This window comes from Vigna radiata, chromosome 11 (assembly GCF_000741045.1).
Source record: "Vigna radiata var. radiata cultivar VC1973A chromosome 11, Vradiata_ver6, whole genome shotgun sequence".
In the NCBI taxonomy this organism is placed as follows: domain Eukaryota; kingdom Viridiplantae; phylum Streptophyta; class Magnoliopsida; order Fabales; family Fabaceae; genus Vigna; species Vigna radiata.
Genome location: NC_028361.1, coordinates 10680931 through 10753019, shown reverse-complemented (window position 1 = coordinate 10753019; position 72089 = coordinate 10680931). Strand labels below are relative to the sequence as shown.

Below are 72089 nucleotides of genomic sequence, written 5' to 3'. Positions count from 1 at the left end.
TTAGTATGGTCATTAAACATATTAATTGGCTATTAATGATATTTACCTTTCCTAATTAGTGTTTGTCTGACAATCGATCGCTTGCTTGTTTTGGGCCCCCGATCGATCATCGGGGTATATTACATTAAGTCTCCTAAGCACCGAGCAGCTGTTTTGCAGGTGCGAAGGGGTTTAAGGAGAATCCGGGGTATAGTACACTATCTCTTACATATATTGTAATAATGAATTAAATAAGTTGAAAATATCTTTTATATATATATATATATATATATATATATATATATATATATATATATTACAAAAGGAGTAGAAGTGTCATACATTCACATCCAACTTTTTCCTTACACTCATAACAACTTTGAATGCGGTTAAGGTTTAATACCTATTTTGGTCCCTTGATTTCTAGGATTTGTTCAAAGTTGTCCTACCTTTTTTCAATCGTTCAAAGTTATCTCATATTTTGTAAAAAACAGTTCAAATTGATCCTTTTTGCTTACGGCGTTAAAAAACTAACGGAACTTGGCCAACCTGTCCAATTTTTATTAAGTGGCAACTGTGTGGCCTGATTGACATGGCACCTAATATTTCAAAATATCTAGGGTTTACTTTTTCCCCCAAAAACTAATGAATGTCAACATCCGCCACCGCACCGTCTCGGTGCAACCAAAGAGTCATCGGCACTGTGTTTGGCGTCACCGTCGGTGACACTCCCATTCTTCCTACATGACATAATCCCCCAATGGAAGTTGCTATTAGCTGCAGAAATTTCCCAACCTGTTCAAAGGCACAAATGTTCAGCAGATTCAAAGTAGCTTGAACGCAAAGTGGCTTTATGCTCCTAATTTGCATTCAAGCCAGCAAAATTAATTATCTTTTGCAAGTTACAACATATGATAGGTACCTTCTCACCCATGGCATCTTGAATAAGAACTGTGCTACCTCACAAATAAGCCACCATCCTGATTTTGTTCCCTCGGGTCCCACAGAAGGGTTCTTTGGAAAACCAGAGTGTTTAGCAACAATTGATGTTACGAAATGGGTATGTGAGTTCTAATTCCTTAACTTTTGAGTTAGTGTGTGTGGGTTGATTGGATTGGGGTCTTTCGATTTTGATTCCTGAACTAACTCAACAGTCACTATGGGCCCTTTCATTAAATGCTATGCTCTCTACCCATGACAATATTTACTCCTTTTCATTTACATCGCAATGCAAACCCCCTTTCCATTTTCCTTTTCCTGGCAACATTTATTCTTACAACATGCATGGTAAATCATTTCATTCCATGTTTCAAATTAAATTGTTGCATATTTTTATTTTGGCTTTGATTTGTCTCTAAGGTCGACAGAAGGTACAAGCACTACTGAATCAAATGAAGAGCGTGGTGTCGTCGTTTGAAGCGGTGGCGGGTAATGGTGCTGCCACAGTGTCCTCGGTGTTGGCTCTGAAAGCCATGTCGAGACATTTCAAATGTTTGAAGGATGGGATTTTGGGGGCAGATTCAAGCAACAAGAAAGAGGAGGACCTTGAAGATGAGACTCTTCTTGATTTTGCCAGCAGGATGGTTCACGTCGTACTCCTCCTTGGTTTGAAGTAGAATCTTCCAGTAACTTGGTAACGTTGTCACGTAAAAAAAAAAAAAAAACTGGACACATCACAGTTGCCACGTAATAAAAATTGAACAGGTTGGCCAAGTTCCATTAGCTTTCTAATGCCGTAAAAGGATCAATTTAAACCGTTTTTTACAAAATATGGGATAACTTTGAACAACTGAAAAAAAGTAGAACAACTTTGAACAAACTATATCAATCAAAGAACCAAAATAGGTATTAAACTTACAGTTAATTAATTACCTTTTATATCATTTAATTACAGATATCTCCCTATTTTTTAATATATATTTTTCTATATTTAAATTTTGTAAATGAAAGAAGATTATCAGAATAAAAAATTCTTTGAAAAAACAACGAGTTAGGTTAAATTTTACATCAGTATGAAAATTTTATTTCATTCACCAATTTTTTTTAATCCAAGCACGTCCTAAATTTTTATATTACAATATCTTTTTAAAAAAATATTTGATTAAATTATACCACCTCTATATAAAAAAAATGGTTTTATGTTTATTAGAAAAGGTACTTAGCACAATTTAATTTTTCAAATGTAATTTTTTCCCCACAAATCATCCTTCATTATAGCTTGGTATCATGGATTAAGAAAACATTGAAATATAATCCTAATTAAATGAATAAGTGTTTTAGAAATGATATGATTAAATAGGATAAAATTGGTATATTTTTTTTAATTTAAATCAATTATACATAACAATTGTTTTGTTTGTAAATGTTAAATATGTTAAAAATAACACATTTAATATATATATATATATATATATATATAGAGAGAGAGATAGAGAGGTTTGTTAACACGCTTACGCCTGTTTTTCAGTTGGTACGTTTTAACAATGTGTACCAGATTATAATAGACAAAAATACCCTCGTTTATCATGAATTCTTAGTTTTAAGGTGAAGGATATTTAAATAATTTTCATTCTCAAAACTAAAAAAAACCCAAACCCTTATTCACCTCCTTCATTCCTCTCATCCCTTTCTCTTTCATCTCTCTCCCTCCAACATTTTCTCTGTCATCCCTATTGCCCCAATTGAAAAAAAAAATAAATCAGAAACCCTTACCTAACCCTTGTCATTTTTCCTTTACACAAAGTGTTTCTTTTTCCTTTCTCTATTGGTATGGGATACATGATGTAAGATTACAACCTAGAANTGAAAGAATTGTACTCCTAGGGAGCTCTTCTATACCTATTTCTTTAATTTCCTTATGTCCCTTTTTTATCACTGAAATCAACTTCTACAAGCGTTTAAAATAAACTTTAACCACTGTGCAAGATAAAAAACAGTAAAATTTTTTACCTTTGAGATTTGGAAAGAGTAACATAAAATGACAAAGTTTATATTCATTTTACACACATTAATAAATATAAAATGATTTTTAAAAATATCTTTGATTCAAATTACCACCACCATCTTCAATTGGGGTTGAGATGAGAGAAAAAATGTTTGGAGTGATGACAGAGAAAATGTTGAGATGAGAGAGAAAATATCTCTAATGACAAAGTGTTTCTGATTTTTTTTTTCAATCGGGACAAGATGACAGAGAAAATGTTGAAGTGAGAGAGATGAAAGAGAAATGATTGAGAAGAATGAGGGAGGTGAGTAAGGGTTTGAGTTTTTTTTTTTAGTTTTGAGAATGAAAATTATTTAAATATCCTTGACCTTGAAACTTAGAATCCATGATAAATGAGGGTATTTTTGTCTACTATAATCCGGTACACATTGTTAAAACGTACCAACTGAAAAACAGGCGTACGCATGTTAACAAACCCATATATATATATATATATATATATATATATATTGTATAAACTAAATTTGATCAGTTTAATGGTTTTGTAAAAATGTTTATGAAATAGACCAAGTTTACATATTACAAATTTAAAATAAACTAATAATTTATTTACTAGTTATTTTTTATAAATATGATAATTAAAACAAAATTAACATTTTATTATTGAATTTCATATTTAATTTTTTAAAATATTTGGTCTGTTATCCATAAATTTAACAGTATTTATGATGAATTGATAAAAATCAAGGAAAATCACCAATTTTATTTTTGAAGTATTGTTTTCTCTCTTAATTGGTATTCAAAAGAAAAAGAAGAAACTTAAATAGTAGAAATCTAAAATCATATTAAGTTTAAGTTCCTAGACGTTTATAATTTTATAAATCATTTTAAATAATTTTATTATTTTACAGACTATTTAAGATTTAAGAGGAATTGTTTTAGACAATATTTATTATTTATTCTAAAATTAAAAATGTGTTTAAAAGTTATGAAATATATCATTTAAACTGCTATCCCGTAAATAGTTTTCGTATCCATCCATAAGTACATGGTAAATTCGTACATTTTCTTCTAAGTTAGAAAGAAAAGAAGAAATACCATAATTAAACTTCAACGGTCGCTTAATTCAAAACTTTCCAACGGTCACCAAAAGTCAAATTTGAAGACACGTTCCCACCATTTTCACTACGGTTGGAAGCACTCTAAAACTTTCTTTTTGCCAAGAGCCAGCTCTTCTCTCTCTAGAAAATCCTTCTTGATTGCCAAGACTCCATCTTTCACATGGATCCGATTCAATCAAACGATATTCAGGAATACCCACAAACCCTAATCTCAGAGCCCAGCGATTCTCTAATGCAAGATGCCAATGTGTCTGTGTTCGATTCGATGGTTTGCGACTCCACTTCAAGGCTCATCGCAACTGGATTTACCAAAAAAACAGGTTAGAATATCTCAAATTCAAAAGTTGGGTTTTGTGGTTTTCAGGACTGAGGCAAGAAATGAAAAAGATATACTAGAAAAGGTTCCGCTTTCTTTATAAGTTGAAATTTAGTGCTTCTAACTTTTCCTCTTCGTGATTACGCTTAAGCAATCCTTTCAGCCGCATTTCACACTCGTTCGGCTAATTTTCTTCAGTTATATAACTGTTGGATGGCAATTATGTTTTGAAGTGTTAATTGAGGCTTTAGAATTTTTGATGACGGTTTGGTGAATTGTAATTGTGATTAGCTCGGAAGTGTAGTTCGAATATGATTGCTCGGGTAATTTTGATAAACCTTTTGAATTTTCTGTGAAGTTTACGAACAATGCACAGGACTGTGTTTTGAGTATCGAGAGAAGAGTCCTATGTTTTTTTAATTGGGGCTTTAGAATTCTGGATGAGGTTTAGGTGAATTGTAATTTTGGTTTGCTCGGAAGTGTAGTTCTAATATGATTACACGGGTAATTTTGACAAAACCTTTTGAATTTTCAGTGAAGTTTATGGAACAATGCAAAGGACTGTGTTTTAAGTATCGAGAGAAGAGTCAAGGTTTATGTTTTTTTTTTTTATAATTGGGGCTTTAGAATTTTGGATGTGGGTTAGGTGAATTGAAATTGTGGGTAGCTCGGAAGCGTGGTTCTAATATGATTATAGGGGTAATTTTGACAAAACTTTTTGAATTTTCTGTGAAGTTTATGGATCAATGCAAAGGACTGTGTTCTAAGTATCGATAGAAGAGTTAAGGTTTATGGTTTTGCAGATCGAATGTGTAATTTTAATATTATGTCGTTTTGAAGCAGAAGAGGAATGTTTCATGTTTGTAAATGCTGGAGGGGATGCTTTTAGTGAAGCAGCTGGTGGAATGACGTTCCTGGGCGACACCTATTTTGATGGTGGCAACGTTATGCGGACCAACGAGCGAATAGTGGAGGGTGGAGACTACCCGTTTATCTATCAATCAGCTCGGTTGGGAAGCTTTTGTTATAGGTTTGAAAATATTCCTCCTGGGGAATATGTTGTTGATCTTCATTTTGTGGAGATCATTAACATAAATGGGCCAAAAGGAATGAGGGTGTTCAATGTATACATCCAAGATGAAAAGGCAAGCTTTTCTGGACAAGCTAGAATGCTTCATTTAGATTTGACAAATTTGTACAAGTAAAGGCTTCAACTTTTTTTTTTTATTTATTTAATAAAATGGCAGGTTCTGTCTGAATTGGACATCTATGCAATTGTTGGAGCCAATAAGCCTCTACAGTTGGTTGATTCAAGTGTATCTGTTAAGGATGATGGGGTGATTCTAATAAGATTTGAAGGTATATCTGGAAGCCCAGTCGTAAGTGGAATTTGCATTAGGAGAGCAACGAAGGCCTCAGGTACTGCATTTATGTTTAGGGTATTTCTGTTTACTATGTTTGAATTTACCACTGTTGTATATGTTACTCAGCAATTTCTGTCTTTTCTAATTTTTTCAATCAGTTCCGCAAGTGACAAGTGATCACATTGAATGTAGCCACTGTGCTGCCCATATTGAAATTCCTTCATCACAGGTTAGAGGTGCAACCTAGCTGATAAAAGTGGCAGTTTGAAGTGCAAAGTATCACTGACTTACAACATATTGCTTTTCCTGCTTTTCATCGGAATGTTTCAGATGAAACTTATGCAGGCAAAGTCTATCGCAAAGTATGAGAGTAAGATAAAGGAGCTCACAATGCAATGTGATCTTAAGGCAAAAGAATGCTATGAGGCATGGATGTCGTTAACTGTGACAAATGAGCAATTGGAGACAGTCCAGATGGAACTTGACAAAGTGACAATTAAGTCACATACTACTGGTAATTTTGCAGGGTTTTCCGTTCTATGGCATGGAAATTAGAGTCTTCAAAAAATCTTAACTGTTTATGAAATTTTACGTGGTCATGGTTTGTAAAAGGTTTATAATTTTATTGCCAATTTCGTCGACAGATCAAACTGTGGAGAAACAAGCTGAAAGCCTGAGGAATATTTCTAATATGTATGAGCTTGATAAGAAGAAATGGGCAGATGCAATTTGCAGTTTAAAAGAAAAGATAAAGGTAAATAATGGAAATTCAGGAAGAATTTATGTTCAAAGTTATTATCAATATTAATTTTGTATGATTCTCATAATTGTATGTTATGCTAAATTTGTTTTGCAGTTGATGAAAAGTGATTATTTAAAACTTTCCTTTGAAGCGCATGAATGTGTTGATTCGATTCCTGAATTAAATAAGATGGTTTTTGCAGTTCAGGAATTGGGTATGTTTTAGTTTATATTATGTGGTTTCCATTTTTCTTAAGGGAGCGTTGCACTTTTGACATAGTTTGTATCAGTTCTAGGACTAAACTTTTCTTTCTGCAGTCAAACAGTGTGAAGATCTAAAAGTGAAGTACAACGAAGAGATGACAAAGAGAAAGAAACTCTTCAACGAAGTTCAAGAGGCTAAAGGTATGTTCTCATGCTATGTTTGGATTCTGTTCTGATCTAAAGAGAAGTAAGTCAAAGGCTCTAATCCAATTCTGTTATGGTTCATAGGGAACATACGGGTTTTCTGCCGATGCCGTCCATTGAATAAGGCTGAAATCTCAGCTGGATACAATACGGTTGTGGATTTTGATGCAGCAAAGGATGGATGCCTTGGAATTTTAACAAGTGGCTCCGCCAAAAAATCATTCAGATTTGACAGAGTTTATACACCAAAAGATGATCAAGGTATCCGAAAAGTGTAGTGTAACACAGTTACTGATTTGAATTTCATTCCTCTAAATTCTTATTGTCTAACATGATTGGAATTTTTCTAAACGACAGTGTTCTCTTTGTTTTAACAGTTGATGTTTTTGCTGATGCATCATCAATGGTAATCTCTGTACTAGATGGCTACAATGTTTGCATCTTTGCTTATGGGCAAACCGGAACAGGGAAAACCTTCACCATGGAAGGAACACAGCAGAACAGAGGAGTAAATTACAGGACTCTTGAGCACTTGTTTAAAGTTAGTAAGGAAAGGAGTGAAACTTTTTCATATGACATTTCTGTTAGTGTTCTTGAGGTTTACAACGAACAAATCAGAGACTTATTGGCTACTGGACAAACATCAAAAAGGTAATTTTGGTAAGCTTGTCATTTGTACCATCTGTGAGGTAGTTTGAATATATGAGTTTTCAAGAAGGCTAAAATATGCAATATCTAGTCTAAGCAGGAAACTGAAGTAGCTAGAATGACTTATCTTGAAATGGTTATCAGATTGGAGATAAAACAAGCTTCTGAAGGATTTCATCATGTTCCTGGTGTAGTAGAAGCCAAAATTGATAGCATAAATGAAGTGTGGAGTGTATTGCAGACCGGAAATAATGCTAGAGCGGTTGGAAGTAACAACGTTAATGAGCATAGCAGTCGATCTCATTGGTACCGAGATCTTGTAGTTCTTTTATTACGCTATTGGTTTTTTTTCCCCTATAACCTCGCATCAATATGACTTCTTTTTTTGTGTATTCCAGCATGCTATGTATAACAGTAAAGGCTAAAAACTTGTTGAATGGAGACTGTACCAAGAGCAAGCTTTGGCTCGTGGATTTGGCAGGTAGTGAGAGACTTGCAAAGACTGATGCTCAAGGGGAACGACTAAAGGAAGCACAAAATATTAATCGATCTCTTTCTGCTCTTGGAGATGTAATATCTGCTTTGGCAGCTAAAAGTAGTCACATTCCATATAGGTATATGCTCATCCCTTTACTTCTAGCCCATCTTAATATGTAAATATAAGTTTTGGTGATGCTATTTCCTTCTGGTGGTTTTAGGAACTCTAAACTAACACACTTACTTCAAGACTCACTAGGTACGTCAGTCACTTTAACTTCATATTTCTTGTGAGCGTTTTTTAGGGCAAGAAAGATGCTGTTTCTGAGAAATTGGTAGTAACATTCCTTGCTTGTTTGCTGTAAAACATTGCAGGAGGTGACTCCAAAACTCTGATGTTTGTACAAATAAGTCCATCAGACCAGGACCTAGGTGAGACCCTGAGCTCGCTTAATTTTGCAACTAGAGTGAGGGGTGTTGAGTTAGGCCCTGTTAAGAGGCAAATTGATACAAGTGAACTTCAAAAGTTGAAAGCAATGGTAGGCTCGCTCATCCTCACTGGAACACACTAAAATTTATTTCTCTTTCACCAAGTCCTATAATTTGTTAATGTTTCCTTTTACACTTTGTCATATTAGCTCGAAAAGGCACGGAGTGATTGCAGAATTAAAGATGAATCTATGCGAAAACTTGAAGAAAATTTGCAAAGCTTGGAGAGTAAGGCCAAAGGCAAGGACCAGATTTACAAAAATTTACAAGAAAAGATTAAAGAACTTGAAGGACAGATTGAGTTGAAGAAAGCCATGCAAAGTGAATCAGACAAACAAGTCTCTCAATTATCTGACAAATTGAGAGGGAAAGAAGAAACCTGCAGTTCTCTCCAACAAAAGGTTCCTTGATGTTGTTAGACATTGCAATTTGACTTTCTTGTTGCTCATCTACACATTGTTTTAACAAAGGATCTCCTACTTTCGAATGAAGTTGACACCAACATTTATATCGATGAGCAGTGACTCAGCTTCATAAACATATCACACAAACAGTGTGCTTTGTTCGAATGTGTCATTAAATAAAATTAAATGTTTGGTTTTTCTGTCGCTTCATTTCTGACAAGGCATTTGTCTCTACTGAAGGTGAGAGAGCTAGAGAAAAGGATGAAAGAACAACTGCAGTCAGAGTCAGCAAGTTTTCAACAGAAGGTTCGTTCGTGTTTTTTCTTGGCATTAACATGCGTTATATTGATAAAAAGGTTAACATTCTTTTTCATCTCAATCGCTGAATCGGTTTTATTTGTAAGTGCAGGCTTGGGATCTAGAGAAAAGGCTGAAAGATCAGATGCAAGAGTCTGACTCTGAATCTGCCATTTTGAAAGATAAGGTTGTCAATAACTAGAATTGTTTGTACAATGAGATTTTCTGCGTACTATGATAATGAATATTTCATGTACCCTCCTTTGATGTTGCTTCATTCATATTATTCAGATAAAGGAGCTTGAGAGGAAACTGAAAGAGCAGGAGAAGAGCTCAATGGCCATGCTTCATCAACAGGTACTAATCTCAAAATGTTGTTTAATCAGACTCATTTAAGACAATTTATATACTAATTAATACTTGTTTTACAGATAGCTTTATAAATATGTTCTTTTCATCATTTCTCTCTGTTGAGAGTGGATTGTTTCATCAATTTTCTTGTTCATTTTCATCATTCCCTTGACCACCGTACTTGACAGATGAAGGAACTAGAGGACAGATACAGAGAGCGAGAGCAACAGTGGCAACAAACACAAAGTTATGTGGAAGCAGTAAGGGCCACACCAGATATAGGTAAAAGCTTCATGAATGAAGAATGTTCAAGCGAGATTGAGGCTGGCATTTTAAGGTGTTCAGACTCAGTAAACCGCCAGGCAAGCCAAGGTTCTTCTTTGTTCAAAGGGAGTGATTCTACTAATAATAAGATAAGAAGCAGAACAAGAGAGTTCAGAAGCAATGATGAAAACAACTTTGTCGTGTCTTCATCATCATTGCACGATAGAAGAGTCATAAGGAAATCTGATCCACCCAAAATAATGAGGAGTGTGAGGCCAACACCAAGACCAGCCACTGCTAATCAAGCTCCAGTTTCTCACAAGAGAACTAGCACAAGCAGAGATCAGATTCAAGGAATAAGAGAGAGAGAAAGTAAGAAGAAAATTTGGACAAGATAGTAGTAGATCAAATCAAACTTTCAAAAGGGGCTACTCGCTCCTGATCATATTCAAATACTGTGTGTATTTTTAATTTTATCATATAGAATTCATATGTTTGTGCTGCAAATCCAGTTTTCTGTTTAGGATACAATGTAGGAAATCATTGTTATAATATTTTAACCCAAATGAATTTGTTCGTGGAAAATTACACTCATTCTTTTCTTTAAATTACAATTACTTTTGAGCGTTGATAGACACTTTTATCACTTGTACGTTTTTTTTAATCACACATATTTCTTCTATACGTGTGAATGTTGAAATTCTTTTCCAATTGGTTGTTGCCAATTATCTAATGAAAATTTTCATTATTCTTTAGGTATCAAAATGGATTTAAAGTCGTCACATAGTTGAGTACAAATTCAAGTTTGGTAAAGTTTGAAAAAAAATTAAGTTTATTAAATATAGGTTAAACTGAATCTAATTTAATTAATCTGTGGGTTAAATTATTAACTAGCCAGCATGTTAGACCTGTAACTATATATGATATGCTTTTAATAGTTTTGGTGCAGTGAAGATATAACCCTCTCAATCTATTTTATTTTTAGAATAATTCTCTGCTTTAGAAATTAAGATAAACATTAATTTTATCATTTCTATATTATTTTTTGGGTTAGTTTTAGCTTAGCCAGAGTCTAACCCTTTATTCTTTAAAATTATATATTATTCTTTAAAATGATATTCTACGTTAGCAAAATTTTTGTAGTTTTTTGAAATTAAATTTAAGCATATACTTACTATAAGATATATGAATTAAAAAATAAATAAAAATTTCATCCATTAGCGAGATTATAACCCCTTTTATCGGTGCATATATGCATTCATTTTAGTTTTAATATTTCATTTTTAATTAAAATTTTGTACTTAAAATATTGATTTAAATAAAATTTATAATAATTAAACTTATTGAGTTTTGTGAAATAAAAATATCTTAATATTTTTAGTTGTATAAATTATTTTTAAATATTTTAATGTTTGATTATACAGCTAAATTAGATTAAAATGGTTCATGGACTGAAAATAAATTAATAAAAATTATAAAACATTTTTAGAATAAGGTTAAAATTAACAAATTTTAGAAAAATCTATCTTACACCCCTTATATAGTCTCCTTTACACCCTTTACATTGGTGAGATATTGACCACTCAAATCCTTACGAATTTGTTTTTGGTATCACTCTAAAAGGTCTCTTACCAATGTAGATATATTATGTGTATATAAACTTATATTCATTTCTTATTTTATCCAATGTGGGACTTTTGTTTGTATCCTAACACCATGAACCTGCAATGAGAAATGAAACTGATGCGAAACGACCTCTATTGCAACAAAACCCCACCTCAAGAACCCTAAGTCGCAAGTCCAGAACGCACAACTACCATCCCACCACCATAGAGATGACTATCGTTGACCACCACGAGCAGTCCATGCAGCCATGCTGAAAACAAATCATAACCACCCATCAACAAATCGAAACCCTAATGGAGGAAGATAAAAATCTACGTTGTAGCCTTTAATTGGATAGTCAAAGGGTCGAACCGTCAATTGAAAATACTAAAAACTAATCAAATACAAGGAGCTAAAGTATAAATATTGATTTTTTTTTTTCAACTGCGGATTGTGTGAATGCAAGACCTCAATTGGAAATTAGGCAAAATTCAATTGTTAATTTATTAGATATTTTATAAAATAATTAATTTAATTATATATGAAGTTATCAACAAAATATACTTTTCATGTGATTTTAAAAATTGATCAAACCTATTAATTATTTGGAAGATATATTACACTACCAAATAAGAGATTTCATAAAAAAAAGAAGTTAAAATTCAAACTCAATTAAGTTTTGTATAAAGACTTAAGGGAAGCAAAAAGAAAGCATTAACAACTCTGATTTTGTGAAGTTGTCATCCTTCATATCTCTTACTTTTTTTCCACCTTTCTTGCTTTTTCTTTTATTCACTATGTATTCTGTCTCATTCATAGAAACCTAAGCTTTTAGGTGATTCCATTGTAATTTCATTATGTATAATGATAATAGATTAAAATAATGTCTTTGTTCTTTTAATTGTTGTTTTGATTTTCATTTATCTATTTTCTTTTATCTGTGAATCACATAAAAAGTAATGGTTTTTACATCATAACTAATTAATGAGATGTTTTAATCTTTTGCATGTCGATCATGTGAGTCTATTGGTTTTAATTTTAATTAAAATATATTTTGATTAAAGTTATGAGATTTTATGTGATTGAATGAGTTTTGCTGTCAATAAATAATGTACTTTGATTAGTGATAGAAGAATAAGTATGATTAAGTATAATAGAATACATATGATTTAAAATTAATTAATAATATACTCTGATTAACATTTTACTTGTTAAAGAGTTAAAAAAATTCACATGATTAAGTATAATAGAATTTTATTAAGAATGTATTTTGTTTGAGTTTATTATGAATAATCTAAAAAGTTCTTGGTTTTAATTGAGAATCTACTTTTATTAATAGTGAAAATACTAAGGAATCAATTAAAACTTTACTTTAACAAATTTAAAATAAAAAATAATAATTAATTGAGCAATCATCAATTAGGGATGACAACAGGTCGGGTCAGACACGGATATTGTCTACCCCAATCCGACCCGTCGGATAAAACTATACTCACTACTCGCACAGATATCAGTTTAGAAAATACCTACAAGTATCCGCAGATACCCACAAAAAAAAATATTTTATACAGTTTTTAAATAAAATTACAAATATATATATATATATATATATATATAATACAAATTAAATTAAATATAAATTAAAATTTAATTTTAATTAAATCTAACCTAATAATATATAATTTATTTTATTTTTAATTAAATTTAATTAAAAAACATATAATTTTCTTTTTTCGGATAACGGGTACCTGCGGATTAGATAGTATACTATCCGTATCCGACCTGTTTAGAAGCGGATATTAAAATATTTGTTACTCGTTACCCGCAGGTAGTAAATATCCATGGATAGATACTACCCACCACTGATTTTCCTTGCAGATACCTGTGTTAACGGTCTTTTTTGTCATCCTTATCAATTGATGAATAATCTATTTTGGGAAAACCTATTTTACTAAAATTGTTTTAAACTATTTTATTAATTTGTTATTACATTTACTATTTTCCAAATCACATTTGTATATTTTTTTTTCAATCAATTTTAAATATCAATTCTATTATTAGATTTTTATTTTTATCTTTTATTATTATTTGTTTTATGTTTTATTAAAGATTTTATAAAAAATATATTATTGACAATTTGGGATACAATTTAAGATTAACTTAATTATATCTAGAAAATCACTTAATTTAGACAACTTGAAATTAACCCTAACTAAAATCCTAACAATTTTTTATTCTGTAATTTTATTGTGCTTAACATTCCTCTGGTTCCTTTTAATTACTCGCATCCGTATATGTTGTTGTAATTCTAAGAATTATAATATGTACATACACAACCAATAATTACTATTTTTGGTCAAAGAGAAAAATTATTAATAAATTCTGTTTTTTCTTTAAAGTTGAATCACTTAGACTACTTGATTGATTAACTCCACCATTAATGTAATTCAAAGTATTTTTTAAACACCAAAAAATTCAAACAAAAACAAGCACAAGCTTGAAACTACCTATTATTGCTATAAACAATTAGGAATAAAGCCTACTATTAGCTAGTTGACACCAACTATTTAACTTGGGTCACGAGACATTCCGCAAACTTGTCTATATATTATATACATGATACCCATGAAAATCATTCACACTAAAGAAATTGTATAATTGTACTTTTTCTTTTGTCAAACAACAAAGAAAAAATAAGGAATGAGATACTTTATAATTTATTTTTTATTAGACAAACAAATTTTATTTGATATAAGATTAAAGGATATTTAATCCTTTTATACGAGTAGTCCAATACATCCATTAGTCATACATGATTTTGGAAGACTGAAACATATTTTAAAAACAAAATCGTGACAAAAGTTTTAAAATAACATAATTAACTTTATCTCAACAAAAGTCTTCATAAAAGTGTTTTCTTTACATAATTCTACATTCCCATTTAAAAATTACCCAATAGTAGTATTCCTTGGGATGTAAATTATTGTAAAAAAACTGTATGAATGTCTTACATAAAATCATTTAAGTTAAGGATCGATATGCAAATGAGAATACATAGTTGCAAACTTTTTAGTCTTTTTGTAAATGTGGTATATCTCTATGTTTGTTGTTTTGCATATAATAGCATGATGAATTAGTCTTAAGGGGGAAGCTATAGTGTGTGACGAATGATGCTGTGGTAGGGTCAAACGTTTCGATGTAGATAAGGATGAGAATGATGAGAAACATGTAATAGTTAATTTTTTTTTTATCAATAATAATTCGTTGACATAATTTTGGTTTTTAACATTAGTTTGACACAATGTTTTTCTGAATTTTCAGATCATCATAATGCACAATTTTAAAATTTAATAATAAAAATATTCTTTGGTACATCTAAATGTTTTACATTTATTTTATATTATCTTTTTTTGTTTTCTATTTTTTTCTTTTTTGAAAAATACAAAATTTTACATTTTTATAACTATTTTACCTTTGCAATATGTTAAATGAATGTAAAAACTTGTTATGTACCATTACATTTTAATGACACTTCATGTATCAAACAAGTGTATTTATCATGTTTACATGTCAAATATTACTAATTTATATATAAACGATATATATATATATATATATATATATATGTGTGTGTGGGTTTGTTAACGTCCGTACGTTTGTTTTTTAGTTGGTACATTTTAACAATGTGTACTGGATTATAGTAGACAAAAATATCCTCATATATTATGAATTCTAAGTTTTGAAGTCAAGGACATTTAAATAATTTCTCAAAACTAAAAACAAAAAAGATACCCGCAAACCCTTACCCACCTCTCTCATTCCTCTCAATCATTTCTCTTTCATCTCTCTCACTCCAACCTTTTCTCTATTATCCTATGGTAGATCCAACTGAAAAAAACTCGTCGACCTTCCGACACTGGGCAGGCGTCAGCCCCCATACATGGTCTTACGACTTTGCAGAGACTTGTGTTTTTGGTAAATAGTCGCTCGGGCCTGAATTCTAGCTCTTCTAGAGTAGTATCTCAATGATGGCTCTGGCTCCCCCAGAAGAAGGCCTTCTTTGCACTCCACCTAAGCTGCACAGGAAAAGCCCAAAGCCAATCCCAGGAAATAGTGAAGCTTCATAGGGTCTTTCTGTCCAGGTGTAGGTAGCCCCGCATCTTCATAGACATGTCTATTTCACCGAGTCTCTCTGCGAGACAATGCCCAGATCGTTACGCCTTTCGTGCATGTCGAAACTTACCCCACAAGGAATTTCGCTACCTTAGGACCGTTATCGTTACGGTCGCCATTCACCGGGGCTTCGGTCGTCGGCTTACCTTTGTAAAGAGTTGAGTCATTGACATATTCGCCTTCAGGCAAAGGTTCATTCAAGATCTCTTAAATTTCATCATCTTCACTAACCTCTCTAATTTCATCATATGTAGATGTTGAATCGTCATCTCTTAAAAAACTTTCAAGCCAATTACCAATTCCTTCTAATGTCATTTTGTTTGTGAAAATTAGATAAAATTAGATAAGACAAAAATTATAAAATGAAAACTCATTATAAAATCATTTTTTGTAAGAAATTGTTTAGTAACGAGTGTTTCTGATTTTTTCCAGGCGGATTACCAATTCCTTCATATGTCATTATGTTTGTGAAAATTAGATAAAATTAGATAAGACAAAAATTATAAAATGAAAACTCATTATAAAATCATTTTTTTTTGTAAGAAATTTCTTAACAACTAGTGTTTCTGATTTTTTTTTAATTGGGGCTACAGTAGAGATGATAGAGAAAAGGTTGAAATGAAAGAGATGAGATAAAAAGATTGAGAGAAATGAGGGAGGTGAGTAAGGGTTTGGGGTTTCTTTCTTTTTTTAGTTTGGAAAATGAGAGTATTTTTGTCTATTATAATCTGATACACATAGTTAAAATATACTAACTGAAAAAGAAGTGTACGCGTGTTAACAAACTCATATATATATATATATATATATATATATATATATATTTGTCATGAGTTTCTTGCACTTATAAGTTTGTAAAATGACAGTTTGCCTCACATCCAAAAAAAAGTGTTTTCAACTTTATCACGTTAATCACGCATCTTCGTGTTCTTCATTTTCGAAGTCATCAGTATTCTCTATACTTCTCTTGCCGTGACTCATCAGCTATACTATTTACAAAAATGACACATACTTCCCTGATTCATGCACGTAATGGATTCATTTGAAATTAAGGAGAATGTATCTAATGTGAGATTCGTTTGTACAAAAGTCACCCTAATCCAAATTTTCAAATGAAAAAGAATCTTCGTTGAAAATCATTAATAAAGTTAATATTTGCGTAGAAATCTGTCTCAAAATTAATTAATACAGTTTTGTTGGAGCAAAGGGCTAATTTTACTAAAAGCAAAAGGAATGTTGCAATAAAATTAGAAGAATTGAAGATACATTATTTCTTGTATAAAATGAGACATTGCAGTTTGCACATTTGAGTAAGTTTATGATATATATAAGCAGCAGGGAAGATAGTGCAGTTTGCATGCACAAGTATTTGATATATTTGTTTAGTTCCGATGAGTGGGATAAAGGTAGGGAATAGCATATAATGGTAATCTTTTCTGCAATTGTGGGGTCTGAGATTTTTCGCGCAAACAGTGAAAGTGAGGAATAAAGATGAGAAAGAAGCAAGAAAAGCAATGCTCATGACACTGCTTTGTTTTCTTTCTCTCTCTCACTCTCTGTACATGATACAGTATAACAATGAGAGTTGATGCTCAGTGGCAAATAGCACGGATGAAAGGGCTCACTCTCCAACACTCTTAAAAGCTAAACAACATAACTTTTATATTTGCTCCAAAAAAAAAATCGAAGCTAAGCTTTAGATACCATATTTTTATGTCTCTTATTATTCAAACGTTGACAGTGTTTCATTCAATTCACTTTCAAATCACCACTTTTTCAGACACCACCAAATCACACCACACTGCCACAATAATTACGAATAGTCTTAGCAGCATGTATGATATTTTGGAAGAGAGAGAGAAGAGAAGAAGGCTACAAGGGCTGATAGTACAGTGCAGGCTAAGATGAAGCCAAGCAGCGAAAGCTACGGCCAGCCACTGCGTGTTTTGTGTAGCGTTGATCAGTGGCTCAAGAGCCTGAGACTCAATTCTCTGATACACACACAGAGGGACACGCTGATGCTGTATAAGTTTTGTTTTGGATATCAACCACTGAACATAAAACAAATCAAAGATATCACATTCATTTTTAAACCACAACAGGCCAAAATAATTCCATCCCAGATCCCAATGACTCCTTCAGGGAAACGGTAACATTAACAAGCTTTTCCATCCTGCATATGCTTAATTTAGAACGTCATATTTATGGACCAAAAACAAAACTAAATACTTTAAGTCTATTATCCAATTACATTTCATATAATTAAACATGCTTTTCCAGAGGATCAAATAAACAAAATTGCTTTATCTACAAGTTTAAATTGGTTTACAAAAAAGCTAACATATTAAAGCTCCCCTTATATATCTTCTTTTATTTTTTTATTATTTTTAAACAAATTACTTTAATTAATTTCTGACAGGTCAATTTTTTTCTTCATAATTTCTATTCTACAAATTTTTAAGGAAAAAGTTGTTCATATGTATGTATAAATGTTTTGTTTCGATAATTTATTCCATAGATGCTCATGAAAAGGAAAGAAAACAAAATGAATTAGACTTATTTCACAATATTTTTGTGAAATTAATTTTTTGAAAAAAAAAAATTGAAGGTAGAAGATTTTAACTGATTAGAGCAACTCATTCTCTAATATCTATTAAAATTTTGAATCGAAAGGGAATCAAAGTTCTACAAGGGAAACATCAACCAATGTGTCATTTTGTGTTCTTTAACTGCATATTACATGTTTCATTTCTTGTGCTTCCATCGCAAAAATATCTAATAACTAAATGAGAATTGATTTTGAATTAAAAAAGAGAGGAAAGTAAGATCCAATCTGCAATATGAGTGAACGAAAACAATGGTAGGTTCCATAGTGATTAAGAAAGTAAGAATTTAGAGAATTGATGAAGATCTAGCTGAGATTGGAGAGTGTATGAACACATTATGGTCTTAATTTTCCCATCTGTTACATATATGTTCCTTTGAAGCGAGCGTAACTGACACAATGAACTACCATATACCTAAAGGAGTTTAAGAGAATTAATTATCAGAGTTGGCCTATTAAATTCTTGCAAAAGTTATAAAGAAAAGATCTACCTCTTACTCCTCTTTATCCTCCCTCGTGCTTTCACATCTAGGTAGCTAGGGCAAAGCAGTATATTGCTGCGGCACATCACCCCAAGCATTCACACCGCTACTCCAATTGCTTGCATTATCATTCCCTGGGCCACCACTACTGGTAGTAGTAGCTGTAGGAGGAGTCACCGAGGCATAAGAATTCCCAAAGAACCACTCAGTGGAGGGTGTGTGTGTGTCCCCACATGGACCATTTTCTTTTCTAGAGTTCTCAACGGGGAAAATCCCCGCCTTTGAAACCTCAAGATTTTGAAACAAAATGGGTTGTGGTTTCTGTGTCTGGTTCTCGAGGTGGTTAATCGTCGGTGACATCCCTCCACTACCACTATGATCTTTCTGGCTGTTATCTCCACCAAACAGCATTGCCAATCGCTGCTGCTGCAACTTCCAGTGCAAGTCCTGGTTTATAGAACTCAAAGACTCAATGGAAGAGGCGTGACCACTGTGAACATTCATAGCGCTCATGCCTTGGATTGCACCATTGTAAGAAAAAGGGTAATTAAGTGCAGCGAAAGAACTTGAGGTGGTGCCAGGAGAAGGGTCAAGGTTGAAACAGGAAGAAGCACTAGAAGTGTCCCCAAAAGAGGAAAATTGGTTATAAGTTGCTGGAGGGTGATGGTGAAGCCTAGGGAAGGGTAACCCTCCAAGGTGAAAGTCCATGGAAGGAGGAAGAGTATGAAGGAACTTGAGGCCACCAAGGTCTGAAGAGGAGGAACCAGAGTCCTTGGAGTCACATGAAAGCCTCGATGACCTCACCTTCTTGTTCTTCCTGCATCCACCGCCAATAGGGACGTTACGCAAAGCCCCACCTTTTGTCCAGTATCTTCTACATGTCTTGCAGAAATGCCTTGGCTGTGTGAGGCTGTAGTTGTTGTAGTAGCAGAATTTGGTGTTGGGTGAGTCGCATCGTGGACACTTGAGGCCTTGCTCTTGGGGCCTAGTGGAGGAGCCTTTTCTGCCACCGGAACTTTGGGTCTCTTGGTCCGTTGTTGTTGTTGCTGTGGCGGGCTTTGAAGGTGGTGTGTCATCGGATGACATGGTAAAAGTGGGGAGAGAAAATAAAGGAGGTTTGGTTTTTGGCCTTGTGGGGGTGGGAAAGCTAGTTAGTTTCAGTTTTCAGTTTCCTTTTGCAGAGGCAAACATCCTCAGCAATTGAATGATTTCATGCATAAGGAAGAGAAGTGGAAGGAAGGGAGGTTCTTGTGTGTTTGATGGGCACCTGTGATCCTCATCAAAGAGAGTGATTGGGAATTAGTAAAATGATGTATGAGGTTGGGTAACTCGTCTTTTTCAGATCTAATGGAATAAAGCAAGCTGTGTCTCTATACACATAATTGTATGGAAGAGAGAGAAGAGCACAGATGTCACCAGAATAAACAGTCGGTAATAAGGTAATATATATATCGAAATACATATATATACTAGAGATATATATATAGAGAGAGAGAAAGAAAGAAAGAAAGATGATGCAAAACAGTTGTGTCAGTATAAGTGATCCACTATATACTACGACAAAACTATTAGACTGAGAAAATGTCCTTTAATATGGTGTAATTAAATAATGATGGAAGATGTGTATTGGGGTTTGAGGAATGACAATAAGGGTAATCAAGTTTAATCATGTGATACTGCTAATTAATTAATGTCCAAATATTAGCGCCAGTGTAATTACATTGTATTGCGTAATAAGAAAACTTAACTTTCCCTTCTCAGCTGGGACATGTTTAACAAACTTTTTCGTCATACTTGCAGGTCTTTTCTTTCTCTTTTAAGTTATATATACGTGGATTTTGACACTTGTGCTTGTCTACTATTGTAAAATTCCTAGCCACAAACATTTCAAGTGGACCAAAATTATGTTGACTTTTACTCTTGAAAATTAAATGTTCTTGCAACTGATTTCGTAAGCAGCACGTATAAGTGTACCAAAAAGGCAGGTACATGAATACATTTCCATAGGAATCAGTAAGTTTGAGGCACACACAAATATTTCTCATAACAGTTAAGTGTAAGTAACCAATATTTCTTAAGCTGTTATTAAACCCTCTGTTTATTGTGTTTCAGCCAGCCGTAGAGCCTGCAACCAAGTGTTACTTGCTTCTTTCATTACAGCAGTTAACTGATAAAAATAATGGAGGCAAACAATACATATAAAATGAGGCTCCCATGAATGAAGAATGAAAAGTAAGGGATATAATAATTAATAAAATGGTACATGACCTATAGAATTATATAAGAATATACATATATACATATATATAAAAGCTACAACGGAAGCAGCTAGAGCAACAAATGATAGGGGCAATAGGAGTAGAGAGGATGGTACGTAGGAAGGGGAAGAGAGAGCTGAGTCAGTAAAGGAAACATAACAACAGCAGTACTCCAGCACTGGTTGCTCTGTACACTGCCAACAGCTTGTCCATTTCTTTCTTTGAAACGTCCCTTTTGAACCAAAGATTAACTGCACCTCTGTTACTTTTTCATGAAGAATCCCCAATAAAAGTTCACACGTGTAATCTATATATATATATATATATATATATATATATATGCATACACACATATATATATATATATATATATATATAATATATAATATATTCCTATAGCTATACCTCTAATAACTCTAACCTAGCTTATCTAAGTAACATCATTAGCTTTAGTTAATTGCAGTGAAGTTGTGGTCTATTGTGTTGTGGGCAGCATAGCACTGCTCCATTATGAATTATATATGAGGATCTGGCCCGCCTCTAGCACAACCCTTTTATGCCACTTAATTGAACAACAGATTGAGTAAAAGTGGTACAAGGCCTTGAAAAGTCTTGTTCAGTTAGAAGTGGAAAGTTGATTAATTTATTGAAGTGATAGATTATGTTATTTTTGCTTTAAAATTTAAAAGTAGAAAATCATAGAATGATCCAAGTACCAACAGAATAGACCACACGCTAACACAGACACCTTAGTTTCTTTTGCTCCACAAGTATTGAAAAAGAAAGTAAGGAAAAAAAGCAAGAGATAGATGAAGAGCTGATTTCAATTCAATCCAGTCTGCTTGACGTCTGTTTCTATATTTGAGCCTGACATGTGGAAGGAAGTACGTATGTGAAAACCCTTATAACTGCAAAGATACCAATCTATAACAGGACTTTAACGGTCGTGATCAACCATTTCCCTGCTTGTCTTGTTGTAGCTTAGTTCTTTCTGGGAACCAGGAGATCTAAAGCATAACGTGCAATAGAAAAAGAAGATTTACTTCCAGCACAACCCACGACACGTCTCTCATTGACGGCTATTCCCAGAACCCGATCGATTACCCTTTTGCATATATATTAATTTATTAACATTACCTTCGCCTTCTTTCTAATAATTTTGAGTTTGTGTTGTAACAAGCTATGCTATAGCTTGGTAGCAACCAAACCACCGACCAATTCATGTGTGCAGCGCCGTAGGATTACTAGTTTGGTTCTACGCACGCAAAAAACACAACCGTGAGGGAGAGAAAGGAACACGTGAGAGGAGTGGCTGGATTCCCGTGAGTACCACCAAACCATATCATAAGAATAGCATACAAACAAGGTTTCTACCAAAACCTTATTAAGTCTCACCACCTATTCCTTTTATAATCTACCTTATACTAACTCATTCTAATATTCTCTGCTCCTTCAACATTAATTCATAATTTTCCTTCCTTTCAATATGTAAGGACAATAATATACACCTTATTTTTTAAAATTCTATTTCTCTCAGAAAATAAATTAAATTTATATATTATATACTATTATTTATTTCAAGGATTTTACTTTCATTTTTGTTTAAGTGGATTTCGACTCCTCTAAATTAGGGAGGGTGCACATCAGAAGAAAAATAAAATCACTATTAATTATAAAATTATTCATTCAGATTGTGATTAATTTTAATTTTTATTCTTAATCTTTAATTAACGATTACGTGTGCATTATTATCTAAATTACGTTTTTCTTTAAAAGAATAAGTTTATTTTCTTTTTTTATATATATTTGCCTGCTTGTGAGATTTTTCACCCTGGAAGAAAAAGGGGAATAAACTAATTTATTTTAAATTAATATTAAGTTTAAATAAACTATATAATAAATAAAATTCAATAAACAGTAGATATTTTCATTATTGATCATGAGTATTTTATTATATTAAATAAATTAAATTAAATATATTAATTTTTTTTATCGAAAAATATTAATTATTAATATTTTATAAGTAAAAAAGTCAATCCACACCCTCTCAATCCTCTAAACTAATACTATAACTCTTAAATGTTAGTGAAAAAAATTAAATCTTGTTTCTCACATTTTTTTTTTGTTTTTACCACTAAGTTAGCCTTATTGTTCCTAAAGATATAAATTGGTAAATCTGGAAATTAATTTATAGAAATCTATTTTGAAAATTAAGACATCTCATATTTATGTATGTATTAAACTAAAAAGAAAGTTTGAGTTGAGATTAATTGTGACTACAATAATATAAAAATTCAATTTATCTTAAAATAAAAATATATATTTCTATAATCTATTACCCTCTACAAAGATTTAAAATCTAAATTAAAATTAAGAAAAAAAATTAAAATTAATTTAGATTTAGGTCCTTTAAATTAATGAATTTGTACTCACTATCAAAATTATAGACGAAAAAGTAAATCGTTCGTCTTATTATAAAAATAGATTCTTATAGTTTGCTTCAAGAATATACGAACATATATATATATATATATATATATATATATATATATATATTATATCCACAAAGTTTAAAGAAGTTTTAAATATATTTTAAAATATTAAATAGGTATGTTTTGAAAGTGGAGAAACAACTTCAAAATTTAAACAGAAAATTCAAATTCATAATTTCTCACTAATATAGGTACTGTAACGAAAGATTTGAGAGATTATTTTTAACGGCATGATTAATTAGTGAGATTAATATATACTTCTAAAAGTATTTCGTAATCACGAAAAAACCTTCCTGTGTTAGCTGTCACTGTTACAGGTGGATAAGCTGAGCTGTACAGTGAAATAGATCAGGTTCAAAATTAATAAATTATTAATAGAAATTTAAGAGTGCATTTATGTGTATAGATTAGAAAGTTGAGAAGTTTAAAGTCAAACAACATATAAGAAATGATACTCATAAATCTACAAAACATACTGTTTGACCACAAGCTCTAATTCTACAACCTCACTAAATTATAATATTGCCTGTCTTATACTGTTTTCCATACAGTAAAATCATGAATAGTAGTTTTTACTAATTTTGTGGTAAGAATAGGAAGGATAACAAATCGGATTATGTATGGGTAATGTTTATTTGTTATTTGATTTATAATAAAAAAAATTAATTATTATTTAAAAAGTATTTGTAGGTATTTTTAAAATTTTTATGTAATAAGAGATAACAAAAGTTGTTTTACAAAACAAAACTTTCTCAAGTAAAACAAAAACTTAAGGATCAAATAGTATAAAAGAAGATAATCAAGTAAATAAACGAGTTACGCAATTGAATATTTTAGAGTCAATTTTTTTTTTTTTAAAAATACAAATATTAATAAATAGTAAAATTAATTAAATGTGAAATCTAAAATTTATTTTTTAAATAAAAAATTGATAATATACCACTTAAACATAATCACCAAAAAAGAAAACAAATATAATCAAGGTTATATAAAAGAATACCTTAAATATATGTGTGGATTTTGTAAACATAGAATAAACCAAACAACTATTAAGATGGATATGAAAATATATGTGTAGATATTCATCTTGTTCTTGTATCTAATTGAAAAAACTTGATATTACTTATATTTATATCTATATCTAATCAATATATTTTTATTTTCAAAATAAAAACGAATTCGGATAATATTCACAAAAGATAGATTCATCTGTGAAATATAAATTATATGTGACAATTGTCCTATATGCTCTAAAAAAGAAGGCTGTCTTGAATCAAAAACCTCTATTCTGAACTTGATATACAAAGTGATGATGATACATGAACTATAACAGTATTGAAACTAGTTTACATTGAATGTTATTTATTTTAAACCAGACAATTTTTTTCATGAAATATTGCACTATGCAATAGTCAGTGTGTGACATCAGGAAAACGTAGTTGACAGTCATGAATTTACTTAAGGCCAAAACATTTTTATATTTGTTTTCACTCAGAAAAGAAAAATAAAATAAAATGGATGTGTTGCATAAAGAGGGAAAAATTCTCTGGTTTATATTTATGAGTGAGAAGTGATGTGTAATAAGAATTTTCTATTTAAATGTAGAATCCAAATAAATGCAGAAAGGAAAAGAAGAAGAAGCAGTGATAGTAGTAGTAGTAAATAATAAAGAGGACCATTGATTCGTTTGGTACTTTTTCATTTATCATATCGATGGAAGTTAATGTTAACGACAAAATTCAGAGGCATAGTTTCCCTACGCCAAGTATTAAGGTTCGTCAAATGAACAATCGCTATCACTTCTGATACGAAACACGGGGTTGACTGAATCTCAATGTCATAAAAGAAAACATTATTATTGTTATATAATAATATATATATAAAAAGGTTAAATACCCTCTTCAATGTATGTTTGTTGTAGACAGCTACGTATACATAATACAGCTCCTGGTAATGCAGTATGATCCTATCTATCTGCACTGCAAACTGACGATTCTGCATGATGCTGCTTCTGCTGCTGCTTGCTGCTTGCTGCTGCTGCAAGTGGCTGAATACGAAGCCGTCTTTGATTCTTAGATCTTAACAATAATAAATGAAAATAATTAATTAATTTCTGTGAAAACCGATGATCCAGCAGCATGGTAGCTCTCAGTGCTACAATGTCCCTATTACTTCACCTTTCATATGCTCATGCATGCTCCCTGCTACATCTCTTCATTATTTATGATGCATTCATACATACATTTGGAGTCGTGAACTTCTGCATTCTTCTTCTATCTATTAAATCTTACTCTTCACTTCATACATTCTTCTCTAATTTCTTTTTTATCATTGGAGCTTGCTTACTCATATCAGAGCTGTTTCATTTTAGTTTAGATGTCTTTTACGTGAATCTATTTCCTTTTCATAACAACATGTTCAAGATTTTAAATTTAAATTATTTATTAACAGAATTTTAATATGTAATATAGTTATACATTTTAATTTTAAATTAGAACCTACTGATTAAAATCTCATTATTATTATTATTGTTTACTTGCTATTTTATATGCTTTAAATTTTTATAATTTACATGTTTTAAATTTTTTTATTTATTTTCGATTGTTTCTTTTGTTCTTTTAGCTGTGAATAGTAAAGGACTATTTAGTATCACCACTAATGTTACCAGTAAACATAAATATATTTAACAAAATAAAGTACAATAATAATAAAATAATCACATATATAATATTTTTAATTCAGTGTTTCAAATTACGACAGAAAAGAAAAAATAAGATATAAATAACTTTAAACTTATATAATAAATCATTTTCAATCCACAAATATACATTTCAAAAGTTTTATTATAAAAAGACAAATTGTTTTAATATCCTAATCACGATTTCCATTATATTTCCTTATTTTATATTTGTTTTCCTTAATTTTTCACACCACTATTTTTAAAAGAAATAAAAAAAACAAATACAATTTATAAAATTAGCTCATCCATCATCTTTATGTATAAAATAAAAGAAAAACACGAAAACATGTCTAGAAGGATAAATAAAATTTGAGAGAGTCCCCAGATAAAATCAAACAACTTATATTCAAAATGAGTAATGGAACACATTATAAAGATAAAATAATTATAGAAAAATAAATTTTTATATTTTATTTAAAAAAATAAAAAGAATAAGAAAAGATAATTTCAAATAAATATAAAAATATATTTATGTAAAAGTATCACTTTTCATTCCAAATTTATATAATTGAGAAATTATATTTTAACAAATACATATTCTTTTTTTACATTCATTTATCATTATTGTTCTTTATTTTATTTTATTTTTCTTAAAAATATATAAGATTATTTTTTTATAACTATTTTACTCTTATAATATATATCACATGAATATAAACGTGTATTATTTTATGATTACTTTTATATCATTCTCAATACTATATTTTTTCAAATTAATAATAATACATATCATCTATTAAATCACCTTTCACTTATTCTATAGATTTAGGTTACCACCATCCTTAACTTTATAACATAGTATTATTTCAATATAACTCGACATATTTTGTCTGAAATACTTTTAATGAATATTAGCCACTAACATCTAATTCATTCCAAAATCTTTTAACAATCTATAATCTTATTCTTAATTTGATGGTCTAAAATACATTTTTTATTTATGCAATTTAGAATCATATTTTAGACTATATAGTATGTAATTCACTTTAAACTGTATAATCCATAATACTGGAAATACAATACATATTATACAATTTGTAATACATTTTAAAATTGTTATACTACATTTTTAAGTTTTAAATTGCATAACGTGGGAACAGATTTCAAACTTAAAGAGAATTTAGACTTTTCCCACATTCATTGAACTGCACGGAGAAAAGATGGAGGTTCTAAAAGAAATGCCTCATTAGGTCCAAGAGCACCTTTTAAACGCGTGTTGCTCCCTGCACCTTCCGAAGTGGGTCTTGCACCTCTCTATTATTTTAATTTATTTCAAAAATATTCTACAGCTCTCCATTATTTTTGTTATTCCAAAAATACCCTACACTTCCTCACTATCCTTCAGAATCTCTCTCTACATTAATGAAGCATTTACATGGCTCATTAATGGAGCATTTACATGACCCAAATTTGAATTTGTGATATATTTTTTTAAATAAGTTTGATTCAATCTTATTGTGGTTGTTGAATATATTTTTTTTCTTTTCAAATTACTTAATAAATGGTAAAATTTTGTTCTAAATTTCTAGAAAAATGTTTATATATATATATATATATATATATATATATATATATATATATATATATATATATATATGTGTGTGTGTGTGTGTGTGTGTGTGTGTTTTACATATAATATCTATAATTTTTAACATTATATTATGTTTTAACTCACTAACATTTTTGACTCAAATAATTTGAATAAAATATTTAATTTATTAGATAAATAATATAAAAATATTATTAAATACTTAAAAAATAAAAAAAGTTATTTGTTAAAGATTTAGAATTTATTTAGTTCTTTCGTCATTATAAAGTTAATATATAATAATTAATAATAATATATCATTATTTTCTATTAATATTATTATGTTTATTATTTTGTATTTGCATCTAACTTTTAATTTTATAAGATGGGAACAGTGTAAGTACTAATATTGAAGTTTCCTCTTTATTTTATATTTTGTAATATATCACAATTTCAAATCTTAACCATATAAATGCTCCATTAATGTAGAGAGAGAAAGAGAAAGATTATTAAGGATAATGGAGAAGTGTAGTATTTTTGGAATAAAAGAAAATAATAGAGAGATATTGAATATTTTTGAAATAAATTAAAATAGTGGGAAGATACAGTACCCACTTAGAGACATAGAGAGAACAACACCCCTTTTAAATGGACAAGAACGTTACGGATAACCCATTTATCACGAAGCTGCTTCTTGCATTTTAGAGCTCATAAAGTGTAGAAAAAATTAAAATTAAAAAGCAAGATATCATTCTTAGCCATAGAAATAAATAAATGCAAGTGGGAATGAGTTTGGTTACTGTGAAATTTTAATTATAAAAAGTAACTGATTTTTTTTGGCAATAAATGTGACTTAAAAAGTAATTTAAACGATGAAAATTTATTATATTCTAATTATGTTTAGGAAACAATGTAGTTATATTTTAGTTATAAATATTCAATTACTTTTAATAAACTATCTAAATTGAGAAATATATTAATCTAGACATAAATAATAAGAAACCACGTCTAACAGGTTAGGCCAACTGTCCTTCGTAGTTCAAATTGGGTTTTTATTTAAAGAGAAAAAAATTGTTTGGTCCTTTATATTCATTAAAAATAAGAAACAAATATATTTAACTTCATGTGACTTTTTGTGATAATTGATGTACTACTTAATATACAATGCTTATTAAAGTACTAAAATAAAGTAGGTTTTTTAAAACAAACATATATCTCTATAATACTTTTCAAGTAAGGAGGAGAGTTTTTATGCAAAGAGCAACCCTATGTAGTAGTATGCTCTGATACTAATAGAACTTGCAACTCTCAATGACAATTGCATTGAAAGTTAGTTCAAACAATAAAATGTAAAAAATTAGAAGTTATAGAATTAAAATTAAGGATAAATTTAATATATATATATATATATATATATATATATATATATATATATATATATATATATATATATGGAGCAAGGTAAACTTGTTTCTTTCATTGCATTATAGAATTAATAATGTACTATTTTGTCTTTGGTTTCCATTTACTCATTGGGAGTCATGAAATAAGGGTCTATAAACCCATATGTGTCATCTTCTCCCACTTTCAAACACAAAGAAAGCAAGTATCTAAATTTGATACAATTAATGACACAAATTTAATAAGGTAAGTGATGGAAGCATGGCCACGACAATCAAAATGAGAGCTCAACCAAGAGAAGAGCATGAAGAGGGTGGCATTCAAATCAATCAATTGACCCTTCGACGAGAGACGACCTTGCTTTGTCTTTGAGTTTCCATGCTACCAAGCTCCATGTTGCCAAGCTTCTTAGCTTCCATGCTATCTAGCTTCGCCCATGTTGCCAAGCTTTTATGGTGTTAAATTCCCTGCTCACTAAGCTTCATGCTAGCGAGCCATATTCTATCGAGATTTCGTGCTGCCAAGCTTCCGTGCTATCAAGTGACCATGCTACCGAGCTTCTATGTTGTCAAGGTGTCGAGCTACTAATCTTCCAGTTAACCTGAAGTTGTTAAAGAAGGTCAAAGGTCATCCTTGAGTTACAACCCCACACATTATTTTGTATTTTCTTTGATTACGAGTTGTATTTAGGAGTTAATTCATTTTTAGTTTGACCTAATTTTAGGAAACTTACGTCAAGCTATAAATAGGGGTTGTCTTATTTTATAAAGACAGAATTAATGAAAAATTGAGGTTTTCTCTCAAGTCTTTGGTTGTTCTTCGGAAATTCAATCCTTATCTTTGAATTTCACTATTCAAAGTGGCGGGTCTTCCTTACTTATCTTGAAATCTCCTCCAAATGGTGCGACTTCTTTTGTTTTTCCATTTCCATCGATTTGAAGTCCTCCATTTCATTCCACTCATTCAATTTAGCTATTGAGGTTTACCCCTTTTCTATCTGAACAAACACCATCCTAAATCTGAAACGAGATATTCATCAATATCGAATAAAAATGATTTTAAAATTTTACTTACATCATCCATAACTGCAAAACAAATATATTTAACGCTTCATTGCCTACTAAGATTTCAATTAAATCTACTAAGATTTCAATTAAATCATATTTATACATGTATAATGGAAGCTTGTTATCTCTCTAAAACAAAGTAGCATACCAAGGAATCTTCGATGACTCTATCCCTATGGTTGCAACAACCTTTGTTAGAGCAGTTCTCCCTGCATCTCACCTCCTTCTTCCTGCATCTCCAATTTTACCATTTTACCCTTCATTTAATAAAATTAAAACCTAATTAATGATTATTTAATAATATCTGACCACTAACAAATTTTTCTAACTACCAACAAGTCAAATATTTTTGTCTGAGTATAAACCTAACATGCACTAACATGCACCCCCTCACCCCATTCTTGTTCAGTGAGTCATTCTTCCTACATATTGTTTCATTGGTTTGAGTTGAGAAATTATACATTGGTGTATTGATGTTGTTGATCCCTAGTATTGATCTGTGGTGCTGGTGATCTTTAGTGGTGGTATTCTACATTGAAGAAGTGAAGAAGATAGAACATGCCAGATTAGTTCCAAAACACACTTAACCACATTTGGAACACACCTAACCGCAACTGGAAGTGCGGTTCATATGGGACTGCAGTTGGAAATGCGGTTCCAATGTTGCCGCATTTGGAATAGCGAAAGTGCATTGTTTTTTATTTGCTTTACTACATTTGATTATTTTTTTTTAATTTGATTTATTTTTAAAATTTTTTCATTAATTTATTTAAATATTAAATATCTTGCGGTTAATATTTTGTAATTTATATTTTATTTTTATATGATATTTATTTAAATTTTATTTTTAATATAATTAATTTTTCTTAATTTTAAATTTAAATTTGTTTGTTACGTTTTTGAATCTAATTTTGCAATATGAATTATTTTTAATTATTTGTTGTATATTTTTTTAGTTTTTGATTTGTTTATTAATTTAAATTTAATTTGTTGTGTTTTTTTGGTTTTTAAATTTTTTTTTATTGATTTGTTAACATTTTTTAATTTTTAATTTTTATTATATTTGATATTTATTTAATTATTATTTATAATGTAATTAATTTGAAATTTATATTTGTTTGTTAATCTTTAATGTTTTCTTAATATTTTATTTGTTTTTAATATTTTTAATAAAAATATTAAATTCACAAAAAAAATAAATAAATAAAATAAAATTATATACATAATAAATAAAACATGAAAATTTAAAAATTAAAAAAGAACATTTTCAAAAATATTTAACAAACAAATAAACCAATTCTAAATATACTCGAAAAATATATTAAACCTAATAAAACAAATTTTAATTAACATTTTAACCTAATAAAACAAATTTTACAAACATAATTGAATATAATAACTAAAAATATCATTTGAAATAAGGAAAGTAGGTGAGAAATCAACCACATTTCGAATTGTGTTTCCCTTTAGTCACAATTCGAATTGCGTTTTCCCTTAGCCGCAATTCGAATTGCGTTTTCCCTTAGCCGCAATGCGAATTGCGTTTTCCCTTAGCCGCAATGCGAATTGCGTTTTCCCTTAGCCGCAATGCGAATTGCGTTTTCCCTTAACCGCAATTCAAAATGCAGACAATCCAGGATCATAACCACAGATCCAACTGCGGTGCCGACCATGCACCCCCAGCCGACAGATCCGCAATTCGTAATGCAGCAATGTTAACACCGCAATTTCATTTGCGGTTTACCCTCACAAAACCAGATTCTTCGTTCATACAGAAAACCAGATTCATATAGAGTTCACACATACGAGCAAAGATCAAGCATGATATACTAATTTGGACGCCAGAAAAATTTGATATAGCTATGAGAAGAAGATATGCACAAACGATCCAAGCAACATAGGGAACGAACTCCACTTTGAATGGTAAAAACTACGGAGGAGGGGAAGAGGGAAGACAACCAAAAGCAGAAACAACAAATATTAAGGGATGTAGGGTTTGATATCCTATGAAATACGACAAGGAACTTTTTATAAAACCAATTTATAAGTCTTTAGGAATAGGGGTAGAGTTGGTATTAAAGAAAGTTTGGAAGGTGTAGGAAGAATGCCCACCTTTGTTAATGTGACTAGTGGATCCACAGCAGATAATAATTTTTTTTTAAGTCACATGCAACTTTGTTTCATGTTGTTACATACACAACAAACTTGAGATTAGTTAGGATAATATATACTATGTAACAATATTAGTGATGATACAAATAGATTCACTATGCAATGTTATCCTAATGAGATGTTTAGGCAAAACGATAAAATACATTTTTATTTATGCAAAATCATATTTTAGATTGCGTAGTATCATTTTAAATTGTATAATTCATAATACTGGAAAATGCAGTACATATTATACAATTTTTAATATATTTTAAAATTGTTATAATATATATATATATATATATATATATATATATATATATTTAAGTTTTAAATTGCATATCGGGAAATAGATTTCAAACTTAGAGAAAATTTAGACTTTTCACACATTTATTGAGGTGCCCAGAGAAAATATGGTGGTGCTATAAGAAATACCCGATTAGGTCCAAGAGTACCTTTTAATTGGACAAGAACGTTACGGATAACCCATTTAGACATGAAACTGCTTTTTGCATCTATAGCTCATAAAGTGTAGAAAAATTTGTAATTAAAATTAAAAAGCAAGATATCATTCTTAACCAAAGAAATAGATAAATGCAATAAGTGGGAATGAGTTTGGCTACTGTGAAATTTTAATCATAAAAAGTAACTGGGTAATTTTTTTTGGCAATAAATGTGACTTAAAAAGTAATTTAAACGATGAAAAATTAATATTTCATAATTATGTTTAGGAAACATTGTAGTTATATTTTAGTTATAAATATTCCATTACTTTTAATCAACTGTCTAAATTGAGAGATATATTCATCTAGACATAAATAATAAGAAACTACATCTAGACATAAATAATTCTTATTTTTTATATTCATTAAAAATAAGAAACAATATTTTTTATATAAATATACAATTATTTTATTATATGAAAGTATGTTATAGTAAATTGTAAATTGTAATAAAATTCAAACTGGTGTTTGGTGCAGAATGTGTGGTAAGGTCAATGGTTACTTGATTGTATAGATGAATTTCTTAAAAATATAGCTACGAGAACTTAAATTTGATGATTGAATTCTAACTGTGATACCTTAGATGAGAAAAGTCGTATACTTTAACACATGAGAAATTTGGGTTTTTTCACTTTAACTTTTCAATGACTTTTTTATCTCTTAATTTTATTTTAAATTATTTGATTTTAAAATTAACTTCTGGTTAAAAATATGTGATAATTATATTTTTAAATTATAATATAATTAATAATAAATTTTTATTTAGGTGATGTTTTAAGATTTTAAATGGTTTTTATATATTTTTTAATTTGTATAGTAAGTATATTAGTATTTTCGTTAAAAATTAAATTTGAAAGATACAAGTACAGTTCAACATAAAAATAATTATATTAATTTATTTAGTTGTTAAATTTATTGACTTAAATACTTACTTATTAAATTTATTGTGTTAATTATATATCAATTTATTGATTTAAAATAAGAATAATGATATTTAGACAACATTTTTTTGACAACATTTAAACATTGATTACGTGTCAATCTGTGATTGGTAAAAAATTATTCCACAACAATGTTTATGATTATTATTATTATTGAGTGTGGAATAATTTTTGACTAATCACTAATCAATATTTAAATGTTGTAAAAAAATGTTGTCTAAATATCATTATTTTAAAATAATTTAAAGATGAGAAACATAAATTAATTATACTGCAGTGATTAGGTAATGTATTGTTTATCTTGTCAAAAAGAAATATAATAGAACAATATTTTTTTAGAGAAAAGATGGTTTGACACGGTTCACCATTTACAAGGAGATAACATTATTGAATAACGATAATATATTAAATTAAGTTATTTAATTAAAATATAAATTCAGTCATTGAATGAGAAATTAATAGAATGAGTTATAACCATGTGGTTTTATGGGGTGTTATTTTGAGGTGAAAAACTACTTATAAATATTAAGAAAGAAGAATTAAAGAATGAAATTATATTCGTATTAGTGAGAGAACGTGAGGTTTTGTAAGATGGAGTGATTTTTGAATCTTTAGTTAGCTATACTGATTTTACCCTAATTTGAGGGTATTATTTATTAAAATATATTTTTATTCTTAGTTTTATTTGTTTACATATGTATGAATGATTAATTTTTGCCTGTAAAATATATTTTTATTCTTAATCTTTATTTTCTATTTATTAAAATATTTTTTAATTTATCATATTAACCAAATCTTTCATTATCTTTATTTCTAAATCTAATTTTTATTACTTCCAAATCCTTTAAAAAAAAAAATATACAAATCCATTGAATTTCATTCTCTATCTCTTTGAAATTGGTTTTCAGAAGTGATAAACTATCGGTAAGCAGCCATAGTAAACGAGGATCCATTTCTTTATGCCTTTTAACTTTGAACACAATGACCACAACGCCGCCTTCACTTGAAGCTTATAGATCAAGAAACAACGTCACCAGATACGATAGACATACGTAATCAAATACGTCAATGTCACAACCTTCATCATGAATGAATGCACTTATAAATACCTCTTTCCTTCTACTGCTCCATTCATTGCATATATTTTCTTATCCAAATACTGTAACAGATTGAAATGGCTGCACAACCTGAACTTGAGCATCCCAGAAAAGCATTCGGATGGGCAGTTAGGGACCCTTCTGGTGTTTTCTCACCTTTCAATTTCTCCAGAAGGTTCTCTAATAAACACAAAATGTTAAGAACAAAGTTAATTGCCACCCACTTAACTAACAGATTCAATTTATTTTTCAGGGAAACTGGTGAAAAAGACGTTGCATTCAAAGTGTTATATTGTGGGATATGTCACTCTGATCTCCACAAGGCAAAGAACGAATGGGGCACTTCCACCTATCCACTAGTCCCAGGGTATATATACTTTAAGACAAATGCTCAACGACTCTATAATTTATTTAGTCAGACTCTTGATTTCAGTATTTGATATGTTTTAAGGCTTTTGTTATATCAGTTTTGTTCTAATAATGTAAAATGGTGCAGGCATGAGGTGACTGGTGTAGTGACAGAAGTGGGAAGCAAAGTAGAAAAGTTCAAAGTTGGGGACAAGGTGGGTGTGGGATGCTTGGTTGATTCCTGCCGCAGCTGCCAGAACTGTTCTCACAATCTTGAGAATTATTGTCCACAATATACTCTCACATATGATGACAAATATAAAGATGGTAGCATCACATATGGAGGTTACTCTGATTCAATGGTTGCAGATGAACACTTTGTGGTTCGAATTCCTGATGGCTTACCACTTGATGCTGCTGCACCTCTCCTTTGTGCTGGCATCACAGTTTATAGCCCTCTCAGATATTTTGCACTAGACAAACCTGGTCTGCATGTGGGTGTGGTTGGTCTCGGTGGACTAGGCCATATGGCTGTAAAATTCGCCAAAGCTTTTGGGGCCAACGTCACAGTGATAAGTACTTCACCTTACAAAAAGGAGGAAGCAATACAACATCTTGGAGCTGACTCTTTTCTGATAAGCCGTGACCAAGATCAGATGCAGGTATGTCTATATATATGCATATGTATTACACCATCCATTTGGATTATGAAAATACACATTCTGTGAATTAAGTAATTCTGATTATTTTGTAGGCTGCAAAGGGTACTTTGGATGGTATTATCGACACAGTTTCGGGCGTTCATCTTTTGTTACCTCTGATTGGTTTGCTGAAGTCTCATGGAAAGCTTGTAATGCTGGGTGCACCGGAGAAGCCTCTGGAGCTGCCAATCTTTCCTTTACTTTGTGGTAAGCAAGTGATTTAGTACAAAACACAGATGCATATGCATATGCGTATTCACATATATATCAAAGTTTAAATCAGCATTTTGATGGTTTGGTAGGGAGAAAGATAGTAGCGGGAAGTTTGATTGGAGGAATAAAGGAGACCCAAGAGATGATCGACTTTGCTGCTAAGCACAACGTAAAACCTGACATTGAGGTCATTCCTATTGATTATGTCAACACTGCAATGGAGCGTCTCCAAAAAGCAGATGTAAAATACAGATTTGTGATTGACATAGGAAACACTCTAAAACCAAGCCCTTGAAGTTTTCGCCATTCTAGTATACGCGAAACATTGTAAGAGAAAAAAGTGATAATAAGCTATGATTGCACTTGGGACAAAACCTACTTGTTTTCATACGAACTCCACAACCAATGAATAAATATCGCCATTTTTGTGCTTTTGCTATGAATTCTTCTCATGCTTTCTGATCCACCATTTACGCTAGTAAAGTATTAAAATGGAATTTGATGGAAGATAGGTCAATGAATCATATCTCCCTTGACACATAATATTTGTAAGTTATGAGCACTAATGATAGTCACCGTAGTAGATGAGTAAAAGCAATACTAGACTTCTCTAGATTTGGAGTACAACACAAACTTTGATTTTCCATAGAACACATGTTAAATTATATTTCATTTCAGTATTCTCCTGATAAAAATAAGATTGGGAGATTAAAAAACAATAAACCAATTCCATTAATCAATCAAACCAGATTATAAAAAAAAAAATCTCAGATAAAATTTTATCAATAATATAGTATTTTCTTGTACCTTAAATAGACTTTTAACTTAAGTCCTAAGTTTGCAAACTGTGACAAAATTATTGGTCTATTATGAACTCTGATCATATTTAGAAGTCAAATTACAAAAGTCAAATTCATATTACTTTTATATAAATTTCAACATGCCTCAATTACTAAACATTAAAAAAGAATATTAGAGGAGTACAAAATTATTTTGAAGCATTGAAAATGTAGAATCTATATAATAGAAGTGGAATAAAAAATGTCTATTAAAAACTTATGATCAAAATAGTAATAAAGATCAAATGTGCTAAAAATGTAAAATTAAAATTGCAATATTTATTGCTAATGAATCAAATTGATTACTAATAAAAAAAATGATCAGTTAAAACCTAAAAATAAAACAAACAAAAAAAAAAAATACAACAAGTCCGTAATAACATTATGTGCTACTAAAAACAGAGGAGGACACTTAAATATAGACAACTCAGCACAGAACATGGAACTTATTCTACTGAAAGATAGAGAGATATTTCATTCCTAGGCAATAACTTACTAGTATTGATTTAATAGTTTAGTTTACGTTATCATATAATTAGATTTTTAAATCGTTAAAAAAAGTTTGACTAAAGGGACTAACTTTTGTACTTTAAAAACTTTTGACTCGGCCCATCAACTGATATAACCTATGACGTTATAATATTTTCTTCGAAAATGTTTCTTTAACATCCTTTTTTACACAAATTTGACATCGGTCAGGTGTCAAATTTTTATTGGATATTGTCAATTAAATGAAAAAACATTGCTGAGGAGGGTACTTTTGGAATTTTGATGATATGAACTTTCATTTTGGCGGTTTCGTTTTCTTCTCTTGTTCACTTTGGTTTTGAACTTTCTCTTTCATTTGTCTCTCCCATTCGGCTTCATCTCTCCAATCCCTTGCATTCTCCATTCGGCTTTCGTCTCATCCGAAGGCCTCATTTCAACCAAAAAAAGAGCTCTTTCGCAATCACTCTGTTGAGGTAAGCTCTCTTTCGCGTTTCGCGTTTTGGGTCTGGCGTTGTGGCTCTGTTTTGGCTTTTCGCTCTCTTTCGCATTGTCTGGCTTCTCTTTCGTTCTCTTTGGCGTTTTGGGTCTCTTTGACGTTATTTATTCTTTTTGTGTTTTGTGAACCCTAATCCACCATTGATTTTTTGTGCAGTTGCAATGGCTTCCGGAAACCCAAAGGTAAGTTAAAGTTTTGGTATTTTATTTAGTTGCATTTTTTTGGTAAGTAATAACAACGGTTTCGTAATGTTTTGTAGTGGCGGGTTCGAATATCTCTGGATTCATCAACCATTGTTCAAATGAATGGCTTACCGAGAGATGTCTATGTAGATGGAATTGGGATGACACCATTTCGTTGAATGTTTCGCGTATTATATTTGACAAAATGTTAAGTAGTAAAATAATGGTGTATTTAATGGACAGTTAAACACTTGATAATCACATATAAACAACCAATTACATTTTAAGGAACTTAATAACAGTAAAAATACATTGTTATTCAGCTGTGGTCCCTTACGTTTTCACTGGTGGCTCCTTAAGTTCAACAGGATGTCCAAAAACCATTTTAGACACGCGTAATCGTTTACATCCCCCTTGTAAACGATTACAAGGCACATTTTTACACCAGAGCTAGCAGAACTTCACTTGACTCAATAATCTCACCATAGGTGGTCCCCACCTCCACATGGAGGACCCAAAACATTAAGTTCAAGGAATTCCTCACTCAAGAACATCAAATTACAATTAAAACCACTGGACTTGGGTCAAAACACACTACTATTCAGCTGTGGTTCCCTACGTTTCCACTGGTGGCTCCTTCAGTTCAACAGGATGTCCAAAAACCATTTTAGACACGCGTAATCGTTTACAGCCCCCTTGTAAACAATTACAAGGCACTTTGGCCAAATCCTACAATTTGTGCAGCAAAAAAAGCCTTGTAATCGATTACAAGGTGCTCGTAATCGATTACGCGTGTCTCTTTTGTGTTTTGGACATGTTGTTACACTGAAGGAACCACCTATGGTAACCTGGAGGACCACAGGTGAATTTCTGAGTTTTTTAAGACAAGTTCACTGCTTTTTCAGTGTTTATGTTGTTTAAGTGTGAGTGTATGCTTGGAGGTGATGTTTGGAAAACCCCATCATGGAGAAGGGGACCACCAAGTCATATGAGAGGCACTTTGGCCAAATCTTGCAATTTATGCAACAAAAAACAGCCTTGTATCCTCACTCAAGAACATCAAATTACAATTAAAACCACTGGACTTGGGTTAAAACACACTACTATTCAGCTGTGGTCCCCTACGTTTCCACTGGTGGCTCCTCCAGTTCAACAGGATGTCCAAAAACCATTTTAGACACGCATAATCGTTTACAGCCCCCTTGTAAACGATTACAAGGCACTTTGGCCAAATCCTGCAATTTGTGCAGCAAAAAAAGCCTTGTAATTGATTACAAGGTGCTCGTAATCGATTACGCGTGTATCTTTTGTGTTTTGGACATGCTGTTACACTGAAGGAACCATCTGTGGTAACCTGGAGGACCATAGGTGAATTTCTTAGTTTTTTAAGACAAGTTCACTGCTTTTTCAGTGTTTATGTTGTTTAGTGTGAGTGTATGCTTGAAGGTGATGTTTGGGAAACCCCATCATGGAGAAGGGAACCACCAAGTCATATGAGAGGCACTTGGGCCAAATCTTGCAATTTATGCAGTAAAAAATAGCCTTGTAATTGATTACAAGGTGCTCGTAATCTATTACGCATGTCTTTTTTGTGTTTTGGACAAGTTGTTACACTGAAAGAACCACCTGTGGTAACCTGGAGGACCACATGTGAATTTCTGAGTTTTTTAAGACAATTTTGCTTTGTATTGATTGACAAAATAACTATGCTGATTTCATTAATCTGAATACAATGATTACACTTAGAACATTACATCACATATAAAAAAGTTAAAAAAGTGCACAATAACAACATTGAAAAAGTCTAGTTTAATAAAATTACACTCATCCCATAAACAATTATGGAGCTCATAAAATAATATTACAGTTATCCATTAAAGTCATATTTTCACTAGCATTAGAAAAGATAAATGAAACCATATGTAATATTAACTATTAATGGTCTGCTTGTTTGGATGATGATGATGGTTGGTCAATTGGCAAAACAAATTTGTGGAGAATGGCTTCCACATTGACATTGTTTTCTGCCCACTCAAGTCTAAAAACCAAGAAAATGGAGTCTTCGAAATGAGTGACCATTGGTCCTGTGTCAAGCGTTTGTTCAAAGTGCAGAGATACATCATTGAAAAAGAATGACGAACGCTCAACTGCATATAGAAAACAACACAATGGTAAACACCAAAGGAAATAACCAAAAAACCCAAAGTGGTCGAAGAACCCACAAGAAACCCAACACACAAACGAAAAACCCTATACCCAAACCACAACATCAACGGAAACCGACACCAAACGCAAAACCCAATACCCAAACCGACAANAAAATGGTCNAAGAACGCATNTACCTTGCTCCAACCACNTTNTTGTCCGNAACTTCTCATTCGAACAAGGANAANNAGAACAAANTNCNAGAACGGACAACCAAAAACGAAAGGGGAGAATGAATGTCAGAGAAAACGCAATGGACAGGACGAAAACGCCGGGAGAACCAATGTCAGAGAGAACGCAAGGGAGAGGACGAAGGGAGAGGACAAAATGTGAGAGAGAAAGAAATCTGAGACAGAAAAGGTAATGAAACTGTGCAAGGGTAGAATTGGAAGGAAAATTTTTTGAAACCCTTTTCATTCTGCCAACCATTTTTTTTTTAAAAAAAGAAAACCATCCAATTGGACCTTGACACCTGTCAGTGTCAAATGTGTGTCAAAAATTGGGTGTCAAAATAACGGAACCCTATTTTCTTTAGTATGGTTATGAAAAGTTCAAGATCTAGAAAATAGGTAAATAGATACTTGTTTCTCTTCACAACTAAATTTTAAATTACAACTTAACATCAAAGGTAAAAAATAATACTTTCACACACATAATTTTGTATATTCATTTCATACTATCTTTTTTTATTTTTTATTCTCTTCTTTCTTAAAAAAAAATACAAAAACTTACTCAATTATTTTACTCTTATACCATCTCTCGAATAAATGTAAAAGTATGTCACTATATCATTAGTCAACAATTTCATTTGTTTCTAGTAAACTAATTAGCAATTGGATAAAGTGAGTAATAACTGAAATTGTGTCAATAATTGCATCCATTGTGCTTATGGCTTTCTTATAAAAAAACTGAATTAAACTGTCTGGTCAACTTTGAATCGAATGGTCCATGCAGTCAAGAAATACCATAACAATGATCATGATGACAATTCCCCGGGATTGAACAGTCATAACTATATACCTAATGGCCATCCTAAAGAGCTATTATACCTGATGATGACTAACTTACGACAAAATATGATTAGTGCTAATTAGGCCATGATTAGGCCGTCAGTAATCCGTAGTCCATTCCAAAATCTTAAGTCCAGGTTTGAGGTAAAGAGTTAGGTGATTGCATTTATTATGCATTAACTATTAAGATTATCAAGTCTTTACTGACTTTGGCATTAGAGTACCTTTTGCAAATAACCTTCTAATTGGATCGAGCATGATATAAGGATAGACAATGACAAAGACCAAGGTTTTGAGACATTTAAGACTTGTCTAACTATGTAGATCACTAAAATCTGGTTGGAACTTGTATGAGTTAAGTTATGAGTATTTGAGTTATTGATTGATTTGATGAATCTCATTCCTGACAAATAAGCAAAATTAATACTCAATTTCAGTTATAAACATGATTTTGAATTAACTCTGATGTTAATGATATCAATTTGGTTAATTACATAGGTTTGAGATGAAATAAAAGTAAAAAATCAAAGTTGTAGTAATGAAAATTAATTAACTAATAGGAATAATTGATAATCTATTATTTCAGTAAGAAATTTACTGTTACCTAAAGACTTTATGGGATAATCGATTATCAGGTGAGATAAGTGATTATCAAGTGAGATAATTGATTATCTCAAGTATAAGATTATGGAATAATCGATTATCAGGTGAAATAATCGATTATCTCAAGTTTGGATCCTTTTTCTCCTTCAATTTGTTGGGCGTGTAACTTTGCTCGTTGAGCTAGCCGTGGTAACTTTTTGATATTTTTATTAGAACTAAATATTCGGTAGATTACTGCCTAAGCACAATAATCATGCTTATTTTGTTCGTTAGAGTTTTCCTTTTTGGTTACTATTTCTCCCTTTCCCTTTATAACTCTATAAATAGAGTTACCCCCCTTTCATAGCAGTTGTAATACACAGAAATATACACAATATACTAGACACACATTTTTTCACAAGTAAAAGAGGAACGTTTTACTCTAACCTTTATTTCATGCTTCTCCATCTTTCTCCCCTTTGATCTTCTTTCTGTTCTCCATCTAGTGAAGGCTGTTGTGTGTTTTGATGCAGAGTCTCCATGGAGATCGCTAGCTTCTCCCTTTTCTCTCTCATGTCTCGCGGTGTACTCACTCACCTACCATCTGACTGAAGAAGCTTCTGGCGAAAGAGATATTTCGTGTTATTGGGTCGAAGGCCATTGGGCCTTAACTGTTTCATTTGGGCCGATTTTATTATGGTATCAAGAGCAGGATTAATACCCGCTCTGCTTCCACTGCTCAGGTTTCGTTCTTGATGTTTCTTGCTTAGTTTCTTGGACTGTTTCTTGCTTTAGACTATGATGGATCACTTACATCAGCCCACCAACCCTACCAGCCCTTTCTACTTACACCCTGGGGAGAATCCAGGCCTAACCCTCATCTCTTAAGTCCTAAGTGAGACCAATTACTCTTCTTGGAACAGAAGCATCAGAACAACTTTCCTCTCCAAGAACAAGATCAAGTTTATTGATGAGTCAATCAAGAAACCGCAAAGAAGTGATGTAATAACTCCCAAATTTTCCCTCTTTTCTTGTGTTTAGAAGTCAATTTTAATTTCTTTTAGTTCTTAATTGTTTAGAATTAGGCTAGTTTTAGTTTTTTTCTTAAATCCTCAGGTTTTGTACAATTTTAGTTAAAAATAGGTTTTTAGTAGTATTTTTTTTTTAGTTTTTGTTAATAATTAGAAAATTTATATTTTTTTAGAAAATATTTAATAAAAATCTTTGTTTTTTAATTGTTAAAATTCTTTCTCTTTTCTTTGGTATTGATTTTTTCCTTGCAAATATGAAATAGAATGGGCAATGCTGCGATGGGCTGGTTGTTTTAATTGGACTGACACTGTTGCTGCCAAGCTTGGCCAGATGGGCCGGCATTGATTATACCATTTAGCCATTGCTGGCGCTAGCATGAAGCTATGCGTTTTGAGCTTTTGGGCTGAATTACAACTTAATGAAACGCAATGTTTTAGTGGCTGCCTTTGGGGTTAAGACTCAAGCACTTTCATTTGAGCAGAAAAGTTCAAATCATTTGAGATATTTTCTCCCAATTCTCTCGACCCTTAGAGCTAGGGTTCATCAAGTGCAGAGAGAAGAGTGTTGTAACGAAGCAGAGTTAGTTGAAGGATACTCCAGAATCTTCGAAGCTTCTAAAATTGTTATTCGGTTCTTACCCTTTCTCCTTCTTCCTTTTCTTTTCTATTTTGATTCTTCCCTATAAAAGGGGGTTTTGTAACATTGTAAAGGTACGTGCACTGGGTGACAGGCAGTGTACTTAGATTAGGTTTCCGATTCTCTGCTTTTAGTTTCAAATTTTACAGTTTTTCGTAGAGTAGACACTGTGCTTTCCGCTGGAGTTGTTGGAGCCTTCCATTGGGTGACAGGCAGTGGGATTCTGAGAAACTTTGGTATTTTGTAATTTTCAAATTCAGTTTTCAATACTCTGTTACGATTTACATTGTTGATTGCCTCTTTTCAATTCAATTTACACTTCTTGCGGTTGAATTTACTTTTTCCAGCATTGTTCTTGATTTTATTACTCTCTTGTATTGATTCATTTTGGCATTCATTTCCGAGTTTAGTAATCTGTTAGACTTAGGTTTATGTTTTGATTTTTGGTAATTTGTTTCAAAGGATTATAGAGTAAGGGAAAGAACAGTTAGGCATTTGGAATTAATTTGGAAAATTAAAGGAAATTGTGCACATTACAGGTATTTGAATCAGAAACCTTAGGACCCCAAAGAGGGCCTAATTTTCCCAGATGTCTTCTTGAGACATAGTAAGCTTTAAGGGTTCAAATTAATTCTGTTGCCAATACTGTGCTTGATCTTATTTTATGTTCCAATCTGTCCCAATTATAGAGGATTAGTTTTCAATTATGATTTAGCTTTTACCCATTGTTTCATGGTTATTTTTCTTTGTCAATTCTGTTTTGACTTTTAGCATAACAATTATCAATTAGATTTTTATTTTCTTTACATATTGCTCTTTGCATTTTCAATTCATAGTCGTACGTTACTGGTTTAGATTTATCATATTCAGGTTTTAGCTTATTAGGTTTTATATATCTTTTCTTCATTGCATATCTTTCTAGGACTAGACATTTGTTTTCATACATCATTCATTTAGATAGGTTAAATCATGCATTTGCATTTAGTTTCTTTCTTTAGATTTGATTTTTTTTATTTTCCGCACCTAGTGTTTAGTAAATACATAATTAGGCTTAATTCTACATTTCTAAACTTAATAAGTACCAAGTCCACGGATTAGACCCTAGGTTGCCCCTATACTACTTTAGTGGGGAATTTAGGTTTGTTGAGATTTTAGGCGACAAAAATCCTTTCAACATGATGTTTTGTTTGATGCATGGGAAATATGTAATATGATGGTGCTCTCATGGATTATAAAGACACTTTCTCCACAAATTGCAGAAAGTGTGATATATGTTGAAGAAGCCAAAGAATTGTGGGATGAGTTAAGGGATGGATTTTCTAAAGGTGACTATTTTAAAATTTCTGACCTTCTTCAAGATATTCATTCAATCAAACAAGGGGAAAGAAGTGTTAATCAGTTCTTTACTGATTTGAAAATTCTTTGGGAAGAATTGGAATCCCTTAGACCCATACCTAATTGTACTTGTAAGATCCCTTGCAATTGTGAGTTCTCAAAGATTTCTCTGAAATACAGAGAAATAGAACACGTTATATGCTTCTTGAAAGGGCTGAATGACACTTATAACATTGTTCGAACTTAGATTCTCTTAATGGAACCTCTACCCAACATTAATCGTGTTTTCTCTCTCATTATGCAACAAGAGAGACAAGAAAGATATGATACTGGAACTATAACCTAGAATCAGTCTGTTGAAACAACAAGAGTTTTGGCCAATGTTGCTGACAGAAACAGCAATTGGAAAACTGACTAGACTTGGAAAAATCAAGGTCGTGGTGTTGGGTCACGTGGCCAGGGAAGAGGCCGAGGAAGGAATCCTAACTATGGAAAACAATGCTCCTACTACAACAAGATGAATCACACTATGGATGAGTGTTATTCCAAGCACGGTTATCTACCTTGGTACAAAAAACTGACAACAATCAAGAAAAAAGGAGTGATTGGAATTCAGCCAATGCCTGCCAAAGGAATTCTGGACCAAAGCTTGTTCACCAAGGCGTCACCAATACTGCCTTCAACTCATTCACACCAGAACAGATGGAAAAGCTTCTCAGAATGATAGAGAAAGCTAATGAACCTACACAAAAGATTAATCAGATGCAGAGGAATAATCAAGTACTCTTTCTTGGATTATTCAGACCGGGGCCACTAATCATGTGACCCATTAGAAAAGGAATTTTGTCACTTTCTATAAAATTAAGCCCATTACTGTTAGGCTACCTAATAACTCCATTATTACTTATGAACATGCAGGAACTGTTTAATTCTCTAAAGATTTGTAATTTTCAATGTCCTATATATTCCTGATTTTTCTTTGAATTTAATCTTTGTTTAAAGTCTTATAAAAGACTTGAATTGTAGTCTAACTTTTTCTTCTGAGGTTTGCCAGATAAGGGAGAATTCTACATTGAAGATGATTGGGTGTTCTAGCCCTTACAAATGCCTCTATTACCTACAAGCTTTTCCATATCCTAACCAGGACTTTGTTTCAAAATTTGTTTTCTCTTTTCAACATACTGATATAAATTTGTGACATTAGAGATTAGGCCATCTTGGACACAAGATTGTGAAACAGATATGCGAACGCTTTCCTTATGTATAAATGAATGCTAATATTGTTTGTGACGTTTGCCACTACGCTAAACAACACAAGTTGCCTTTCCCTAAAAGCATTTCTTTATCTGCTAAGTGCTTTGAACTAATTCACTGCATATATGGGGCCTTCTTTCTATTTCTTCTATTAATGGTCATAAATATTTTCTTACAATCATTGATGACTATAGCAGACATACCTGGGTATTTTTAATGAACAATAAGGGTCAAACTAGAGGTTTACAACAAAATTTTATTGTCAAAATTAAAAATAAGTTTTGTAAAGTGATTAAGACTGTTAGGTCAGATAATGGACCTAAGTTCAATTGTGTCAACTTGTATGATTTGTACGGCATTAACCACCAAACTATAGTTGTGTTGAAACTCCTGAACAGAACTCTGTTGTGGAGCGTAAGCATCAACACATCCTTAATGTGACCCGTAGCCTTATGTTTCAATCAAATGTGCCCAATGCCTATTGGTTCTATGCTGTCAGTCATGTTCTCTACCTCATAAACATGTTACCTTCTCCCATTCTCAACAACAAAACCCCCCATGATCTCATCTATAATGTACCTCCCACTTATTTGAATTTGAAAACTTTTGGATGCCTTTGTTTTGCTTCCACCCTTGAAAGTGGCAGGAACAAGCTTGACCCAAAAGCTAGGAAAGGAATTTTCCTTGGTTACAAGAGTGGTGTCAAGGGCTATATTGTCCTTGACATCAACACTAGAGAGTTGTTCATAAGTAGGAATGTTGTCTTTTATGAAGACATTTTTCCTTGGAAAAGTTCACAAAACAACACAGGAATGGATAACCAAGAAGCCAACAAAACTACTTTCCTCAATGACCCCCTAGGCAGTTGTGGTCCTAGTGATGATGGGAGGTTTTTTGAAGTGGAGACTAATGGGCAAGAGGTGACACAATAAGACACCACTGACGAAAATAGCATTGACAGTGAAGCTGATAACAATGAAGCTGATAACAGTGAAGAAGACCACGGGTACAGGAGATTTGACAGGGTCAAAAAGCCTCCAGGATACCTAAATGACTACGTTCATCAGGTTAATCAATCCTTATCTATGAAAAACAACCTCAAAACCCCTTATCCCATTTCTGATCTACTATCTTGTGATTCTCTGACAGAAAAAATTTGAGGTACATTATGGCTATCACTATCAACATTGAACCTCACTCCTATGATGAAGCAAAGATGTGTGCGAATGGGCAGAGGCCATGCAAAAAGAAATCAAAGCCTTGCATGACAATAATACATGGTTTCTAACACAACTTCCTCCAGGAAAAACTGCAATCGGCTGCAGATGGGCATATAATATTAAATACAAGGCTGATGGCACTATAAAGAGGTATAAGGCTCGCCTAGTAGCTAAAGGTTATACCTAGCAAGAAGGGATAGACTATTTGAACACATTTTCTCGTGTTTCCAAGTTGACTACGGTTAGGTTACTCATTGCACTAGCAGCCTCTAAAAAATGGTTTCTACATTAAATTGATGTGGATAATGCCTTCTTACATGGACCTAAATGAGGAAGTTTACATGGAACCACCACCTGGTCTTAATGTTCACAAAAAGGGTCAAGTTTGCAGACTTATTAAGTCCCTATATGGCCTAAAACAAGCTAGTAGGAAATGGTTTGAAAAATTGTCTACCTTTCTCACTTTTGTTAACTATATCCAATCAAAGTCTGACCATTCTCTATTTATCAAAGGAACGCCTACAAGATTCTCAACCTTACTTGTTTATGTAGATGACATCATATTGGCAGGGAATTCCATGGCAGAGATCAACCACATAAAGGGTCTTTTGCACAACAGATTCCAAATAAAGAATCTAGGAGAACTCAAATATTTCCTAGACCTGGAGGTAGCGAGATCTAAGAAAGGAATTCATTTGTCTCAAAGGAAATATGCCCTAGACATTCTTAAGGAGACAAGAATGATGGGTTGCAAACCCTGCTCGACCCCCTTTCTAAGTGATACAAGTTCACTATATAAGATGGACAACTACTTGGATGATCAAAGCTCCTATCGAAGACTGATAGGGAAGTTGCTCTATCTCACCAAAACTAGACCTGATTTATGTTTTTCTATTAATTTATTAAGTCAATTCATGCAATCTCCAACTGACTACCATTATCGGATTATTCAACATGTTATTAGGTACATAAAGTCTAAGCCCTCGGAGGGATTATTCTTTTCGGCTGACTCTCCTACACAACTAAAGGCCTTCAGTGATTCAGATGGGGCAACCTATCCCAATACTATAAGATCTACTATAGGATTTTGCGTCTTCCTTGGATCATCCCTCATCTCATGGAAATCCAAGAAACAAAGTATTGTTTCTAGATCTTCCACTGAGGCGGAATGTCGTGCGCTAGCAGCAACTACCTGCGAGATACAGTGGATCCACTATCTCTTAGACGATCTACAGGTTCAGGAAGCTGGAACTCCATCTCTCTACTGTGACAACAAATCGGCCAGACACATAGCTCATAATCAGAGTTTTCACGAAAGAACCAAGCATATAGAGCTCGATTGCCACGTTGTTTGCGAGAAATACAAGTTAATCTTTTGTGTCTTCTCCCCGTTTGCTCGGATGAACAACTAGCTGACATATTTACCAAGTTCCCTCATCGTGTTCGGTTCAAATTCATCGTTCCCAAGCTTGGATTGGTAACCATACACCATCCAACTTGAGGGGAGGCTATTAGAACTAAATATTGGGTAGATTACTGTCTAAGCACAATAATCATGCTTATTTTGTTCGTTAAGGTTTTCCTTTTTGGCTACTGTTTCTCCCTTTCCCCTTAGAACTCTATAAATAGAGTTACCCCCCTTTCATAGTAGTTGTAATACACAAAAATATACACAACATATTAGCACACATTTTTTTTCACAAGTAAAAGAAGAACGTTTTACTCTAACCTTTGTTTTGTGCTTCTTCATCTTTCTCCCCTTCGATCTTCTTTCTGCTTCTCCATCCAGTGAAGGTTGTTGTGTGTTCTGATGCAGAGTCTCCATGGAGATCGCCAGCTTCTCCCTTTTCTCTCTCGTGTCTCACTGTGTACTCACTCACCTACCACTGACTGAAGAAGCTTCTAGCGAATGAGATATTTCGCATTACTTAGCTGTTTCGTTTGGGCCGATTTTATTAATTCTTCTACCCTCTTTGATATGTATGGGGTTGAGATGTGTTGTGTGGACTTTATCTTGTTTATGTTGAAAATATGATGAACGTTAAATGAATTTGTGTGTGTGTCTATATATATATATATATATATGCGCTTGATATTAAGTGGATACGAAATTATATATGATGTTACGAGGATTGCAATGAGATATTGTTAATATGGTTGTGTATAATGTATGTATTGATATAGTGATCAGGGGTTATTCTAACACTCTCATTAACTTTCAAATCTCAAGATGAGAAGGATGATTATGTGCTGAAAAGTAATAAAAGGTCTTTAGTCTAATGGTCAATTGTTTTGGTCATAAATGTTTGTCCTCGGATTGTGATATTTGATGAGGATGAATTGTTGTTTTGCACCACCTCTAGGATAAAGCCCTATAGTTCGATATCAATACATGTATCTGAATGGTCAGTTTAGAGTTAAATAGTTTAATGTGTGTAAAAATTATAGTTATTGATGATTTAATTGTAAGTTGAAGTTTGTGAATGATTTTATGTGTATATTTTTTAACATTAGCTTACCATTTTCTCGTTTATTTGTTTCTTCTTTTGCAATAATAATCTATATGATGTGAGCAGACGAGAAATCTCTGCATAAACTTTTAAGTGATGACGATGAGGTGAGGATTAGATTAAGACTTCTTCTTTCATTGTTATATATATATATATATATATATATATATATATATATATATATATATATATATATATATATATATATATTAAATACACTTTAGTTATTAAATATAAAAGAATTTGTTGAAATTTCCTTTCTCATATATATTTTACTATTATATTTATTATAGTTATATTTGAATATAGACATTGTATACAAATTTTCGATTACATGAATACTCATATAATTATAATAATTCTTAGTTCTTAGTTTGTGTTTAAGAATAAAATTAACAATTAATTATCATGAAGGAAACAAGTAGGATTGACTTTGTTGCCATTGATTATGTCAATATTGCAAATGGATATCTCCACTGTAAAATATAGATTTGAGAGATAATGGGAAACATAGTAATAATAATAATAATATCAAGCTTTTGAATTCTCCCACCTTTGACATTATCGTCAAGATAAAGGGAATGATGTTTTATTAGCTTTCAGCCTACCATTTTTCCACAAGTCTCCCATGTGCATTGACAATGTCTCTCAATATTACAACAAAAATTTTATTATCATTAATTAGAAGGAGTTTTCAATGGTGTCGGTTTACTTCGTTTTCTTCTACTGCTAAGAAAACATTTCAAAGTGCAACTTTTCACCCTAAACTTTTGGATCATTTGAAATTGGGGACCACATCAAATTTTAAAACGTTTAAAATAATTTTCAACAATTTTCCACAATACAAATACAAATCTTATTCATCCAACAACCCTCCACATTTATTTCTCATATCTTTATAGAGCTTCTGTCTTTATTAGGTTGATGGACGACAAAATTCTTTAATATATCTATAGAAGAAAGTGCAAGCAATCTCAGTCACCAGATGTTATCAATTAATAATAAATATTTCATCATATGATACAAAAATTATACCTTAATTACCACTTGACAATTAATATAAAAGAGATAAAATTTTAATGATAAAAATGTACGAGAATGAGGTGTGAGCAGGTACATTATTTTATTTTTCAATTAAAAGACTATAATCATAATAAAGTAATTTTATATTTGAATATATCAAATCGTATCATCTAACTACATCATTAAATAAGTTTGATTAAAAAGATCAAACTTGAACAGTGTTTAGAAAATATCATTCAATATAATTCCCTACAATTTTAACCAGGCATGTAAACTCATCCTAATAACCAGAGATTAGAAAATACATCATTTAATAACGCCAGGATTAAGTATATTGCTATGGCTTGATTCTTCTGTGGTTATTTGAACATGCACAGCTTATATCGTGTTTGCCACATCAATGACAAAGCGATATTTAACATCATTCTTTTCTAGTCTATCCAAAGCAGTGTTCACGTACTCCATTGAAATGACTTCCACATCTGCTGTAATATTGTGTTTTGCTGCAAAATTAATCATCTCTTGAATCTCTTCTCTCCCACCTCCTGCACTTCCAGCAATCATCTTTCTCCCTATATATATATAATTCAACACATTTTTATACTGTTACTCATTTTCCTCTACATGATACATATAAAACAATTGTGGAAGACTCACCCAAAAGCAAAGGCATAGCTAAAACCTCAATAGGTTTCGCTGGTCCACCCAACAAAATCAACTTTCCTCTTGTTTTCAATAAACCAATCAGTGGTTGGATGGAGTGATTAGCTGAAACAGTGTCGATAATGGCGTCCATGGTTCCCATGGCATCCTAAAATCACCCCACCACAGAAATTCAGTACCAGATTTTGATCATGTCACGCATGCATGCATATGCATTATATCAGTAGATTGAAGCAAGCAAATTGGTGTGTGTGAGTTACCTGCAACTGATGTTGGTCTCGACTAACCAAGAATGCATCTGCACCAAACCTCTCCAATGCTTCCTTTTTCTTGCTGGGAGATGTACTTATCACAGTGACACGCATGCCAAAAGCTTTAGCAAACTTCACAGCCACGTGACCTAGGCCTCCCAGGCCCACCACACCCAAGTGCAACCCGGGCTCAGTAAGCCCGTGATGCTTCAACGGGCTGTAAACTGTGATTCCAGCACACAACAAGGGGGCTGTACTAGCCAGTGGCATGGACTTTGGGATTAGCACCGCAAAGTTCTGATCAACCACCAGATTATCAGAGTATCCACCTTGGGTTACTGTTCCATCATGGAAGCGTGCACTGTAGGTTAAAATCATCTTTGGACAATACACATAGAAGCCCTCGCTGCACTCCGAACATGAGCCACACGAACCCACCGAGCCACCCACACCAGCTATGTCTCCAACACTATATTTTGTGACTTTGCTTCCCACCTTTGTCACTTTACCCACAATCTCATGCCTAAAACAACGTATTCTCGTTTCAGTATACACTTTATTCCACATGGTAAGACAAATATTTTATGAGGAACTAAGCAAAAAGTCGCAATTTTTAACGATTAAAAGGATATCTTCTGGAGAAAATAATATACCCAGGAACCATTGGATAGATCGACATCCCAAAGTCATTCCTCGCGAAGTGGAGGTCCGTGTGGCAAATCCCACAGTAGAGTATTTCAAGTGTGATATCATTATCACCGTTTGCCCTGTCAAGAAAACAAAAAATCAGTGCTTGCAAATGGGTTTTTTCTTTGAAGAGCATGCAATTTCAATTAAGACATATTATACCTTCTGGTAAAGTGGAATGGGGAGAGAATTCCTGAATCGTCTCTGGCTGCCCACCCATATGCAGAAACTTCTCCGTTTTCACTGCCTGCTAACATGTTCAAATTTTGTAAAAGAAAAGGAACTGATAGAATTAATGAAACTGGAAAAGAATGGCAACTTTTTGTGAAGAACTAACTGAGGAGCTGAGGATATATATAGTAAGGTTTTTAATGCATAAATTTATCAGGCCGAAACGTGTAACTATAACTGACCGACGCAGTGAAGTCAGCGAGTAGACTATAGCGGAGGACGGACGTGAAATTTATTTATTTTTTCAATTCCCTGAGCAACAAGTTTTGAAAATGAACACAAGAATTAATATCTTAGAAAATGATAATTCAAAGGTGGAAAGTGACAGAAATGTTTTATTGATGAATGAGATAGTGAAGTTGGACGAAATGGTCTCCTTGAAGGGTAGACGAGGCTGCCGTCGCTCATTGAGAAAATTCAACTTTCTTCCTCAGTCAGTTACTCATCAACCGGCTGCTGCTGCTGCTACAGTAATGGAAAAAATAGGACAATTCTTCTTTGATCATAATTTGTTTTGCTGCATTTTCAACTTTCTCTTTGATCATAATACCTATAATATCATGGTGGGACATAACGGGGATAGTAATTTTCCAACTCTAATGGTGTAATCATTTAGACATGGTCCTTCTTATTATGCTCTTATAAAAAATAGATCTTCTAGAATCAGTTTTTAAATTAAAATTAAAGGGTAACTTGGATTTTTTTAATTTTTGGTAAGAGAAGTTTTAAAAAATTATTTCACATTAAATATACCAATAATTTCACATTAACATCAACAAAAAAAAATTAAATACAATAAATAATAATAACTTTTTTAACAAATATTTATTTTACATAGTTTTATTCTACAAATATATTCTATATTCTACAAATATTTTGTCTCCAATTTTTTTTTTTTATAAAAGTACACCATTAAAACTTTTTTTTTCATTTCTTACTCTATTTTTTATATTCAAACGATTTAGTAATTTTACTCAAATATTACATAAATGATATCATATCATAACAGTAAATATTTACGTTTCTTGGGAAAATTCACTACACCTTTTATTCAGTTTATGCATTTAACGTACCATTAGTAATTTTAATTGTTATATATATACTAATTTCATATGCATTTAATATTTTTCTAAAGAGTATACAATTAATAATATTCATTTTATCGATTTTAAAAGTTCTTTTTAAGTATCACATATAAATATTATATCATAACGTATCATTTAAAATGATTCTTAACTTATTATTCAATATAGTTATTACTATTATATAATAATAATAAATTAATTAATTTTGAGTTTATTATAAATTTAAATATTTTTAATTAAATTTTTAATAAATATTTTAATTATTTTTAAAATTTTATATTTTTCAATTAAATTCTTACGGTTTAAGTTTTTTCATTAATTAAATAATGTAATTGTTATCTCACTTCATCTTTTATAATGGTAAGAGACGACAATATATACTCTTTTGATTAAGATTGATAACAGTCTTTTGATCACGGTTGGTAAAGACGTAGAATAATCAAAAAATGATAATTTGGTCTAACATAATTTTAATTAAAATAATAAAAATAACTTATCATATTTTACATTAAGTGTATTATGTTTTATATTAATTATAACATCATCATAATTTTTAACATGTTCAAAGAGAAAGTGAAATGACAGTTCAAAATAACAAACTCATATCTAGTTAACTTAGAAATTAGACAACAAAAATTTAATTAAAAAAGTATAAAGATTTTGAATACTAAATATATTAAAAGTTCTATAAAAAAATAAACTAAATATACCAAAATTTACAAAGAAATTGAAAGTTAATTATATTTTAAAAAATAATAAATAATTTTAAAACAGTAAAACACATGAGAAAAACTCAAAATCTTTACTTCTATAAAAACTAAAACCATAGTTAATTTGGGTATATATATATATATATATATATATATATATATATATATATATATATTATTAAATATGTTAAACTCATTATATTTTATTAATCAATTTCATAAAGTAATTTAATTAATTAATTATAACTATAAATAATATTTTAATTATTTAGTGAAGAACCAATTAAAATATTAAAAATTAGAAAAGTATAACTGATAGAAATTATATAAATGAATATGTGAACACGTTCATGTTTCTATTTCATCAGAAAAAAAAAATACAAAGTGCTGAAGAGAAATAAGTGATGTGCTAATATATAATTTTTTAGATATTCCTTTTACGAAAATTAATTACTGACAGGTCAAATATGTCGGTAATAAAAAAAAATTCCATAGACATGTATTATCGACAGTTATGAATTTTTTTAATAAAATTTGTCAAAAAATTTTATCAATGAAAAATGTTTGTCGATAAAATTATTGACGAACTTTATTACAGTCTTCGATAATTATTGACAAAGATTATATTTATTAGGACATTCGGTAATTATATTTCGATCATCTCTAATTTTGTGTCATGAGAATTATTAGTAATGGAAAAGTTGGTAGACAAAGCAGTCGGTAATGTACATGTACATGCAGGTTATAATGCAATTTGTATACTGCCTACCAACCAATCTACCAATCAATATCATCAAATGCAGGTTGCGGTGTTTCATTTGGTTGTTGTTTACTATTGTTTATAATAAATTGTTACAAGTTTGGGAAATTTTTTATTTTAATACTTTTGATTTGTGTTTTTATTTCCTGTATCATTATAATTAAATTTATATTTAAAAAATTGAAAAAAAAAGAAACAGATACTTGATGATTAAACACATTAAATAGAAATATTAATTGTATATTAATTATGAGATGATTGACAAAGTCTAATGAGTTAGAAAGAATATCCACATGTTGGGTTCTCCTATTGCTGTTGGCCTCATTTTTTCTCTCAGAGCCACTCTTTTAACTAAGCATTAACAACTGCAACGTTTTCACTCTCTCTATTCTGCAATTGAAATGGTTTCACAAGCAGAGACAGAGCATCCCAACAAAGCATTTGGATGGGCAGCAACCGACACTTCTGGCATTCTCTCCCCTTTCAATTTCTCCAGAAGGTTTTTTAATCTTCTCAAATTACTTTTATTTCATTCATTTTTCTTTTATTTTCATCCATGCTATAAATAAAAAATTGTTGATTTTTTTTTTATTTTTATAATTTTTAATTTGACTATTGTTATATTTTTTTCCTTTGAGTTTTTTTATTGTTCTAATTGGAATCAGGATTTTATTAGATTGCACCTTGTGAATGAATTTTTCTACTCTGTTCATGAATATAACAAATATAACATGGTATTAGGGATATGATTTTGTTAAGTTTGAACTTTTTCGAAGTCTAACCCAATATATAATATAAGTTAAATTTTATAATAGAAAAAATATTTAATAATTTTTTATTTCTTGAGTTCGAAAATAAATAAGCATCTTGAGTGATAATTTAAATTTAAATTGAGTTTTGAAGAATTGTTGAGATGTATAATTTTGGCAGGGCAACAGGAGAGAAAGATGTTGCAATTAAAGTAATGTACTGTGGAATATGTCACTCAGACTTACATATGTTAAAGAATGAGTGGAACTGTTCTATCTACCCTATTGTTCCTGGGTACGTATATGTGCTTTTCTTTTCCTTATTATTCCTATATATTTGTAGGGATTGATTTTAGATAATTTCTGAAAATTATGTGTATAAGATGTGAAATTTGATTGGAATTTGTGTAGACACGAGATTGCTGGTGTGGTGACAGAGGTGGGAAGCAAGGTGGAAAAGTTCAAAGTTGGAGACAGAGTTGGTGTGGGGTGCATGGTTGGATCTTGTAGCTCCTGTCAGAACTGTAGTGAAGATAATGAGAATTACTGCCCCAAAATGATTCTCACATACAGTGCCAAGTATGTTGATGGCACCATAACATACGGAGGCTACTCTGACTCAATGGTTGCAGATCAACACTTTGTGGTTCGTATTCCAGATAACCTACCTCTTGATGTTGCTGCTCCTCTCCTCTGTGCTGGAATCACAGTCTATAGCCCTCTCAAATATTATCAACTTGATAAGCCTGGACTTCATATTGGTGTCGTTGGTCTTGGTGGACTTGGTCACATGGCTGTCAAGTTTGCCAAAGCTCTTGGACTTAAGGTCACAGTAATTAGTACCTCTCCCAACAAAAAGAAGGAAGCCATTCAACACATGGGAGCTGATTCATTTGTTGTTAGCCGTGAACAAGATCAGATGATGGTAATTATTATTACTCACAAAATTTAGTAACCAAAATTACATGCATGTTGTTTTTGTCGCTAGTTACAGGTTGTGTTGTTGCAAGTAAAAGCATTCACCAACTTATAATGTTACTCACTAAATGTCTGTGTAGGCTGTAATGGGAACCTTTGATGGAATCATTGACACAGTTTCTGCTAACCATTCTCTCGTGCCTTTGATTGGCCTGTTGAAGACTCATGGTAAATTAATCATGGTTGGTGCTCCAGAGAAACCTCTCGAGGTTCCAGCATTTGCCTTACTTACGGGTAAGCTTGCATGAAAAATAATGCTACCAATTACAGACTTGCGGGTTTTGAATCTTGATCATGTTTGATATTCTTAGTATTGAGAAAAAATGCAGAAAAATATCACTGGCCACGATGAATATAATATAGAATTCTTCATATAGTTACAATAAAATTTTTTTTGAAGCTTGGATATTAGAATGAAAATGTAGTTAAGAGTGATTTGATGGGTAAATTGAATTTTGGCAGGGAGGAAGCTGGTTGGTGGAAGTGCAATTGGAGGGATGAAAGAGACGCAAGAAATGATCGATTTTGCTGCGAAGCATGATGTGAAACCTGATATCGAAGTTATTAAGATGGATTATGTGAACACTGCGATGGAACGCCTCCTTAAAGCAGATGTGAAGTATCGATTTGTTATTGATATTGGAAACACGTTGAAGCCAAGTTCCTGAATAAAGAATATGATGAGTGTTTTAGATTTCAGAGACTGAAACTTGTATGTTTTTGTTCTTGGCGTCATGTGTGTTTGTAGTGTAGTGAGTTTTAGTTTGAGAATTTATCTATATGTGTGTTTGCATTGCATTACATTTTAAAGGGAATTTTTTTTGCTTGAACGTGGAATTGCTTTTATTTTAATTTGCAATATACTTTTTAGATACTGTTGAGCCAGCATGCATGGATTATAAAAAGAAAAATGTTATTTTTGCAAATAAATTTTTCACATTTATTTGATACTTCTTTATTTTTGTTTTTTATTGTTTTTTTTAAATACAAAAAATTATTTCTTTATTACTATTTTATCTTTATAGATCCATTTTAGATTGAAGAAACATTTTAGATTGAAGAAAATGTACATCATTTCAATCACATTACTGAGTAATATAATCTTAAATCTAAACCACATTCTATGTATCTTTTTTCTTCAATAACTGGTTGGTGTTCTGGTAAAAAATAACTACAGACATCTTTAGTGTAGTTGTGGCTGTTAATTTTAATATTACTTTCGTAATGCATGAAAGGAAAATATTTTAAAAAATTCTACGTACATCTTTTGAATTATTAATTTATTTTTATTTTTAATAACTGTTTATGTATATAATCTAGTAGGACTGAGAGACACATATTTCCTTTGTCACCTTTTTTGCCTGCTGACTTCTGAATCTCCTGTTCAAAAGTCTTCAAGTTCAAATCAAAGGAACTGATCAATAAAAAAATTTGTTTATCTTTGCGATTTAACTTTCTATTTATAAGTATTTTGTGGATCTTACATGGGTCCAATAAAACAGACTTACCTTTAAATTCGGTGTGTTACTAATAAACAACTTTATTAATCAATTATTAATATCTTTAATCATTATGTTACTAATTTATTAGAGTGTTTCTCCCTGCACCTCATCCATTTCTCCCTGCACCTCCAAAATTACATTTTTCTCTTTCATTTAATAAAAGTCAAACGAGTATTAATGATTTATTAATGATTTCTTAACCACTAACACCCCCTAACTACCAACAACCCTGTCTGATACTATAAACCCTAACATATGCACCCCTTCTTCGTTGTTCTTACACTCACAAGCATTTCCTTGAGTTCACTGTTTACTGTTTCATTATTTTGAGTTGAGCTAATCTGTGGTGATCATCTGGTGGTGATAGTTGCTGGTTGGTGGGAGGAAGAAGAAGAGTGGTGTTGATACTTGCTGGTTGGTGGGAGGAAGAAGAAGAAAGAGCTCGGTCCAGGTTAGTAAGGAAACAAACACATTTAACCACATTTCGTGTTGCGGTTCATGTTGTCGCTGTTCGAACGACGTTTCTCTACAGCCGCACATCGAGTTGCGGCTTCCCCAAAGTCAGGAAAATGACTTCAAAAAATCCCACTCAACGCAGAAAGTCAGAAACATGACTCATGCCTCAAGCTGCTCGGGGGGAAGTCAGGAAAATGACTTCAGAAATCTCCGCTCAACGCGGGAAGTTTGAAAAAGAACTATCAGTCGACTACTCAACAAGTTCAGCTTTGGCAGGAAAAAGATCCAAAGAGAACTCCTAGAGTCCGTTGCTTGGTATAGAGAGCAATGAAGACTTAACGTGAGCGACTCCTTTTAAAGCTCATAATAAATCCCTACGCACCTCTTTTAAGTAAAAGAGCTTGCTTGGGCTTGGGGGGCTTATATACTATATGAAATATACCGATCAGAGTTAATGGTCATTCATGGGAAATTATCAGGTATTAATTTACAAATATACGATATTAATGATTAATTATTAGGTTTGATTACCTAAAATATATTGCACTAATGGTTAATCAACTGTCACAAGCCTTATAAATATATAACTGATGTCCAGGTACAATCATCTCTTTTATACTAATAAAATATAGACCTCTTTATGAAACATACTGACTTGAGCGCTAGAGTGTCTTCTGCAGGTCAACCCCCAATCAGAAAGGATTACACGAAGAGTTGGACGATTGAAGCATAACAAGAAAAGACGACCGATCCCAAGCAAATGTTACCGAAACAGTGACTTTTATTATTCCCCGGTATATTTTTAGGGATTGATTTTAGATAATTTGTGAACATTATGTGTATTGGGTTAGAGTGATTTGTCAATATTTTTAAGAAATTTATTTTCATTTTTGAATTGAAATAAAATCAATAGATTTAATTGAAATTTTTATAATAAATATGACTAATGTAACTTAATTAAAAATCTTATTTTCTTTTTAATAATATTATACTAATTATTTATTTTATTATAATAAATAAAAATTTAAATATAATTAAAAAATTAAAATTATAATCAATTATAGTGAATATATAAGTAATCATATAAATACTGACACTCAGCTAATTCTCCATGGTGTATACATTTCCTTTTTAATTTTGCTTTTAAGTATTTGTTTTAAGTGATTTTTTTTTTCAAATTTAACCATTTTCTTAAACTAAAAAAATTATAATAAAAAAGTTACTATTAAAATAAATAAAAATTATTTACAATCAAATTACATAAAATAAAATGCGGCAAAGAAATAGGGGAGGAAGGAGTTGGTGCTTATTTTTAATTGTTGAACGAGTCAAATAAAAAAAAGCAGTTAAAAGATTATTTGATAAGGGCAAAGTTGGAAATATTGAAAAACAGAGTGAGATCGATGAAGTATAAGAAGAACCACTCAAATATAAGACAAATCATTTCAAATAAGTTTAAGAATAACCATTGATCAACTTGTCCATACACTTCTAATATAATATAAGAAAAGAAGATATTAGTAATATCTAATACTAGAAAATTTACCTTATTATCCATGTTTGTTTTGGAAACAAGTGTCTTAAATGTTGGTTTTTAGTCCATGGATGTTGATATTTTGATAATTATTTTTAATAATTTTTTATAACAGAAAGTAATATTTTTATTGATTTATTTTGAATTTATATTTAAAAAAAATATATGAAACGAATCGATTATTAAAAAATTATAAAAAAAATATTGTTAAAAAAACTTTTTGCTTTTAACAATATGTGTCAATTGGCTTTATCTTGCTTCTCAGTCCAATTCAAAATAGAAATGAGTCTTTCACACATAAATATTCTCCATTGACGTCAACAGAAACACCAACGAAATAGGAGATTTTATTTATAACAGATGTCAACAAATCACAATCTGAATGTTGCCTACAACAAGAACGAAAAGCAACCGTATAAAATGCAACAAAAAGAATTAAGCACTCTTCTATCACGTATCCTGCCGCTTTCACCAAACAAAATCCCTTAATAATACATTCTCTCTACGTGATCTCAAGCTTCTCCATGTGTCCTTCCTTGGATATTTTTAGAGTTGTTACAATATCTATTCATCATCATATAAATACAACAAGCAAGAACAGATATGTATATTAAATGAAAATATTAGTTTTATTCTTTGCCCATAATTTCATTATTCTTATACGATAGGAAAAGCTGATGTTATTGACTCATGCTGCTCTGCAAATTACAAATGTGAGAATCCTAATGCAGATTGCTCAACTACAAGTCAAGGCACATTTAAGTTTATTTTATAGTTGTAAGACTTTCCAAACGAATATAATCATACATAATTCCTTCAAATGGAGTTTTGGCATTTGACTGTGTCAAATAGATGGTGTTTTTTCCTTTTACCAATTGATTACTATCTACACCTACACTATACAACTCATACAATCCATGGATGCCGTGCCTTGCTATGGCATTGTCATCACCAATTAGCTCTTCTGTTGTGAAGTATGGAGGGTTTGAATTCGGCTTGTTGAACCTAACCTGATCATCCATCTCAAAACATGTTAGACACCATAGTCATAGCGGAAAACAAAGATCAATTATGGAAAAAGTAAATTGTTCTACCTCCAATTTAGAATTAGTGGCAGATGCCAAGGCCAATTGCAGTGTGTAGTTTCCCTTTATGATATTCTCAAGCTGGAATTGAATCTGCCAAGTGGTTGGCATGAATTTACTCGTTTTTGTGCTTCTGCATGCATCAGTGTGTAATTTAGAAGAGAAAACTGATGATCACAATCATAAAATTTCTATATTTTAAACAAAATTTACCTGGTAACTTGAGCATAAAACCAGTCCTTATGATAGTCAGAAACACCGACTGTGAAAATAAGATCTTTTTTTGGATATAAATCAGTGTAACGTCCCCACAAGCCGTATTGCCTAAACCTGTCACGGTAGAAATTCTTTCAGAAAAACTGAAAATAGAGTGTCAAAATTTGTTGTTGAGAATGAGTTTTGGGCTAACCCATTTTTGCTATCCTTTAGGTACAATTTGTTCACAAGCCCTGGGTAAACGTCTGGTACATAGAACTCTGCAGCTGACCTATCTGGTATCCCAATTTCCCATAAAGTAGGACCATTTCTTGGAGGTTTGTATACAAGTGAACCCAAGTTGATGTTGTCTCCTACAGCACATTTTACATACAAGTTATAATTTATCTGGGTATCATAACATCTAAAAAGTTTAAATTATTAAGTGAATCTGTAAAATTACACAAACGAATTTACATTTAAACAGTAAAGCTTGAAGGGTTAACTCTGCACAGGTTTACTGTACCTTCAACTGAAAACTAACTTTTTATTAAGACAACAAAAGTGAACAGTATTCTAATGCCATGCCATGAATCAATTGCTGTCTAAATCTTTGGATAAAAGCATAATTATTCTATGCTTAGTGTTTAGCATACTTGAGAGAAGAAGATATGTTACCCGGTGTGATAACAACATTAATTTGATATTTGTAATTTCCTATGAAACCAGGGACCCATGCATACAAGGTGTACTTCCCAGGTACAATATTTGTAATTGAGAAGCTTCCATCTTTGTCAGTTTGAGTCCAGAATTGATAACCCTGTGAATATCATGTTCAGGTCAAACACTTTTTAGCTGAATCTTTCACTAGCCATTCAAAGTTCAAGAAATTAAAACTCATTGACTCCTACACCAATTGTACCTTGCTTTCTATTTGCCATGATCCTGCATCTCCAGGTAAAGCTAGACCAACGTAAGAACTTTTAGCTGGTTGAGCCATCCCTCCCCTGATGAATTAGAGAAAGCAATTAAGAATTCAGCTCACCTGTATTGGTTTATTCTATGTAATCAAACAATAAAATGAAGACAAATAAAGTATTATCATATACCCATCTTTAACTTGAAGTTTTCCTGACACCATTCCCCGTTGACTGGGTGGAATGAAATCTTTTGATCCGATGAAATCATAAGGCCATTTTTTTTCTTCATTGGATAACTAATTTACCAAATAACAACAATATATTGTGTCATAATATAATATTTCACTCGAATAACGTACAATGAATGAGCATATGTCAGTGTTACAGGTAGTAAGGACCTGTTCTACAGCATCTGACCATAGAGACTTGAACTGAGTTTTGCTTGGAGCAGAGTTAAGGTAAACAAAAGTTGGCCCAAAAACCTTTTTATAAGTCTCCCCTTCATCAAATTCTATGATTACCTTCTTGCCAGCATAATGAGTGCTAGTAAACATCTGAACACAAACAATAACAAAGTTAGAACAACAACAACGAAAACACAAGTACAGAAGTATTATACATATTTAACATAGTACTATAATTTTCTGTAACATGTTTAATACCAATTATCTACTTAATACAATAGGAAACTCTTGTAATGAATTGTTGATGGATTCAGGGATTTGTTAGGTCTTACGGAAAGAGAAATTGGGCCAACATGAGAAGTGAGTTCTTGTTTAACGGGCCCAGCATTGCGGAACTCATTAGTGGGTGTTATCACCCAGAAACCCACTGGTACTGAATCATCCTCTGCAATCCACCCATGAACAGAGTTATCTTTGTTCTCTGCCGAGTATTGATATTTATCATCAACCTATAACCCAACAAACACGTTACAGAATATAGGCTACAAAAGAAAAATAGAAAAAAGTTAATATGTCAATCCAAGCAGAGGCATAACCAAGAAAGAATCACCTCTCCTCGAATTTGTGGGTCAGTTGCATGGGTTAAGAGAACAGCTTCAGGATACGCCAGCACCTTGCCCGTTCTTCTGTCTTCTGCAGTTGGCATCTTCCTTTGCCTTGTATCAGATATGGCCATATAGTGGAATCTGCATCATTGGTTTGGTTGGTAATAAGTTACACAATGTTTTTTACGATCAAACATTGTTTTTTACGAGTCAATGAAAATTACTAACATTAATTTTTCCAAAATCAAAGGCAAATGTTTATTAACTTGTGTGCCAGTAACAGTTTGCTAGTTACCTGTCTTCGTCGAGTTTGTAAACAATTCTAATTTGATAAACCGTGACTGCAGGTAATCCTGGTGGACGAGTAAATATTGCGTATGAATAAAACCCAGAATCACCTCTTCGCAATATATACCTTAAGTCTATGTTTATGGGGACACTTGAGCCTTTCATGGAAGCAGTCCATGTTTTTAAAAAGGAAACCTCCACCACAGTATCACTTGCTTCAATTACTGAGAAATTTGCCCCATCGATTCTGCAGCACAGTATCAATAATTAGTTTGTCTCTTGATTTGCAACAGAGCATAAAGCATGCATGCATGCATACGTTACTTTATTATTACTTTTGCTATCTGGCAAAGAATAGTGACTGAGATAATGACACGAATGAGTGAATTTAAGTTCGATATTCTCTTTTATTATTAATATCTCATATCACTAAGCAGATACAGCAATGGGTTGATCAAATTTGCAGATAGAAGAGAAAATCAATCAATTTTTTCTAAAAGAATACAAATACATGTACCTCTCAAAGATCCCAGGTTTTCCATTTTCGTTCCAAACAACGTCCAAGTACCTATAAATATCTAAGTCAGGTTATTTATATATATATGTAAAACTAGCTATGACTTAATGTGGATCAAATTAAATTTTTTTTCCATGATTTACATTTTAAGAAAATCGATGATAACTGGGATGTAATTTATTTAGCGTAATGTTGTAAGATATATGCACATACCCTCTATCAAATTCTTCGTTTTTATTATTAAGTATATTCTGAGTTCCGTCATAATATAATCCAATAATATAGCCTTCGGGATTTGACAAATTGAGGGAAACTATGCCGTTTCCAATCACTACCTGAAAAAAATCATCTCAAGCCTTCAACTGTTAAAATCATTTGACAAAAAAATCAGGCCAATTAGTGGTTATTTCTTTATATATTTTCAATATCCTGAAGAATTCTATCATCAAAAAGAACATTTATCACCTGGTCTTCATCTTTATTCAGCTGTACAGCTGCAGGAGTAGTCTTCAAACCTCTGCTGCAAGTGGGAGTATCGCAGGAAAAGAAGAAAGTTAAAATTCAAAGAGAGAATAAAAAGGTATAATTACACCTAGTAACATTCAAAAAGAAAAATGATAAATTTATAAATGATGCGATATGATAGGAAGAAAGATAAAAATAAATAGATGTGTAATAGATATGGAGAAGATTAAGATGTCCGTGTGAACAAGTTGAGACTAAAATGAATGCATAGTTGTACAGTATTTTTTTTATTAGAAAAAGATAACAAAAAAATAGTGAGTAACTTAAAAAAGAAAAATTGATATAAAAAGGTTATATGTATTAAGCAATGTAAAAGATGTATATTAGAGTAAAATAATAATAATAATATAATTTGATATTTAATTATACAAAACGGTTTATTGTTTTTCCTTTTTGCAAAAGCTGTATATTATGCTTAATTATGATTGTAATTCATGAAAAAGAACGTTTTTGGAAACCTAAATATTGGAATTGAAAACAAAACTCAATCGCTTTCATAATTTGATTTAAAAAGAAAACTAATAAACTATGTCTCCTATTGGTTGAAACATCAATAAGAGAGGAATAGGGAAAAAGAACATTTGAACTCACCTCAAAATATTTTCATTTCGCTTCCTTGCCCGAAAAACTGAAGTGGAGATATGATTTTTCATATAAGAATAATAATCTCATCTTGATAATAACAAAAGAAAAGTAAACATAGTATAACGAATTTAAAATTAATACGCTATAATATAAATTTTTATATTGATATTATAATAAAAATATATATAATTGTTGAAACAATTCTTAGAAAAAATCAATATTTTTTCATATGAATTAAATAGTAAAATAAATTCAAATTTTAATTAAATTTTTGCCACATTATATTCTGGAAGGAAGAGAAAGATGACATTTAATGTCAAAGGCAGTTACTATTAGACATTTTGGCAACTTAAGTTGTTCAATTTTGAAAAATGATTTACTTTCACCTATCTATGCGCATCAATTAATGTAAAACTGCCCGAGTCCCCACACACGTATATTTATTCAGTTATATGGAGTATTGGTAAAAAAAAAATTCATCGTAATATATATAATTAACAAACTAGTTCTTTTTTAAACTATTTATATTTAAGTATAGGATTAAAATTAATAAGGTTTCTTGCTGGAGAAAGAGAGGTGGAAAAGCAGTAATTTAAACGTTACCATGTCTATTTTATGTACTTTCCATTTTTAGTATATAAAATGTAGATGAAGAGAGAGAGAGAGAGAATAGAATATATGACGAATGAAAAGCGATGAAGATGCAGATATAAACATGCAAAGTAACACGTATATATAAATGTGAAAAATGACAGACTTCAATTTTAGGTGTGTGAACTTTAAATTGTTGTTATGTTATGAAAGGAAGATTCGGTTGTTTCTGAAGTAGACCATCAGCCTATAATATTATTATGAATAATGCATTTGGTGAGACTTAAAAGATGTTATATAGTGAATTGCATTTTCATCAAATTTTGCGTCATTAAATGCAGGCCATCTATCTGTAGACTTAATATCACACAAAGGAAAACATTTGAGTTAGTCTAAGAATGCATGCAGCGGAAAGACGTGGATTCAAAACTCTTTTTCATGGCTAACTTCAAACATGTCCTTTTTCTACCATGTCACAGAGAAACCATATATAGTATAAGACATACAGAAACATGGCTGCTGCTAAGTAGTTACTTTTTCATGATGTCTTTCTTTCTGAGTTGCGTTTTCTCGTCTTATGTTTCCTTTTTCGTTTATTCAGTCACACAAAGATAAGCATAGAGAAAAAGCAACATTGCTGACTATAATTATGAAGAAAAACAAGAGTAGGGAGAACCTAAACGAGACACTCTCAGAAGTGTCAGAGCAGGCACCGAAAAAGATTAAGCTGAGAAGCAAAGCCATTCTAAACCACCGTTGGATCGGAACTTGTTTCCCCGTATCAGTTTCCACCATCATCTCTTACTAATATGAACCTGCAAATCACTTGAAGCTTCGTTACTGGTTATAAAGGTCAGAAGAACATGTCAAAGAATGCCAAAATGAGCTTCACTATACTGTTGGTGGCAAAAAAAAAAAAAAAAAAAAAAAAACTGAGAGCGCTGTTCCGTAGTATTCAGATTCTGAAGAACATACAAACCTTGACTTTCACCGTTGTTTTTTTTGCGAAAACCGATAATAGAGTTGCAGAAAACCAAATACGTAGAGGAGATGAATATTTGATGATAGATATTTTTCTTTGGAATTGTTTTTCTATATTAAATATCTTTGGAACCTTAATATGCACCTTCAAAAAACGTGTGGGAAGTGAATGCACCTTATATATGTATACAAGAACTCCTTTTATGAACGTGAATTTTTAAAAATAATTATGAGGATAAATTCGGCAAAAGCTCTATATCATATGAACTAGGAGGGTAACGTTGAATTTAACATTTAAAAAAAAAGTAAATTTTTTGTATATCGTACTATAAAAATATATTTAAAATTTAAAAAAAAAGTGTGAAAAGACGCATAACTAAAAGATATATACGTGAAGAAACTTGAAAAATTCAGCTATACATTATTATATACGTTTCATGAAAGTTGATACTTAATTATAATGAAGTCCTAGTAACAACCTTTTTCAATACTGAATAACACTTGACAACTGCAATTTAAATAACAAAATTGACTTACTTTTTGCCATTAATGATATGAGATTTTGTTAAGGGCTTTCGTATCCTTATATATGCCAGAATGACGACGTACTTAGAATTAAACTATAGTGGTATGATATCAATTTGTCAATAGATATAATTAAACACCGAAATTTTTCTAGCTTAATTATATTCCAACAAGTAAAGCGAGGGGCGTTTGGTACATACCTAATCCTTAGGATTAGAAAAATAATGAAAATTTAGTCATTGTTAGTACTAAATGACCCACTTCTTGTTATTGAGGCCTACAAATATGCCATTAAGGTACATATTAAAAGACCTACATTAGAAAAATATATCTGGATTTAAATTTCAATCTCCTAAATGAATAGGCAAGAAAAACCTGCTCCCCAAGTCTCAAAATCAAAACTTATCTTTTTTGTGTAATTTCTCTAAAAAAATTACCAGAATAGAAAAATGGTAAAAAATCACAAAAGTAAATATAATTTGCTTGAATAAAGAAATCGTATTTTACATACACAATTTCAACCATCTATTTTTTACAATAAAAAAGTCTTTTGTTTTATGATACATAAGTTCGTTTTATATAATTCTTTTTATTCTGAAATTGTGTTTATTTCTACCATATATTAAATTAATGTGAACGTGCAAAACTTATAAACTTTCTAGGAAGATGACCGATAGATCAAAGTGGGGTACAACCAATAATGCTATTATTTCCTTTTCGATATATATTGGCATATTTGACATTTGAAAGCGTTAGGTAAACCATTAACAATAAGTTAAGTTCTATGATTATTTTAAAATCAAGATTAGTTTTTTATAATTTTATAATTATTGGTTCTAAATGTGTTTAAAATTAATTTTATTGGTGTTTTGATTCCAAGTGTAGTGAGTGACATCATTAAGTCAATTACTATAAATTCAAAGTATTATACACTTTTGAATGTGAATTTTATCACAATTTTATTCTTAAAAAACATCTTTTAATGATTTAAACTGCGCTTAATCTCGATTTCTAAGTAATGTGAAACTATTAAGTGTAATAAGAACATAAATTTATAATCAAAGTCTAAAAGGAATGACTAGTCATATATACAGTGGAGAACTTAAGAGATCGAATATTCAATTATCGATCTTATAGTGAATGTCAAATTATCTTATTTTAATCTTGAACATAAATTATTTAATTGTAAAATGTAAAAAATTCTTCGAGGTAAACCTATATTAGAATAATACTTCAAACATATAAAAACAATATGATTAATAATAACATAATGATAAATAATAATCATATTACTGTACTATAAAAAATTATGCATAAATTGTTTAAATAAATGAGTTTGGATAATGAAAAAAATTAATGAATTTCATTGGACTATATTTTTTAATACTTCTATTAAATCAGATAAAAAAATTAGATTAGACTAAAATAAGAAAATGTCAAATTTAATTCTTAATATAAAGATTATGATATACTAACAACTTTTCTTAATAATTTTTTTGACGTCATCTGTATCTTTAAAATGAAATAATCAGAAACTACGTTGTAAAAAAGTTAATAAAAAAATCATTGTTAAAAAACTATTTTCCTAACGTAAAAGATATTATTAAATAAAAATGCATTTTAAAATGTAAAATATAAGAAACAAGAAATGGACAGGATTGATGACGTAATGTAAAAGTGAAATGTCTTGTTAGTTAGAAAACGTCAAGGAATCATCCTGGAAGAGATAGAAGACAAGTGGTAAGGTCTAGAAAAGAATCAACACCTCACAATTAGCACACGTCAAAATATTTTGACTTTTCAAAAATTACGCAATGAGCATAGTGGCCTAATTTTTAAGTGCATTGAGAAAAAAAAAATCACATATATTAAGAAAATTAATTAACTGTATTATAAATTTACTAATATCCTTTTTTTTTAAATTGTGCTTTTCATGAAAATAATACATTATTATAATGACATAATAAAAAAAATTAAACATTAATTAAAGTTAAAATATTTTAGAAATAAAAATGTGATATTTGTTTTACTAAGAGGAGAGTTAGGAAGGTAGACTAGGGGGAACATACACCTAGTGAGGAAAGTTTATGTGTGAGTCTTCATTTGTTATACTTTGTTAAGAATGTATTATAGACAAAAGGAAGGTAGAACAGGGGAATATACTCCTTGGGAGGGTTCTGTTTGGGTTCATTTCTTATTTCTTAAAATAATATCTTATTGGATGAGATGACGTCCTTAACTAATATGACTTTTTTTCTTCTTATATAAAAATGTAATATTTTTCTATAAAATTTGTAATGTATCAAGCTTAAAAAAAAAAAAAAAACATGTTCTAATACTTCGTACTGACAAAAAGTAATTGTGACATTTTTCAACCATGTTGAGAAATAGCTAGAAATGCCAGAAATGATTTTTCGAAATCAAAATTTACTTTCAGAAATTCCAGTCATACAAAAGTATAACTTTTTTAATCATAATTTTAAAAGTAAAGCATTTTAATAATAAAAAAAATCATTTTGTTCCTTTTTTACTTTCCAAGGATCTAAAGCTATAAAGTGGATTTAGTAATAAAAATTGAAAAGAAAGCGTGAAAGATTTAGATTCAACTCACTAATATTTAAAATATATAAGTTTGGTTGGAAAGATTTGCAAAAGATTATAAGAGATTGTTAATTCAGCTCAGTTTTGATTCAAATGGATGGTGTGATATATGATATAAATATAATCTAAAATACTTCAATATTAAAACATTATATATAAATTTTTAGGTTTATTAAGCTATAAGTTTTTTTTTTATAAATATGAGAATATTTAATTAAATTTTAGAATTTATTTATTTATATTTATATTTTTTTCGGAACTCCTTATTTTATCTATTTATATTTATGTGTTAAAAAATGTGAAATTCTATGATAAATATAAAATGATATTATAATTAGTATAAAATAATAAGTAATTATTAGGGTTAAATATGTTTTTAGTCCCTCAATTATCAAACAATTTTAGTTTTAGTCATTATTTTAAACTTTGATAGACTTTGATCATCGTCTTTAAGGAAACTATAATTTTTCATCCTCCAAAACCAATGCCATTAAATTTAATCTGATGTGGCTAACGGTGTGCCACATCACTTTTTTTTTTTTTTTCTGAAACATGGCGATCTATTCAAGCAACTTGACCTTGTGTCATGGTGGAAGAGGAAGAAAGCCTTCCTGCATTGCATGACGAAGAAGCCCTGGCCAGATCGCACCTCAACAGCTCTGCCACATTTTCCAAACAACTAGAATCACTAGCTCTTCACTCAGCGCCACCTCGCGAGTCAAGGTTCTAGATGCTCGTCACCACCAAAACCACAATTGCAAAGAAATCCTCTTTTTCCCAAGGTTGGGTGGTCTACGAGCAAGGAGCAATAGAGAAATTAGGGAAAAGAAAAATGAACTAGGGTTCAGGACCTTATTTCTTGGCCTCCAATGGGGTCTCCAGATTTCTTACCTTTTCTTGAGTCTTTGATTTTGAACTTCAGTTCCACTTTTTCTCTTACAAAAGTGGGAGTGAATTGAAATTTTGAGGAAAGAAGCATTTTGTAGAATTGGAAAGATTAAGAAGGTTCATAAATTGTTTGTAGCAGATTGAGGTTGGTGTAGGAAATTCCTTGTTCGTAGAGGCATCTGAGAAAGCAAGAAACAAAGTAACAAAAGGTAAAAATATAAAGAAACCCACTCAAGAAGAAGTATCTACAACCTCCTATTGCATAAATTCATCTAATGTGTCTTTCCGGAATGACCTAGAAGATGCTGCAGCAGCAGTTGCAACAGCCAATATTGCCTGTGCTTCCTTGTGCTTTCTTTCTTTTCTGCCCAACTTTTTTTACTCTCTAAGATCGCGTAGATATTGATTAACAATAACATTATCCCATCTTTGTTGATGTGCCTTATCAATCTCATAAGGTAAACTCTTTCCAACACTATAAATTAAATTATCTGCAATTACAAAATCAAGAATGATTATCGCTCTATGTTTAACAAAAAAAAATTCCTAGTTCCAAACAATATTACCAACTTCAAATTAAATTTTAAAAACAAGGAATTGATGAGAATTTGGGAAGAATGAGACACACCAATATGCCTCCTTTTTGCAACCACATTCTACAATAACCTATATTGAAAATAAACAAGTTCCACCTCCAACTAATCGTGGGGAGAAAATTCCAAAAGTTCCACTTTCTTAGCCCTAACCAATTGCTCCCTCTTTACTTCATCAGACTTTGATATTTCATTGGAAGTTAAGTTCTGATTTTGGCTATTTGAGCAACCACTAGCTCCAAAGGATTCAACCAAACCC

At 31.3% G+C, this 72089-nt stretch overlaps 7 protein-coding genes across 12 annotated transcripts; 4 read left to right on the top strand and 3 right to left on the bottom strand.

Moving 5' to 3' along the window:
* Positions 1-4091: 4091 nt before the first annotated feature.
* LOC106776464 (kinesin-like protein KIN-14R) lies at positions 4092-10391 on the top strand. Its single transcript, XM_014663929.2, has 19 exons — positions 4092-4364; positions 5204-5505; positions 5608-5779; positions 5883-5953; positions 6055-6238; positions 6369-6478; positions 6581-6680; positions 6784-6870; positions 6958-7134; positions 7251-7524; positions 7666-7827; positions 7920-8135; positions 8220-8257; positions 8374-8537; positions 8637-8888; positions 9132-9197; positions 9301-9375; positions 9480-9545; positions 9728-10391. Exons 1-19 carry the CDS (start codon positions 4205-4207, stop codon positions 10199-10201), a joined length of 3150 nt encoding a protein of 1049 aa, XP_014519415.1. The 5' UTR covers positions 4092-4204; the 3' UTR covers positions 10202-10391.
* Positions 10392-16918: 6527 nt separating this feature from the next.
* On the bottom strand, positions 16919-20087 carry LOC106777174 (dof zinc finger protein DOF5.7). Of its 3 annotated transcripts, none has more exons than XM_014664712.2 (2): positions 18678-20087; positions 16919-17632 (listed from the first exon to the last, which is right to left on the bottom strand). In XM_014664712.2, the coding sequence occupies exon 1, from the start codon at positions 19752-19754 to the stop codon at positions 18723-18725; it is 1032 nt and encodes a 343-aa protein (XP_014520198.1). In that variant the 5' UTR covers positions 19755-20087; the 3' UTR covers positions 16919-17632; positions 18678-18722. The 3 variants fall into 3 exon arrangements, with proteins under 3 accessions (XP_014520198.1, XP_014520197.1, XP_022631652.1); XM_014664711.2 differs by lacking the exon at positions 16919-17632 and adding an exon at positions 17639-17754; XM_022775931.1 differs by lacking the exon at positions 16919-17632 and adding an exon at positions 18219-18601.
* A 14772-nt stretch (positions 20088-34859) lies between these two features.
* Positions 34860-36551, top strand: LOC106777707 (probable mannitol dehydrogenase). 3 transcript variants are annotated; one of them, XM_014665418.2, is made up of 5 exons: positions 34860-35021; positions 35100-35213; positions 35343-35856; positions 35949-36102; positions 36198-36551. In XM_014665418.2, the coding sequence occupies exons 1-5, from the start codon at positions 34924-34926 to the stop codon at positions 36401-36403; spliced, it is 1086 nt and encodes a 361-aa protein (XP_014520904.1). In that variant the 5' UTR covers positions 34860-34923; the 3' UTR covers positions 36404-36551. The 3 variants fall into 3 exon arrangements, with proteins under 3 accessions (XP_014520904.1, XP_022643178.1, XP_022643177.1); XM_022787457.1 differs by having other exon boundaries at positions 36179-36317; XM_022787456.1 differs by having other exon boundaries at positions 34877-35213.
* Positions 36552-47693: 11142 nt separating this feature from the next.
* LOC106776760 (uncharacterized mitochondrial protein AtMg00810-like) lies at positions 47694-48800 on the top strand. Its single transcript, XM_014664231.1, has one exon. The coding sequence runs from the start codon at positions 47694-47696 to the stop codon at positions 48798-48800; it is 1107 nt and encodes a 368-aa protein (XP_014519717.1).
* Positions 48801-51174: 2374 nt separating this feature from the next.
* Positions 51175-52829, bottom strand: LOC106777708 (probable mannitol dehydrogenase). The gene is made up of 5 exons (XM_014665419.2): positions 52685-52829; positions 52489-52602; positions 51845-52358; positions 51579-51732; positions 51175-51493 (listed from the first exon to the last, which is right to left on the bottom strand). The coding sequence occupies exons 1-5, from the start codon at positions 52777-52779 to the stop codon at positions 51300-51302; spliced, it is 1071 nt and encodes a 356-aa protein (XP_014520905.1). The 5' UTR covers positions 52780-52829; the 3' UTR covers positions 51175-51299.
* Positions 52830-55681: 2852 nt separating this feature from the next.
* LOC106777709 (probable mannitol dehydrogenase) lies at positions 55682-57733 on the top strand. The gene is made up of 5 exons (XM_014665421.2): positions 55682-55807; positions 56239-56352; positions 56469-56982; positions 57116-57269; positions 57498-57733. Exons 1-5 carry the CDS (start codon positions 55710-55712, stop codon positions 57701-57703), a joined length of 1086 nt encoding a protein of 361 aa, XP_014520907.1. The 5' UTR covers positions 55682-55709; the 3' UTR covers positions 57704-57733.
* Positions 57734-60863: 3130 nt separating this feature from the next.
* Positions 60864-67323, bottom strand: LOC106776759 (rhamnogalacturonate lyase). 2 transcript variants are annotated; one of them, XM_022775624.1, is made up of 16 exons: positions 67222-67323; positions 66919-67057; positions 65007-65061; positions 64755-64876; positions 64542-64592; positions 64032-64271; positions 63742-63877; positions 63464-63640; positions 63126-63281; positions 62917-63023; positions 62730-62814; positions 62486-62627; positions 62022-62181; positions 61826-61942; positions 61622-61745; positions 60864-61537 (listed from the first exon to the last, which is right to left on the bottom strand). In XM_022775624.1, exons 2-16 carry the CDS (start codon positions 67038-67040, stop codon positions 61292-61294), a joined length of 2040 nt encoding a protein of 679 aa, XP_022631345.1. In that variant the 5' UTR covers positions 67041-67057; positions 67222-67323; the 3' UTR covers positions 60864-61291. The 2 variants fall into 2 exon arrangements, with proteins under 2 accessions (XP_022631345.1, XP_022631346.1); XM_022775625.1 differs by having other exon boundaries at positions 63249-63281.
* Positions 67324-72089: the final 4766 nt, after the last annotated feature.

Coding starts and splice junctions, on each gene's coding strand:
- LOC106776464 (XM_014663929.2), top strand. CDS start 4,205: ATGGATCCGATTCAATCAAACGATATTCAGGAATACCCACAAACCCTA. Junction 4,365..5,203: donor TGGATTTACCAAAAAAACAG/GTTAGAATATCT, acceptor GTTTTGAAGCAG/AAGAGGAATGTTTCATGTTT. Junction 7,135..7,250: donor TACACCAAAAGATGATCAAG/GTATCCGAAAAG, acceptor TTGTTTTAACAG/TTGATGTTTTTGCTGATGCA.
- LOC106777174 (XM_014664712.2), bottom strand. CDS start 19,754: ATGTCATCCGATGACACACCACCTTCAAAGCCCGCCACAGCAACAACA.
- LOC106777707 (XM_022787456.1), top strand. CDS start 34,924: ATGGCTGCACAACCTGAACTTGAGCATCCCAGAAAAGCATTCGGATGG. Junction 35,214..35,342: donor ACCTATCCACTAGTCCCAGG/GTATATATACTT, acceptor AAAATGGTGCAG/GCATGAGGTGACTGGTGTAG. Junction 36,103..36,197: donor AATCTTTCCTTTACTTTGTG/GTAAGCAAGTGA, acceptor ATGGTTTGGTAG/GGAGAAAGATAGTAGCGGGA.
- LOC106776760 (XM_014664231.1), top strand. CDS start 47,694: ATGCCTTCTTACATGGACCTAAATGAGGAAGTTTACATGGAACCACCA.
- LOC106777708 (XM_014665419.2), bottom strand. CDS start 52,779: ATGTTAGCAGGCAGTGAAAACGGAGAAGTTTCTGCATATGGGTGGGCA. Junction 51,733..51,844: donor GAGACCAACATCAGTTGCAG/GTAACTCACACA, acceptor GGGTGATTTTAG/GATGCCATGGGAACCATGGA. Junction 51,494..51,578: donor AGCTATGCCTTTGCTTTTGG/GTGAGTCTTCCA, acceptor ATATATATATAG/GGAGAAAGATGATTGCTGGA.
- LOC106777709 (XM_014665421.2), top strand. CDS start 55,710: ATGGTTTCACAAGCAGAGACAGAGCATCCCAACAAAGCATTTGGATGG. Junction 56,353..56,468: donor ATCTACCCTATTGTTCCTGG/GTACGTATATGT, acceptor GAATTTGTGTAG/ACACGAGATTGCTGGTGTGG. Junction 57,270..57,497: donor AGCATTTGCCTTACTTACGG/GTAAGCTTGCAT, acceptor GAATTTTGGCAG/GGAGGAAGCTGGTTGGTGGA.
- LOC106776759 (XM_022775624.1), bottom strand. CDS start 67,040: ATGATGGTGGAAACTGATACGGGGAAACAAGTTCCGATCCAACGGTGG. Junction 63,282..63,463: donor TTGGCCCAATTTCTCTTTCC/GTAAGACCTAAC, acceptor GTTTGTGTTCAG/ATGTTTACTAGCACTCATTA. Junction 62,182..62,485: donor TAATGTTGTTATCACACCGG/GTAACATATCTT, acceptor AATGTGCTGTAG/GAGACAACATCAACTTGGGT.